Source organism: Sturnus vulgaris, unplaced genomic scaffold, assembly GCF_052056855.1.
Source record: "Sturnus vulgaris isolate bStuVul1 unplaced genomic scaffold, bStuVul1.hap1 Scaffold_84, whole genome shotgun sequence".
Lineage (NCBI taxonomy): Eukaryota > Metazoa > Chordata > Aves > Passeriformes > Sturnidae > Sturnus > Sturnus vulgaris.
In genome coordinates this window covers 98,212-169,779 of record NW_028276728.1, presented here as the reverse complement: position 1 = coordinate 169,779, position 71,568 = coordinate 98,212, and the positions used below count along the sequence as shown (strand labels likewise).

Here is a 71,568-nt window from a genome sequence, read left to right as displayed (position 1 = left end):
GATGGGGGAAATGGTGGGGAGGGGGTAGGGACAGAGTGTTATTGACTGTCAGCCATAAAGGGTCTTGATTTTCATCTCTATTCAGACTGCATTAGGAGGTGCTTGGTATCAATATCAACAGGAGATTGCTGATACCAATCTATAAACAGAAAAAAAAACACCAACTTTTTTTTCTATATTGTTTTCAATATAGTATATTCTCTTTGAATGCACTTCTGAAATCTTTCTAATTAACCACAGAAGAATTGTAGACTAAAATTATTCCCAGGAGCTTGTTTTATTTGGGTGTTTTGAACAAATGTTAATTAGTCATTGTCACTGAATTTCTCAACTGAAGAGCTCAAGAAAGAAGAGGCCTCTGGAGTAGTAAAATTCATCAGCAACCTCCAAGTGGCTGAGGATCCATCCTCATCAGAGCAGCAATGAACAGAAATGGGCACAGCTTTGTGGCTGCCCCAGCTTTGGGATGGGCCCTGGGCCTGGAGCAGGAGCAGCTCTGGAGGGCCCCAAGGCCGGGGCTGTTGTGCTGGCCTGGGCAGATGGGATGGCAGGAGGGGCTGCAGAGCTGTCAGGAGCTGAGGGAGAGGGGAGCAGGGCACCCAGGGAGCCTCCTTTTGCCTTGGCCAAGCAGCTTGGCCATGGCTGGGGCTGAGTCCTCTCTGAGCTGCAGCTGCTGCTGTGCCCTTGGCAGGGGCTGAGGCCGTGGGGCCACTGCCCAGAGCCCCCTGGCCTGAGCAGAGCTGTGGGGCCAGAGCCGGCTGGGCTGTGCTGGGGAGAGGCCCTTGGTGCTGCACAGAGCTCAGGGCAGCTGGCACAGCTTGCAGGGAGCTGGGCTGGCCTGAGAGAGCCTGCCAGAGAAAGCAGCAGTGTCCATGTCAGCCTGGCTGAGCGGGCAGGGGCACGACTGAGCTCAGGCCTTGTGGGGCAGGGCCAGCGCCTGGGCAAGGCATTGCAAACAGGCAAGTGGCCCAGAGAGGAGGCTGCTCTGAGCCCTTGGTGGCATGCAGAGAGCAGGGAGGGGGCCCAGGACATTTGTCAGCGCCAGCCTCTGTCCGCAGCCCTTGCCAGCCCTGGCTGCTGAGCCTAGCTTTGGCCTGGGCTGAGTTTGGCTGTGGCCCAGCTCCATCCTCCTGCGGGGCTCAGGGCCTGTTGCCGGCCATGGCCAGCCCTGCCCGGCCTCTGTGCTGGCCCAGAGCCCGGCAGAGCCCGGGGCAGGGCTGTCAGTGCAGGCCCACAGGTGCCACGGGCTGTGCAGGAGCTGGCAGAGGCTGCCCAGCAGGGAGGCCATGGGGCACAGAGCCCCAGGGCTGCTGTGGGCACCACGGCTGCACCTCCAGCTCCAGAGGAGATGGGACAGATGGGAGCAGAGACAAATCATTCCTGCTGCATTCTTCAGTGTGCTTGCTTATACAGGTGACCTGCATCCATATGTAGAGGAAGTGCTTTGTTTCAGATAACACTGGTAGAGTTATAAGAATATTATTTATCTGAAAAAATTATTTTATTCACACAGTGAGAAACAAAGACACATAAAATCAGAACAGCATCTGAATTTTGCAGATGATGAGTGACTCACTGATGTTCAAACCTGTTTAAATACTTCCCTCAGGGCTTCCTTGAGATGAGACCACCACAGTCTAAGACCAGCCAGTGTTGTCTGTCCTGGCAGCTTTTGAGTAGGAGAACACTTGCATTTAGGGAATTTTTCAGGGGAAGTATCAGTTTTGTCTGTGGTTACCTGGAAAGATGGATGGCTCTTCTCCATAGGAAGGAAAGCACAAGGTCCCAGTTTTCCAGGGTCTGAAGGTCAGCCTGACCTGTCAGGAGGCCCCCGGGAAGCAAAACCATCCATGGGGCCTTGGTTCCATGAGGCCCCACAGTGTCACAATGGACCCTTGCTTCCATGAGACCCTGCAGGGTCACAATGGCCCTTTGGGTCCATGGGGCCCCAGAGTGAGCTCTGTGCTCAGGAGCTCATCCCAGCCCTGCATCCAGGGGTTTCCAGGGGATGTTACTCTCTGGGAACTCCAGGAACAGCTGCAGGTGTCTGTGTCACTGGGTTTATGTCCCCTCACACACACACAGGATGTTCAGGGCTGTGCAATGTCCCTGCACTGCAAGCACAGACTCCTGACCTGGTCACTTGATGTCCCTCCAGGGAGGGAAGAACAACCTCTGTGCCCTGGGGTGAGAGGCCACTGCTGGGAGCGGCGCTGGCTTTGCCAGGGCACTGCTGGAACAGCCCCACCCTGAACACTGCCACACTTGTGCTGGTCACTGCTGCTCTCCTCTCCAGGGCGCTGTGCTGGGAACATCCATGAGAGCAAACTGGGAAGGCGATTGAAGCTTTCAGGCCCTGCACTGGGGAGATGCCCTTGCATGATGGAAATGTTGTTGGAGAGCCCAGCTCTGTCCCTGCAGTGCCCACGGCCTGTCCCTGCCTGCAGTCCCTGGACAGTCACACAGCAGGACTGGGGCTGAGGTGAGAGAGCCCTGAGGCCTTAAACCAGCCCAGGGGCTTTGAAGGGGAGTGTGGAAGAGAAGGATGGGGAGGTTCTGGAGCAGAAGCCCTGGGGCTGCCAGGCAGTGAGGAGCACTGGGGTTTTCTTTTCACCCCAGCTCTGCCCAGAGGCACCGACCCTGCAGCTCCAGAGAAGTCAGAGAGGAAAGATGTCAGGGGAGCATGGCAATACAGAGCTCTTTATTTGGTGTAAGCACATGGGTAGTATAGCTCCTGGCTTATACAGTCTCTGGGTTTGCTGGAAGGACAAACACTGAATTAAACATTGTAATGTCAAAGACTTCAGTACAAACAAACTGTCAGTAGTGTAACACCTGTTTGAGCACCAAAAAATACAGGACATAGAGTGAGAATACATGTAACAAAACCACAGCTATGCAGCAGGATGAGAGTTTATTGTTTCTGAGCAGCATTCAATAAAATTTTCCTCAGGCCATCCTTGAGCTCCTGGTTCCTCAGGCTGTAGATGAGAGGATTCAGGGCTGGAGACACCACCGAGTACAGAACTGACAGGGCCAGATCCAGGGATGGGGAGGAGATGGAGGGGGGCTTCAGGTAGGCAAACATGATAGTGCTGAGGAACAGGGAGAGCACAGCCAGGTGAGGGAGGCAGGTGGAAAAGGCTTTGTTCCGTCTCTGCTCAGAGGGGATCCTCAGCACAGCCCTGAAGATCTCCACATAGGAGAAAACAATGAACACAAAACAGCCAAATACAAAACAGGCAGTAACAGCAAGGAGCCCAAGTTGCCTGAGGTAGGATTTGGAGCAGGAGAGCTTGAGGATCTGGGGGATCTCACAGAAGAACTGGCCCAGGGCATTGCCATGGCACAGGGGCAGGGAAAATGTATTGGCTGTGTGCAGCAGAGCAGTGAGAAAGCCACTGGCCCAGGCAGCTGCTGCCATGTGGGCACAAGCTCTGCTGCCCAGGAGGGTCCCGTAGTGCAGGGGTTTGCAGATGGACACGTAGCGGTCGTAGCACATGATGGTCAGGAGGAAATACTCTGTGGAAAAGAAAAAGGTAAAGAAAAAGAGCTGTGTAGCACATCCTGCAAAGGTGATGATTCTGGTGTCCCAGAGGGAATTGTGCATGGCTTTAGGGACAGTGGTGCAGATGGAGCCCAGGTCAGTGAGGGCCAGGTTGAGCAGGAAGAAGAACATGGGGGTGTGCAGGTGGTGGCCGCAGGCTACGGCGCTGATGATGAGGCCGTTGGCCAGGAGGGCAGCCAGGGAGATGGCCAGGAAGAGGCAGAAATGCAGGAGCTGCAGCTGCCGCGTGTCTGCCAATGGCAGCAGGAGGAAGTGGCTGATGGAGCTGCTGTTGGACATTTCTTCACTCTGGGCATGGGGGACTGTTGAAAGAAAACATTGACAAGCTTGGACAGGTTTCCATTTGTGAATCCCATGGTATTTTCTTACATATTCACTGAAAATTCTCTTGGGGGCAATTTACCTTTCCTTTTTCTTTTTTGTTTTGACTTCAGCTTTTTGCTGCTGAGTTACTGCCTCATCTTCAGCATTGCTCTCAGACTGAACACTGTGAAGCCCAGAGAGAAAACAGGGCTCCCTGTGCCCCAGTACAGTCACACCTGCTGGTGACACACAGGTGCCGTTTGCTCATTACACCTGCCACTATTTCAGGGTGATCTCACTTAAAACATATTTGAAAATAAAGTGGACTTTTTGACAACTCATGCTTAAAAATTGTTTTCTTCAAACCCTGTCTCTTTCCTTGTGCAGATGGACAGGTAGGGATACAAAGGGTTGCTCTGGCTCTCTGCTGCCTGCAGTTGTGCCTACTGGGAGCTCTTTCTCTCTATCCAAGCCTTGTCCCTGCCAGTGCTCCCATATCCCAGCCCAGCCCTGGGGGCTCAGCTCTGCCCTGCACACCCCTCCCAGCACAGGGCACTGCCCAGGGCCATCTCCCTGCCAGCAGGGCCTTAAGGGCAGCTCACACAAACTGAGATGCTGCAAGCCAAGGTGCTGCTGCTGCTGTCTGTAGGCACAGGAGGGTGAGGAGGCACTTTGTGAGGGAGATGGGAGGCAGATGTGCTGATGCCCAGGGGGACAGTGCAGGAGTGTCAGTGACACAGACACACCTGACAGCCCCTTTGCCTTGCCTTGAGGAGAAAGCTGAGAGCAGCCCTGGCCATGCAGCACCATCTCCACAGCAGGAGGAATCTGCCCTGATGGGGGTGGCTCCTTGCACCTCCAACTTCTCCCCACATTGCATGGGGAGCTGCCAGGCAGGCTGAGAGCTGTCCCTGGCAGGTGGCACATGGCCTGGGCTGGCCAAGAGCCCTGAGGGCTGCAGGAGCTGCTGTGCAGGACAGCCCTGGGCAGCCCTGGATGCAGCCCCAGCTTCAGCCCCTGCAGCCGTCCCTGGCAGCAGGAGCCGTCCTGTCCTGTCCCTCTGACGGTGCCCAGGGCAGCCCCGCTCTGCAGCACATCCTCCTCCTCCTCTGTCTCAGAGAAACTGGGAGAGTCCTCCTGACACATCCCCCAGGCTGTGGGCTCTGCTGGCTCCAGGAGATCCCTCCAGGAGCACAGGGGACATTGCCCTGCACCCACACACTCACCATGTCCAGGGCTGTGAAGATGTTTCCCCAAGTGCAGTCTCAGCTCAATATCTTCCCAGTCCCGATTGCCTTGAGCCTGTCTGTGCCTGGCTCCTGTCCCCTCAGTGTCTGCAGGCAGTGCCCTCAGCCCTGCTGGGCTGGGAGAGGAGCTGCTCCTCAGCAGAAATGTCTTTTTAAAGCTCTTCTTGGTTGCCAGGAGCTGCCTCTGTGCCAAGAGCCCAGCCCAGCTCAGCACAAACACAGCACAAGGACTTTAATGACCCTCTCAGGGCTTTGGTGCTGAGTCCCTGGACATCAGTCCCTGAGAGAGAGATGAAGGAAAACTTCTCAAGAACTCCAAGTCAGATTCAAATTCCAAAGTTTCTTGAAGTTTTAATGGGTCTCAGTGAGGGACACAACTCAGAAAGTGTCCCCAGCTTCCAGTTAGAGCAGAACATGTGTGGCACTGATGACAGGTGAGGACAAAGAAGGGAAAGATGTCTCTGATGCTGAGCAAACCTGGATGTGTTTCAGGAATGCAAAGGGCCAAGGACCGAGCCCCAGCCCCTGGCAAGGCAGATCCTGTCCCTCCCTCATTGCTCAGGGCTCTTCCCGGCCCACTGGGCTCTGGCCATGTGCAATGCCAAGGGCAGCACCATGGGGCGGCCCCTGCCAGGCTGCTGAGCAGGGACAAGGAGGCAATGAGGCCCCAGCACAGCAAGGCTCACTTGTCCCCTGCTGGCCTCAGGCCCAGGGCCAGCCTGCATGGCCCAAGTGCTGCAGGAGTTGGCTGTGTCAGGGCCTTTCAGCTGCTGCCCATCCCTGTGCCCTCTGCAGCCCAGGCTGTCCTACGGTGTCCATGCCCTGCGCCTCTGTCCCTGCAGGCTGTCGTCATCCCCCGGCTGCCCCACCTCGCTGGCCCCTTCCTTTGCTGACAGCTCTGCCTCCTGCCTGCCTCTGCCTGCACACACAGAGCCTTGGCCTTGATGCCAAAAGGGGTAATTTAAGTTTTACTGTCCCTGTGAACTTTCACCAGAGGAACAAGGCATGCAGGGGCTGCTTTCCCTGCAGGGACTGCCAGAAGAGAAGAAGAAGACATCTGGCTCATGGGGGCAGTGACAGAAGAAACAAGGATTGAATTGGGTGCTTGGGGTGGGTTTTATAGGAATGGGTAAATTGTAATACATGTGTAATGACTGAATATATGAACACACTTATAGAATAATGTGTCCATGTAACGTTAGGAGTTATCCCACATTGGACCTCAGGCCTGAAAAAAATGATGTCCTTTTTAACATGAAATTAGTGTTAAGGAGTCTTATTCTGATATTTTGGGGATTTGGTGACAGCTGGGCCTCACAGAACCAAGGAGTGAAATATTCCACTATGGAACCTCAAGGAACAAAGGGGCCTTTTGACACTGTGGGAGCTCATGGAACCAAAATCCATTTTGACAGAATGGGACCACATGGAACTTATGGTCCACTGTGACACGGCAGATCCAGGGAGACCATTGTGACACTGAGAAACCTCCTGGAACCAAAAGTCCATTGTGACAGAGAAAGGCCTCATGGAACCAAGGGGCCACTGTGACACTTTGTGGCCTCATGGAACCAAGGAGACCCTTCTGACATTGTGAGTCCCCACGGAACCAAGGGTCCATTGGGATACTGTGGCACCAAGGAGACCCCTGTGACACTGCAAGGGATCATGGAAACAAGGGACCATTGTGACATTGTGGAGCCCATGGAAACAAGAGGCCAGTGTGACACAGCTGGGCCTCATGGAACCAAGGATCCAATATGACACAACCATGGTGGCACTGCAGGACCACATGGATCCAAGGGAACAGGTAGCAGGTCTGCTTGGCTTGGCCTGACTGGTCCAACTGCCCATGGCCTCTTGAGGATCTCTTCTAATGTGCCCCTGAAACCCTGGGCTTTCCTTCACATGGAAAAGAACTGTCCTTCTCATCCAGGCACCCCTTGCCAAAATGAGATTTCCCCCTCCAAAATTCTCAATATCTGTGATTGCTCCCAAACAAAAGTTGCCATTTCCAACATTCTGGCTGCCCTTGGCTTCCTTGGGACTGGGTCTCACCGGTCTTCAAACACTGGGGCTCCATGCTTTCCTTCCTATGGAAAAGAACCATCCCTCCTGTACAGGTACCCATGGCGAAAATTGGTGCTTTTCCTCCAGAATTCCTATCTGCAAGGGTTTCTCCCAGACAGAAACTGCCAGGACAGTCATATCTGTCTGGCCTTTGCCTCTGGTGGCTGCAGTTCTTGAGGCCATGAAACACGGGGGATTCATGGATTCCTTCCTGTGGAGACCATGGTGAAACTGTGGGGCCCCATGGAGAACCATGGAGACCATTGTGACACTGTGGGGCGTTCTGAAATGAAAGGGCCATTGTGACACTGTGGGGACAGCAGGGATCCAAGAGATTATTGTGACACTGTGGTGACCCAGTGGAACCACGGACATTATTGTGGCACTGCTGGGCTGTATGGAAGCAAGGCACCATTTTGACACTGTGGGATCTCATGGAACCAAGGACATCACTGTGGCCCTGCTGGGCCGCATGGTGCCAAGGGCCCAGTGTGAAGCAGCAGGGCTTTGTGGAACCAAGGGGCCATTGTTGCATTCCAGGGCCTGGTGCAGCCCAAGGGCCCTTGTGATCCTGCAGGGCACTGTGGATCCATGGAGACCATTGTGGCATTGCAAGGCCCCATGGAATCATGGAGACCATTGTGACACTGTGGGGAACCAAAGGGCCATTGTGACCATGCAGGGCCTCATGGCAGCAAGGGACCATTGTGACACTTCAGAAGCAAGGAGAGCATTGTGGAAGTCTGAAGCCCCATGGAATTAAGGCGAGAGCTCAGGAGATAAAACCCACTCGTGTCAGCTGAGCTGTGTGACTCTGCAGGGCCAGGACGTTCCAGCAGGTGTGTGCTGCTGTGCCAGTCCCCTGGCAGGGATCTCAGACAGGCAGGTGCAGCACTGAGGAGCTTGGTCTGTGGCCTTGGTGGCATGGCCAGTGTGAGAAGGTGCCCCAGGGCTTTGAGCATCCCTCCAGCCTCTTCCATCAGCCACTTCCAGACCTGGGCTCTCACCCCAGTGTCTTGGTCTATTTGTTCTGTGCTTATCTCCTTCCTCCTGCCCATTTCAGCACTGCTCTAGGGGCAGCATCAGCCCTGCCTGGTCTCCCTCCTCACCCAGCCCTTGGCAGAGCCCAGAGCAGGGCTCTCTGTGACCCCTGGCACAGGATGTGGGTGCTGGGACTGGACACTGAGGTGTGGAGTGGACACTCTGGTGGGGAACATTTGCCCACCCAAAACACTCCCTGTGCTGTGCCGTGTCTGATGAGGGGATGTGGGGCCTGTGCTGGCCAGGGGGGCTGTGCTGCCTCAGGGACAAATGACAGGCATGAGCCACAGCACAACGACCAGGAGGTGGAAGTGAGGACAAGCTACAGAGGAGGAATTCAGAAATCTGCCCTGAGCGTGTGTTCATGTGTTCAGGAAAGGCAAAGCCCAGCTGGAGCTGATGGAGGCTGCAGGCAACACCCAGAGCAAACTCAATTCATGGCTGTGTTAGAATTCAAAATGCAAGGGTCTGTAAGCCAAAGCTTAGAATTAAACACAGTTAAGTAGAGATAGCTTTAGCTTTGGAATTTAAGATCTAGAAGAAATAAAGGTACTTACAAAAGGAACAAGAAATTTTAGAGTGCAGCAATGTAAGTTTGTGTGTCAGGATATAATGGGCTAAGAAAGTTCACTCTGTATTATGGGTCAGTAAGGTGAAATATCTTAGCATTGAATTAGAAACCTAAATATCTCTGTTAACAGTGTTTTATTGGTTAATAAATCCTGAAAAGACCTTGCAGCCATAAGTCTTCTGACTTCTAAGCCATGCTGTGAACATCCCTAAGACAAACTTACCCTTTCTGCCTGGATAGAAAATTAAAAAAATAAATCACACATTCTAAAGCAACTCTGAAGTCCTGTCTCTCTGTTTCATTCAGAAAAGAAAAAATCCCCACCAAAATTGTAACATAAAAATAATAAGCCCACACTTTAAAAACATGTCTTAAAAAAAATAAACCCACATTTTAAAAATATAATGTAAATACAGTAAACCCACACCTGGGGACACTTTCTCAGTCATGTCCCTCAGGGGGACCCTTTAGAACTTCAGGAAACTTTGGACTCTGAATCTGACTTTGAATTCTTGAGAGGTTTCTTTTCCTCCTTTACCCTATTTTTGCCTACCTGACATCATTGTCATCAATTTTCTGCTCTAATTCAACCCTTGGGAGACTTTCTCCTTCATATTTATCAGCAGGACTCACTAAAAGTAAGAGAAACTTTGGAGTTTGAATCTGACTTGGAATTCTTGAGAGGTTTCTTCAGCTCCCTCTCAGGGACTGATGTTCAGGGCCTCAGCCCCAACCCCGAGAGGGTCATTAAAGTCCTTGTGCTGTGTCTGTGCTGCTGAGCTGGGCTGGGCTCCTGGCAAAGGCAGCACTGCAGAGAGAGCCAGTATTTCCAAAATATTATTTGGAGCTCCTTGGCAGCACCAAATGCACCACAGGGCTCACTGGGATCAAGCAAGTCCTGACAAACAATGGTTCTGCAATGATTTCCCTCTGGTCCAGTGCAGTTCATTGGGAAGGTTTTCAACACCAGATATGGAGAAATATTTGAAAGATCTTCTTAAAAATATCCATTCCTATTTTCAAGGGCGTATTTTATTACTGTTCTCTTTAGAGCAGAGGTGATTGCAGCATTCTGTGATTGATGTTGATCCAGGGTCTCTCCTCAGAAGGTCTGGCAAAGAGGAGTTTTGTATTTTTGGTTTTTTTAAAGCAATCTAAAACTCCTAATGTTCCCCACTGCAAACAGACACACTCCTCAGGTGTGTGCCAGCCCAAGGTTCCACCAAAACCACTGCAGAGCTGCCCTGGGCCAGCTGTGAGGGTGGATGTTGGGGGCACACAGAGACACACTGAGGACATTCCAGGATGTACTGGGAGTGATACTGGGCCATACTGGGGCAAACTGGGGATAATGTGAGTAATACTTGGACAAACTAGGGACACTGGGAACACTGTGGGGAAGTCTGGCAGACACTGGCACATACTGTGGATGACACTGGGGGGAACTGGAAGGGACTGGGCATGAACTAAGGTGTACTGGGAGAGACTGGAGAGTACTGGTAGGGCCTCGAGGGGCAGTGGGAATGGACTGGGCTGTGTTAGGGATGAACTGGGCTGTACAGAACGGGCCTGGTGGTGCACTGGGATTCTACTGGGCTGTACTGGGGATGAACTGGGCTGTACTGGGAGGGCTTGAATGGTCGGTTCCTGCCTACACCACCTCCCATTTGTCGAGGCTCCCGCCCATCATTGCCCACAGCCAATCAGCTCCAGAGATCGTGGCATCATGGGCGGTGCCTAGACTCGACGCCATCTTTTCTTTTTGCCTATAACTCCCATCATGCCCCACACACCAGTTGAGCCCCATTGGAGCCGGGAGTAAAACACCCATCATGCACCGCGCTCCCCAGCACCCCGGTATCTGCCCCCGACATGTCCCGTAAGTGTCCCCCAGAGCCTCCAGGATTCCTAAGGTCCCCCTCAGCGCCCATTCGGGACCACCCCAAAAGCATCCCCAGATCCTATGGAAGCTCCCAACCCCACAGATTCCTGTTACAGTCACTTCTGGGAGTTCAGCTTCTGTCATTGCCTGGGTCCCCCAGAGTCCCTCAGAACACAGGTCTGTGCCTAAAACTCCTGCCCTTCCCTGCGCCCTAAAGAGCCCGGTTAGAGCTTCCCAAGCTCCCCCCAAGGGCTCCCAAACCGTTCACGTTCCCTCCTAAGCACCTCAAGTTGTGACTGGGACGCAAAAGTGTCCCCCAGGTGCCTTCCCGGACCCCCAAACATCCACTTCCAGGACTACAGCTCCCATCATGCTCTGCGGTTCCCATAGAGTGCTATTGCAGCCGTGACTTCATCTCCCATCATGCACCGCGCCCCACCGAGAGACATTGTAGCTGCACCTACAACTCCCATGATGCTCCGCGGCCCTATTGAACCATGTTATACCTGTGCCTACAACTCCCATCATCCCCTGCGCCCCAGAGAGCCCCATTAGAGCCCCCCAAGTGCCAGCCCGGACCCTGAAAGGCCCCAGATTCCCCTCCCTGACCCCCAAGTGCCCCCCTGGACCCGCAAGGGCTCCCCTGGACTCCAAAGTTTCGGTCAGAATCCTTAAGTGACCACCTGGCTACCTGAAGTGTCCTCCAGACCCTCAAGTTCTCTCTAAATTCCCTCCCCAGACCCAAAACTTCCTGAAATATAACCCAGAACATATCTTCATGGGCCCCAAAGTGGCCCTGTTTTATCCTGTCTGTGAAAATGATTAAAAAGATGAGAAAGGGATTAACATAGGACTAATTGTCATAAACAGGGAGAAATCAATGGCCAATAGTGACCAATTAATTAATGAAGTGAATTGTGTTACTTAGAATGAATGACCATTAATTTTTCTGATTGCTAAAAATGCATAGATTTTTTCATATAAATAGAAAAATTAGGTATAAAAATTAATAATAGTATTATAAAAATAAAATCATAATTATACTTTTATGACTTAATTAAATTACAATATTACTAATAAATTTATAGAGGGGTTTTTATGTTTTAGGATGGCAGTCCCAGCTAGGCAATGTCAGACATGGTGAGGCTGGGGGTGAGGAGCAGCTTGTCCAAACAGGGTTGGCCTGCAAGGGGCTCATTCTTCTGCATGCCCAGACCTCCTAAGGAGACATTCAGCACCAAGATCGCTTAAGGAATGCTTCAGTCAGCCCTTCTCTGAACTGAAAAATAAAAATAATATGGCCTTGATTAAAACCAAAATTCCTTCTCTTCTCACTGGCAAGGCAAGCTCTGTCTCCTGCTGTTCACAAACAGAGAAGGGCTGGAGGGAGATGTGGTGCTCAGAAGCTGTTTGGGGTACAGTGACCATGAAATAATGCAGTTTTTTAATATTCTGTGAAAGAAGGAGGGTCATCAACAAAACTTCTACACTGGACCTTTAGAGAGCAGACTCCAGCCTATTCAGAATGCAGATTTGGGGATAATTGAAATGTTTTTTTTTTAAGGGGAACAGCTCTTAAAGGATTCCAGGAAGAATGGAGATACTTCAAGAAAGGAATCTTGAAGGAGCAGAAGCAGCCTGTCTCTCACTTTACTCACAGAGGAAAGTGAGCTAGAGAGGAAAATAACTGGCCTGGCTAGGCAGGGAGCTTTTACCAGGAAGTCATGGAGAAAATAAGGTGCATTACCTTTGGACAGAGGAGCAAGCAACTCAGGAAACATTTAGAGAAGTTGTTAGGTCATGCAGAAAGAAAATCAGAGGTGAAAGCTCAAATGAGGAGTTAACCTGGCTGCTTCTGTGAAGGATAATAAAAATGGTTTTATAAACTCATTAATGGCAAAAGTAGAGACAAGGAAAATCTCCATTCCTTATTGAGGGGGTGGGATGTGTTTACCAAAGATGAGGAAAAGTCTGAAGTATTCAACCCCTTCTTTGCCTCAGTTTTCAAAAATAAGACAGGTTGCCCTCAGGACAAGTGTTCTCCTGAGCTGGTAGATGGGGACAGGGAGCAGAACAGACCCCTGGAATCCAGGGGGAAGCAGCTGGGGACCTGCTGAGCCACTCAGATGCTCACAGGTGTCTCTGGAACCAGATGGAATCCATCCTAGGGGGATGAGGGAGCTGCAGGATGAGCTGCCCAAGGTGCTCTCCAGCATTTCTCATCAGTGCTGGCTCAGCAGGGAGGTGCCAGAGGACTGGAGGTGCCAATGTGAGCCCATCCCCAAGAAGGGCTGGAAGGAGGATGTGGGGAACTGCAGGCCTGTCAGCCTGACCTGGGTGCCTGGTGAGGTGATGGAACAGATCACCTTGAGTGCCATCACAGGGCACCTCCAGGATGGCTGAGGGATCAGAGCCAGCCAGCGTGGATTTCAATATCTGCATTGATGGTCTGGATGAGGGCATGGAGTGCAGCTTCATGAAATGTGCAGATGACACCAAGCTGGGTGTGAGTGAGGATGTGCTGGAGGGTAGGAGGGCTCTGCAGAGGGACCTGGACAGGCTGGATCCAGGGCTCAAATCCAACAAGGTGAGGTTTAACAAGACCAAGTGCAGGGTCCTGCACTTTGCCCACAACAACCCCTGCAGTGCTCCAGGCTGGGGACAGAGTGTCTGGACAGCAGCCAGGAAGAAAGGGACCTGGGGACACTGATGGACAGCAGGCTGGACATGAGCCAGCAGTGTGCCCAGGTGGCCAAGAAGGCCAATGGCAGCTGGCCTGGATCAGGAATGGTGTGGCCAGCAGGAGCAGGGCAGTGATTCTTCCCCTGTGCTCAGCACTGGTTTGGCAGCACCTCGAGTGCTGTGTCCAGTTCTGGGCCTCCAATTTAGGATGAACATGGGGGGTCTGGAGTGAGTCCAGAGAAAGAAAACTAGGATGGTGAGGGGTGTGGAACACAAGTCCTGTGAGGAGCAGCTGAGGGAGCTGGGGATGTTTATCCTGGTGAAAAGGAGACTCATAGGTGACCTTATCACAGTCTGTACAAGTCCCTGAAAGGTGGTCGTGGTCTCGTTTTCCACACAGCAACTGACAGAACAAGAGGACACAGTCTTAAGGTGCGCCAGGGGAAATACAGGTTGCATATTCGGAAAATGTTTTTAATACTAAGATGATAAAGTACTGGAATGGTCTGCTCAGGAGTTGGTGGAGTCGCCATCCCTGGATATATTTAAAAAAAGACTGGATATGGCACTCAGTGCTCTGGTTTAGTTGAGGTGTTAAGGCATGGGTTGGACTTGATGGTCTTGAAGGTCTCTCCCAACCTGGTGATTCTGTGAATTCTCTGAGTCTTTCAGCTGAATTCTCTGTCCCTGTCCTTTCCCTGGATCTCCGTTGCAGAGGGAAGCTGCTGGTGCCATCCTCACCTTGAACCCTTATTTGAATGCAGACAGCTGTTCCCATGAGTGTTAAGCAGGTGTTGCTCAATACTTATGTGGAGCTTTTGTGTTCCTCATGGAACCAAGGAGACCCTTGTGACATTGTGGAACCTCGTGGAAACAAAAGCCTTTGAGACATTGGGGCAGGATGGTACCAAGGAGACCACTGAGATCCTGTGGATCCAAGGACACCATGGGGGCACTATGGAAATTCATGGATCCATGGGCATTGTGACACAGCAGGGCCTCATGGAACCAAGGAGTGAATTGTGACTCTGCCAAACCTCATGGAACCAAGGGGCCTTTGTGACACCAAAAAACTTCACAGAACCAAGAGTCTGTCATGACACAGGGCACTCATGAAACCGTGGAGAGCATTTTGAAACTTCAAGGCCTTCTAGAACCAAAGGGCCATTGTGGCACTTCAGAGTTTTGTGGAACCAAGGAGATCACAGTGACACTGTGGGGCTCCATGGAACCAAGGAGCCATGGTGACACGGTGGAGCCTCAGTGACAAAAGTTCCATTGTGACACTGCAGGGCTGTATGGAATCATGGAGATCATTGTGACACCACATGGTGTCATGGAAGCAAGGGGCCATTGTGACACTGTGGGGCCTCGTGGGACCAAGGAACAGTTGTGGTACCATGGAAATTGTGGCAGTTGTGGTACCATGGAACCAAGGAGACCATTGTGACACTACAGGACCCCATGGAACTAAGGATTTATGTAACAGTGCAGGACACATGGAACAGAGGGGACCTTGTGACACTGTGGGGTCTCAAGGAATTACAGAGACCTTTGTGAACCTGCAGGGCTTCATGGAATGAAGGGGCTGTTTTGACACCATGGGGCCTGATGGAGCCAAGGAGAGCATTGGGACACTGTGGGGCCCCATGGAACAAACAGATAACTGTGACACTGCAGGGCTTTGTGGAAGCAGGGATTTATGTGACACTGCATGGCCTCTTGGAGCTAAAGAGACCATATAGAATTGTTGCAAATGATAAAACTTTCAATTTTTTTTAATGTAGATTCAGTCAGGGGTTTATTCACCTTTGCCCAGGGGGAGGGGAATTGAAGTTTCTCTTCAAAAGACTCTGTTCACCAAGGTTGGGTGAGGCCTGATGAGTTTAACATTTACAGATTGGGAGTAGTCACAAGATACACAGGAGGTAAATGAACATCAATGTACATCACCACCAGTGTGGTTGGAGACACCTGGTCTGGGAAAAGATTGGTAAGAGAATCAAAGAATGAGGACCTAACTGACATGAAAGGCAAAAGGATCAATAACCAATAGGAGATCAAATACTAAGAAGTGTATAATTTAAGACAAATGAATGTGAATTTCTTTGGATTTTGTCTGTATAAATATGTGAAAAGCCTAGTAAAGAACCATGTGTGATGGAATGATTTTCACCATACAACCCAGGCATGTGTGGATGGAATGATTCCTATTGGACATGCTGGACACAATAACATGGTGGCCAGAAGAAAGTAATGCCTAAATTCTCTAACACTGAGGAGATTTGTTGGGGAATTTCTGTTTTTCATGCAGTTTCAGTGTCAGTCCCACTGAGATCCATCACCAGCACAGGCTCCTTCTGGACTCCATGGAGGAGAAAATCAGAGGCCCTGATTGCACAAAGCTCCCAGAGACTGCAAGGCAAAAGCAAAACCCAAAGTCCTCTGAAAAACCTGCAGTCCCTGGGAGCATGAAGGAGCCCCCAGGGCCATTCCTGACCAAGGCTCCCCAGGGACTTGTCCCAGCAGGTCCCTGAGGCCACTGGGATGTGGGGGGGATGCTGAGGGCAGGACAAGGGGTGACAGTGGCCAGCCTTGCTGGGGCTGTGCCAGGAGGCCCCAGTGGCTCAGGACAAGGTGTCACCTCCCAGCCCTTGGTGGCACAGACCCTGCTGTGCCCCAGGGCAACAAGACTTGTCTTCTCTTTGTCCCCACCTGTCATCTCTGCCTTCAATTTCCTGCTCTAACTGGAACCTGGGGACACTTTCTCAATAGTGTCCCTCAGTGGGACCCATTAAAACTTGAAGAAACTTCAGCATTTTAATTCATGTTTGAGTTCTTGAGAAGTTTTTGGAACACTCTCTCAGGGAATGATTATGAAGTAAACAGAACCAAAGCCCCAAAATATTAATTAAAGTCCTTGTGCTGTGTCTGTGCTGATGAGCTGGGCTGGGCTCTTGGCACAGAGGCAGCTCCTGAGGTAAACCAAGAGAAGTTTCATAAAGACATTTGTGCTGAGGAGCAGCTCCTCTCCCAGCCCAGCAGGGCAGAGGGCACTGCCTGCAGGCACTGAGGGGACAGGAGCCAGGCACAGACAGGCTCAAGGCAATCAGGATTGGGAAGACATTGAGCTGAGACTGCACTTGGGGAAACATCTTCACAGCCCTGGACATGGTGAGTGTGTGGGTGCAGGGCAATGTCCCCTGTGCTCCTGGAGGGATCTCCTGGAGCCAGCAGAGCCCACAGCCTGGAGGATGTGTCAGGAGGACTCTCCCAGTTTCTCTGAGACAGAGGAGGAGGAGGAGGAGGAAGATGAGGATGTGCTGCAGAGCGGGGCTGCCCTGACCACTGTCAGAGGGACAGGGCAGGACGGCTCCTGCTGCCAGGGACGGCTGCAGGGGCTGAAGCTGGGGCTGCAGCCAGGGCTGCCCAGGGCTGTCCTGCACAGCAGCTCCTGCAGCCCTCAGGGCTCTTGGCCAGCCCAGGCCATGTGCCACCTGCCAGGGACAGCTCTCAGCCTGCCTGGCAGCTCCCCATGGACTGTGGGGAGAAGTTGGAGGTGCAAGGAGCCACCCCCATCAGGGCAGATTCCTCCTGCTGTGGAGATGGTGCTGCATGGCCAGGGCTGCTCTCAGCTTTCTCCTCAAGGCAAGGCAAAGGGGCTGTCAGCTGTGTCTGTGTCACTGACACTCCTGCACTGTCCCCCTGGCCATCAGCACATCTGCCTCCCATCTCCCTCACAAAGTGCCTCCTCACCCTCCTATGCCTACAGACAGCAGCAGCAGCACCTTGGCTTGCAGCATCTCAGTTTGTGTGAGCTGCCCTTAAGGCCCTGCTGGCAGGGAGATGGCCCTGGGCAGTGCCCTGTGCTGGGAGGGGTGTGCAGGGCAGAGCTGAGCCCCCAGGGCTGGGCTGGGATCTGGCAGCACTGGCAGGGACAAGGCTTGGATAGAGAGAAAGAGCTCCCAGTAGGCACAACTGCAGGCAGCAGAGAGCCAGAGCAAACATTTGTATCCCTTGATGTCCATGTGCACAATGAAAGAGAGAAGGGTTTGAAGAAAACCATTTTTAAACATGAGTCACCAAAAAGTCCACTTTATTTTCAAAAATGTTTTAACTGAGATCACCCTGAAATAGTGGCAGGTGTAATGAGCAACGGGCACCTGTGTGTGACCAGCAGGTCTGAATGCAGTGGGGCACAGGGAGCCCTGTTTTCTCTCTGGGCTTCCCAGTGTTCAGTCTGAGAGCAATGCTGAAGATGAGGCAGTAACTCAGCAGCAAAAAGCTGAACTCAAAACAAAAAAGAAAAAGGAAAGTGAAATTGCATCCAAGAGAATTTTCAGTCAATATTTAAGAAAATAGCATAGGATTCACCAATGGAAACCTGCCCCAGCTTGTCAATGTTTTCTTTCAACTGTCCACCATGCCCAGAGTGAAGAAATGTCCAACAGCAGCTCCATCAGCCACTTCCTCCTGCTGCCATTGGCAGACACGCGGCAGCTGCAGCTCCTGCACTTCTGCCTCTTCCTGGCCATCTCCCTGGCTGCCCTCCTGGCCAACGGCCTCATCATCAGCGCCGTAGCCTGCGGCCACCACCTGCACACCCCCATGTTCTTCTTCCTGCTCAACCTGGCCCTCACTGACCTGGGCTCCATCTGCACCACTGTCCCCAAAGCCATGCACAATTCCCTCTGGGACACCAGAATCATCACCTTTGCAGGATGTGCTGCTCAGGTATTTCTGTTTTTCTTCTTTTTTGGAACTGAGTTTTCTCTCCTGACCATCATGTGCTACGACCGCTACGTGTCCATCTGCAAACCCCTGCACTACGGGACCCTCCTGGGCAGCAGAGCTTGTGCCCACATGGCAGCAGCTGCCTGGGCCAGTGCCTTTCTCAATGCTCTGCTGCACACGGCCAATACATTTTCCCTGCCCCTGTGCCATGGCAATGCCCTGGGCCAGTTCTTCTGTGAAATCCCACACATCCTCAAGCTTTCCTGTTCCAAATCCTACCTCAGGGAACTCGGGCTCCTTGCTGTTAGTGTCTGCTTAGCACTTGGCTGTTTTGTGTTCATGGTTTTCTCCTATGTGCAGATCTTCAGGGCTGTGCTGAGGATCCCCTCTGAGCAGGGACAGCACAAAGCCTTTTCCACCTGCCTCCCTCACCTGGCCGTGGTCTCCCTGTTCCTCAGCACTACTACGTTTGCCTACCTGAAGCCCCCTTCCATTTCCTCCCAATCCCTGGAGCTGACTCTGTCAGTTCTGTACTCAGTGGTGTCTCCAACCCTGAACCCTCTCATCTACAGCCTGAGGAACCAGGAGCTCAAGGCTGCAGTGTGGACACTGATCACTGGACGATTTCAGAAAAAGTAAACTGCTGGCCAATTGCTGCAAATCATTTGTAATAAAAGTCGTCTTTGATTGTAGTTGGTTTGGATGTTGGTTTGTTCTTTTATTTCCTTAGTTTTAGTTTTTTAATATTGCTCATTAAGAAATTTCATTTTGTATGGTTTTCTATTTTTGTTTCTGTTCACCTTTTCTGTGACACACAGACTGTGTCAATGAGGAGCTGTGCCCTCAATAGCTTTAAACAAAATAAAGGATCTCACCACAGAGTTTTTACCAGAAATTCCCCTTTTGTTCTGTTCTCTGGAGCTGCAGCAGCAATGTCAGTGTGCAGAGCTGGGGCAGATCAGTGCTGACACAGCAGCTGTGCCAGCAGCAGCAGCACTTGGTGTTGCCAGTGCTGCTCCCGTGCCACTGCCCCGCTGCCCTCCTGGCCCTCGTGTTGCTGCAGGGCCTGACTGCTCTGGGGGCCGGGCACAGCCCTGGGGGTGGCAGTGCTGAGGCTGCAGCAGGGACAGGCCATGGGCACTGCTGGGGCAGCGCTGACGCCTCAGGGCAGGGCCTGGGGGCTCCAGACTCCTTGGCCAGGCTCTCTCCACAACATTTGGCCGGGCTGGTGCTGCCCTTGGCATTGCACATGGCCAGAGCCCAGTGGGCCGGGAAGAGCCCTGAGCAATGAGGGAGGGACAGGATCTGCCTTGCCAGGGGCTGGGGCTCAGCCCTTGGCCCTTTGCATTCCTGAAACACATCCAGGTTTGCTCAGCATCACAGACACCTTTCTCTTGTATGTCCCCACCTGTCATCGCTGCCACCAGTGCTCTGCTCTAACTGGAACCTGGGGACACTTTCTGAGTTGTGTCCCTCAGTGAGACCCGTTAAAAGTTGAAGAAACTTTGGAGTTTCAATCTGACTTTGATTTCTTGAGAACTTTTCCTTCAGCTCCCTCTCAGGAATTGATATCCTGGGACTCAGAACTGTTGGAAAATCCCAGCTCTACAGAGACAGGGAGACTGAGAGGTTTTTTTTTTTTTAAAGATCTTCTTCCATTATCAGTCTCATTGAAGCGTGAAGTATAAGAGATGTAAAACTCAATGCCATTCTATTAGAAGCCAGGTTATTTCCTGGTTGCAATACCTTATATATATTTTTCAGCCTATTAAGCTTTTGCCACACAATGGTGCTAATACTTCTAACACCAATCACCTATTATTTTACCTTACATGGTGTTGCCACAGTGCATCTTTCACAGTTCTAATTCTCCAAAATTTCTGGTCTTTTTTCAAGACCATAGTTTGAAACTTGTTTCTATTTCAATCTCTCTCTCAGCAATGTCTTTTTTGTTCCAAGGCCTTTCTGAGTCAGCACACCTTATCTCAGAGTTTGCATCCAGATGTACAAGACTGCGTCAGCTTTCAGTCAGGCTTTGAGAATCCTTTACAAATCCATTTCTTGCAAATATCAGTCACAAAACACTGGAATTGCCTCTGCTCTAAGGAGAACTTTAATAAAACACACCCTTCAAAATAGGAATGGATATTTCTAAGAAGCTCTTTGACATATTTCTCCATAATTGGAGTTGAAAACCTTCCAAATGAACTGCACCAGACCAGAGGGAAGTCAAGGCAGAGCCATGGCTTGCTAGGAAACCTCTCAAGAATTCAGTCAGAATCGAACTCCAAAGTTTCTGATCCCGTTCATGGGTCCCACTGAGGGACACAACAGAGAAATTGTCCCCAGGTTCCAGTGTGAGCAGGAAATTGGAGGCAGAGGTGACGGGTGGTGTGAGAAATGCAGGCACAGAGAGCTCTCAGGCCATTGTGTGTACAGGCTCAGAGATAGAGATGGATCCCGTGTTTGACCTAGTACATTGGATAAAGCTTGGAGAATTAGAGCATTAAAAGTAAAATAGATAGGAAACAAGAATATAAGTTTGTAGTTTAAGGAGAAATATGTTTTAAGCAAACAGAAATATGTATTATGCAAGCAAAGCAGTATGTTAAGTAAGATAGTAAATGATTTTAAAGTTTAGCAATAGATTCCATTATAAAGTTAGAAGCTTAAGATGTATTAATGTGGGTTTGTGAAGTGTTATATGATTGGTTGAAAAATGATGCATTGTGGAAGAGCCATGGGGAGCAAAGCAATTAATGATTGATGTAAAAAGACATTAACAAACCTCATAGAAGTATGTGATTGGCTAAACAACTAACAAATGGCATTGTAACTAATAATTAGGTGATTTCTGATATTATGACATTGGAGCTAACACCTTTAATGTCTCACTTTTCTATGGGACTGGTGCAACCAAGTAACAAACCATCTTTTACAACATCTCTCAGTTTCCCCATCGCTTGTAGGATCAATCTCCCAATAGGGATTATTTGGACATCAGGTCTACCCATTGACATCAATGTAGGGACCCCAGGTCTACCCTACTAAAATTCAATAAGAATTGAGGGAAACCAGGTCTACTCATTAAAGTCAATGATGATTTTGAGGAAATTTGGTCCTAAAATAGGGAAAATTGGGTAAATTTGGGGGGAATCTTGGGCTGGATTCCGGGAATTTCCGCTCCAGTTTCGTGGTGGTGATGCTCTGGAAGTCCTGGATGAATTCCTGGAAGCCAATCCCAAATCCCTGATCCCACACCTGTAGCCTGTGCTGGAGCTGTGCCTCTGAGTAAGTCTAAAAATCTCTGTTTTCAGCCCCAAATCTGGGAATTCTGAGCCAAAAATTGGGATTTTTAGCACCAACTGCCACTGAAGGCAATAGAGATTGAAGGACACCAGGTCTACTGGACTGAAATAATTTAGGGGTTGAGGGACGCCAGGTCTACCCCTCAATAAAGTTGGATAAGGAATGGTTGCTGGTTAAACTGGGAGCATTGGGAGCCACTAAGGGGGCCATTGGGGTTACTGGGAGCACTGGAAAAAAAAGTAGGAGCACTGGGAGGGATTAGCAGAGATAAATGGGCAATGGAGCCACATCCAGGGCTGTGCCCAGGGCTCAGGGTTGGGGCCAGGGCAGTGAAATCTCTTTGTTGCTGATGTGGACGAGGCCATGGAGGGCACCCTCAGTCAGGGTCCAGGTGAGGCCAAGCTGGGTGGGAGTGTGGCTGTGCTGCAGGGCAGGAAGCTCTGCAGAGGGATCTGGACAGGCTGGAGCCATGGGCCCAGGACAATTGGATGAGGTTCAGCAAGGCCAAGGGCTGGGACCTGCCCTGGGCTCACAACCACCCCAAAATCCCTGGCTGTGCCCTGCCCCTGATCCCCACAGCCTCATCAGGTTTGTGTCCTTTGGGGTCAGCAACTGGTAAGACTTAAGAGGAAAGCAAAAGATTCTCTTCTTTGTTAAAAAAAAAAAATGTAAAATCACAGAATTGATGTTCAAAAATGGATATTGAAACTCCTCCCTCAACAATGTGAGACATCCCAGCAGCATCTGACACATCCACCATCCAGAAGAGATTTCTGTACAAAATCAATTTTAGGCAAAGATGATGCTATAATAGATATAAACACAATCAAGGTGTTGTACCAGCCTGCTCTGCCTGGAGTGCAGTTAAAACAGCTTGAAGAATGTTCTATTTGCAAAGCATTCAGTGATGGCTGGGGAAAGGGAGTTCATGCTGCTTTTGGTGTTGAGGAAATGCTGAAAGCAGCCTGACTCATTTTAACTCCTCCTGTCCTTGCTGGCATGAGGAGCCCCTCAGCCTTCCCTGCTCCGGGCTGGACAAGCCCAGCTCCCTCAGCCTCTCCTCACAGCCAAAGGGCTCCAGCCCCACCTTGGAGGCCCTTCCCTCACCCTGCTCCAGCTGCCAGACATCTTTCCTGCCCTGGGCAACCCAAACCAGGCCCCAGTGACCTGGATAATCCACGGCCTTGATGTCCTGGTCACACGGCCCTGGCCCCTTGTCCCCGTGTCAGGCTCTGGGGTTGATTTGTGGAACATCCTTGGGGGAGGCTGCAGAGCTGGGGCAGGGGGGATCCAGGGGAACAGGGGACCCTGCTGGGCACGAGCAGCAGGGGAGACTTCTCTGGGGGGGAAACTGTGAGGGGGGGCTGGGGCAGAGTGACCAGCCCAGTGACCTCAGGCATCCCCCTGGGATGTCACACAGCCCTGCTGATGTCACAGCCTGCTCTGTGATGTCACTGCACTCTGATGTAACACAGCTGCACTCTGTCACAGCCCACTCCGTGATGTCATGGCCCACTCTGTGATGTCATTCTGCCTCCCTCTATGATGTGAGAGTCTTCCATGTGAAGTCACAGCCTGCTCTGTAATGCCACAACTTACCCTGTGATGTCACAGCTGGCTCTCTGATGTCACACCACCACCGTGTGACGTCACACAGTCCCCTCTATCATGCCATAGGTGATCAATGACCTCACATAACCCACTCTGTGATGACACAGCCCCTCTGTGACATCACAGCCATTCTCTGAGGTCACTGCACCCTCTCTGGGACATCCCCAGTGTCACCTTTGTGGCGTGGGGGAAGGGCGATCTCCAAGTGCATTTGGGCCCCTGTGCCTGCAGCCCCCAGTGCCTGGAGGTGCCCAGCAGCTCCCGCAGCCTGCAGAACCTCTGAGCCACCCCCGACAGCCACAGGTGTCTGTCCTCATCCCAATGGACCTGGCACCGCTTGGAATCCTGGCTGGAGCGCGGCTGTGGAGCGACCACTGGGCTCAGAGAGGTGGAGACCCCCGGGAGCCCCCAAACCCCTCCTGCCCCACAGGTGCCCCTGGCAGCCCCAGGGCTGTGCCCGTCCCCGTGTCACTGTCCCCGTGGGTGGCAGGGCTGTGTTTCCCTCTTGGGGATGGGGCCCTGCACAGTCCCGGTCCCCCAGACCCCCGGGGGTGCCATGGGGGTCTCACCTGGGAACTGTCCAAGGCCTGGGGGCTGTGGCACAGCAGGGACACCCCCGGGGCACCCCCGGCCGCCTCCAGCTCAGTCACATCCCACTTGGCCCTGCCAAGGGCAGAGACATCCGTGGTCCCTCTCGAGGACACCCCAGGACCCCCTGTGCCCACCCCTTTGCCCACCCCTCACCACGGTGTCCCCAATCCCCACAGGTCCCAGGGTGCCCAGGGGGCTGGATGGGGACCTGTCCGTCCCAGGGGGATTCTGTCACCTCCCTTCCCCTATTTAGTGGTTTTGGTTTGCCAGTTGAAGAATTCCCAGACAATATACCAATTTATGAGTCTAGCGCTGGCTAAATTGCCAGTGCACCCATTAGAATTATTTACTCATTTCCTGCCCTGAGATGTGATTAGGAGGAAGGCAAAACAGGCTCAAACTTTAAAGAGTACTAAGAAAAACTTTATTATTGGAAACTATAGGAAAAAATAATAAATCTCAGAATAAAACTTTTAGAACACTCCACCTACCCCCATAACATCTTTTGTTTCTCTCTGACAATGTACAGAAACAATTCAGTCAGTTTGCCATCTTTTTCAAAAAAAGAAATATTTCACTAATTTACTCGGGAATGGAGACTTCTCTCTTCAGTCTATGGAGATTTCTCCACAAGCATTATTGAAGACCATATTAACTTATGTGGCACACTTTAAGGATTATAACAGTTTGAACAAAAGCTCTTTTCATCTTTGAAAACAGAAGTCTTCCTCCTTGTTCTTGTTCTTGTTCTTGTTCTTGTTCTTGTTCTTGTTCTTGTTCTTGTTCTTGTTCTTGTTCTTCTTCTTCTTCTTCTTCTTCTTCTTCTTCTTCTTCTTCTTCTTGTGCTTGTTGTTGTTGTTGTTGTTGTTGTTGTTGTTGTTCTTCTTCTTCTTCTTCTTCTTCTGCTCCTCCTCCTCCTCCGGGGGGCAGCAGAGTCTTCTCTTCTCTATTCAAACTGATGGGATCACAGCCATTTCAACATCTGCTCACTTTAGCACAAATGCCTCTGCTCATATCTACAGTTAAAACATTCACATCCACGCCATAATATCTATGTGTTATAGGGAATCAAGAGTCTCTTCTCCGTACTTAAAAAGAGAAAATTTCACTCCATGATTCTCTTTCTTCCTTCATCTGGGATCTGACTCTTCCTTTTGTCTGACCTTGGTGTTTTCATGCTGTTTCTGTGTGTATCATCATCTTGGTCCTTTTCACACCAGCCTAGAAGTAAACAGGTCCCCGGGTGAGCAATGATCAGATGGATTTGAACACGTACAAAGGATCCCAGCCAATTCATTGAACCCTAAGTGCAGATGCATCCTTGGCCAGGGAAATGGCTGTGTTGAGACCTCAACCAATCACATGGGTATATCCAGGACATTCAAACCCTCAATTTCAGAAGGGTCCTGAACAATAAAGAAAGCTTTTGTCATATGGGTAACTGAGAGTTCATGTCGTCTCTGCCTCCAACCATGACCCAATTAACGTAAAGGTGTGGTCAGTCAGTGTGGGCATTATGGGTGGTCATTGGGGGTGGCAGTGGGTGAGATCAGTGGGTTGTAGTCAGTGGATGTGGTCAGTTGGCGGGTCATTGGGGTGTGGTCAGTTGGTGTGGTCTGTGAGTGTGGTCAGTGGGTGTGGCCACAGGCTACATTCCGTGGATGTGGTCAGTTGGGTGGTCAGGTGGGAGTTGTCGGTCGGGTGGTCAGGGGATGTGGTCATTGGTGTGGTCATTGATGTGGTCAGTGGGGGTATGGTCTGTTGGTTTGTCAGTGGAGTGTGATCAGTGGGGGTGGTCAGTCAGGTGGTCAGAGGGTGTGGCCATGGATGTGGTCAGTGGGGATGGTATTTGGGCATGGTCAGGTGAGTGTGGTCAGAGGGTGTGGTCATTGAGGTGGTCATTTGGTGTGGTATGTGGGTGTATGGTCAGTTGGGTGGTGATTGGGGTGTGGTCAAGGGGTGTAGCCAGTACGTGTGGTCAGTGGGAATAATCAGTAGCTGTGGTCAGAGTGTGTCATCAGTGGATGTGGTCAGTGGGCTGTGGTTGGTGGGTGTGGTCAGTGGATGTGGTCAGTGGGTATGAGCAGTGCAGAATGTTCATTGGGTATGGTCAGTGGGTGTGGTCATTCGAGTGGTCATTAGGTGTGGTCTGTGGGTGTATGGTCAGTTGGGTGACCATTGGGGTGTGGTCAAGGGGTGCAGCCAGTACGTGTGGTCAGTGAGAGTGGTCCATGGTTGTGGTCAGTGGGAGTGGTCAGTGAGGTGTGGTCAGTGGGTGTGGTCAGTGAAGGATGGTCACTTGGTGTCGTCATTGGGTGGGGGCAGGTGGTGTGGTAAGTGGTGGTATGGTCAGTTGAGTGGTCATTGGTTGTTGTCGATCAACGTGGTCAGTGTTTGTGGTCAGTGGGTGTGGCTATTTGGTCTGGCCAGTGGGGGTGGTCAGTGGGAGTGGACAGTGGGAGTGGACAGTGGGAGTGGACAGTGGGAAGTGGTCAGTGGGTTTGGTCAGTGGGTTTGGTCAGTGGGGATGGACAGTGGGAGGTGTTCAGTGGGTTTGGTCAGTGGGAGTGGACAGTGGGAGTGGACAGTGGGAGGTGGTTAGTGGTTGTGGTCAGTGGGTTTGTTCAGTGGGGATGGGCAGTGGGAGGTGGTCAGTGGGTTTGGTCAGTGGGTTTGGTCAGTGGGTTTGGGCAGTGGGAGGTGGTCAGTGGTTGTGGTCAGTGGCACAGTGGTCAGTTCTGTGGTCAGTGCGTGTAGTCAGTGGGGTGAGGGCATTGGTTTCTGTGCAGTGAGTGTGGTCAGTGGTTGTGATCAGTGGGTGCATTCAGTTGTGGACACACTGTTAGAGACCTAGAAAAATTACAGCCAGGAAAATCATTCCCATTCTGGAGTTTCTCCTGGTTCTCTCACAGATCCGTTCCCAGGCTGATAGCTTGTTCAGCTCCGGTAGGGAGACGTTCCCCATGGATGATAATTTGGTCAAAATAGAATGGAATTAATAACATTGGATAAACACCTGGTAGCAACCGTGGGACTCATTCTGAAGTACTGTCCCAGAGGCGTTTTCTCAATTATCCAATGAGCTACTGTCTTGTCTTAGCTCTGCAGAACATCCTATAAGTGTGAATCGTGCTCTCAATCGTGTCTCCTTCCTATCCTGAGGGATGACCATGTAGCTGTGTGTCTTATTTCTGCTGCTCCAAAGTGTAAAATCCCTAACGGACAGCTACAGTCAGTGGGTGCAGTCAGTGGTTGTGGTCAGTGGGGTGTGGTCACTGTTTGTGGTGAGTGGGGGTCATCAGTGGGTGCAGTCAGTGGTTGTGGTCAGTGGGGTGTGGTCACTGGTTGTGGGCAATGGGTGTGGGCAGTGGTGTATGGTCAGTGGGTGTGGACAGTTGGGTGGTGTTCTGGTTTAGGACAAATTTGGGAGAAAACCTCCAAAGGGACCTCCCAGAAGCAAACCCAAGCAGCCCCTCCCCCATCCAGTTAGGGGAGAAATTTCCTCAGAGAAGTGGAAAAAACCTCTTTATTCAACAAATCAAAAGCACTGTCCAGCACAAAAAAAATGAACAATAGCGAACAACAAAACCTCTCGCTGCTCTGAGGAGCTGACAAATTCAGAAAGTCTCCTGTGGTGGTAGCTCAGCTCAGTCTGGCATCAGTCCCTCTGGCACTGGAAAATGCCGCTGCCCAGTGGGCCGCAGGTGCAAGATCCTGGTGCTTCTCCCCGGGTCCCCAGTCCTGAGCAGGTTCAAATAATTCCAGGAAAAAGAAGGAAAAAACTGTCCAGGGAACTTCTCTGCTTCAATTAGTCAAAAACTTACTAAAAGCAAAGGACAGCTCTCTCCTGCTCTCCACCACAGTGACACCATCCAGGAGACAAAGTGATGAAACTCCTATCTCTATGTCTCTGTCACTGTCTTTCTCTCCTCCCACCTCTATTCCATGTCTATTTCTCTCTTTGCCATTCTGTCTCTCTCTCATTTACTCTTCAATAAAATCCATCCTATTGACTTTGGCACATGGTCTCATTTGCACCCTAACTGAGGCAGAGCCATTTCTGATCATTTCAATCAGTGGATCAGAACAAGGGGCTAGAAGCCCTCCAGTCTGGCTGCTGCTCCATGCCACTTCCAGGGCCTTGGGCTGCTGAAGGGCTGCTGGGCTGGGCCCTTTGTGACACAGGGGTGTTCTATCGGGTTCCTGGGTGATGAGGGACATTCTGTTGTCCTGGTGACATGGCACAGCCCCAACCTGCAGGGCTATAGAAGGGGCCCAGGGCCCTGCACTGCCCAGTGCCAGGAGTGCCACTCACTCAGGAGGAAGCAGCTCCCGGGATCTCTGTGTGCCACACAGTTGCAGATGGAGAAGGAAAAGGAGAACCCCAGCTCCAAAGCAGCCAGCCCCATGGCCAGCAGGCTGGAAGAGCAGGCCCTCAGCGGGCAGGGGCTGGCAGCAGGTGACAGCTCAGGCCTGGTAACATGCAGCAACGATACCAGCAGCTGCCAAGAGGGATCCCAAGGGGAAACCTGCATTGAGCAGGAGCTGTGCCCAGAAGAAAAGAGCAGTCACCAGGAAGCACACCAGGGGCAAGCCTGCATTGAGCAGGGGCTGTCCCCCTCCGAAACCAACATCTACCCTGAAGAGTGCCATGAGGAAAGGTGCTCTGGGCAGGATCTCTCAGCACCAGAAGAAGATGGAGATGGAGTCAGCGTCCTGGAGCTGTCCTGAAAATCAGCTTGGGCCAGGCTGGGGCTGGGGGAGGCCGTAGCCCACAGGCTCATCTGCTGAGGCCACTGTTGAGGAATGGCTTTCTGATCAGGGCCATGGGTCTTTGGATGCATTGTTCAAACAATCCCCCTGTTGATCAGAATAAGACAGGCTGTTCATCATTTTGCAAGTGTTGCAGTGTGTGCTGATGTGACAAGGGCACTGTAATCTTGTCATCCTGCTCTGTGCAACTTGAGAGAAGTTTCTCATGAGAACAAGAAAGAACCCTGGCGAGAAGAAGCAGCAAGGCAGAAATGTGTGTGCGACCAATCAAAATGTGACTGCTGTACTTGTTGCTGGCTAAGTGAATAAAAAGCCATTGTAACAGAGAATAAACAGAGTTTGCTTTATCAATCATATTGATTGTCTGCATGCCTCCCCTCGCCGTCACTCGCCCCACCCTGCAGTTTGGCGCCCGGAACAGGGACCCCCACTCCTTGTTCTGGTTAGCGAAGGGAGATCAGAGCAGCACCGGTAGCAGCGACCAGGGAGAGGAAGATCGGGTGACGCTGGTGTAAGAATCCTGATCTGTGCTTGAACTGCCTTACAGGAGGAGTTCACCGTCTGAGGAAGGGCTAAACCTGCAAAGGCTGCACATTTCTATACATGTAAGGGACAGTTGCCGGCTATGGATGAAATGGATAATGAGGTAGCCTTTCATTTATTTATATGCTTTTTAGAAAAATGGGGAGTAAAGGATATTGACCTCAAAAAAGAACTGGCAGGTCTGATTGCCTTTGAAAAGGCATCAGGATTTTTTAAGGACAGTGGAGATTTGTTTGTAGCAGATGAGTCGAATAAATTATTGGTCAGGTATTGTGGGATATGGTTATAGATGACTCTAAACCAGCTAAAAAGTTTATGAAACCTTGGCGGGCAGTAAAAAGTGTTTGCAGAGGCATTTAACTGAGAAGCAGGTTGCTGCAGTGGCATCCTCTCACTTAAATGCAGGAACAGCTGCTGCAGAGTCGGATGCAGGCAGACTGAAGTTAGGAGTTCAGTCCGTGCCTATTCCTCCGACGGGAGGTCCGGTGCGAGTTAGCCGCCAACCGGAGTCAGAGACCGATCGTGCACGACCCTCTGCCCCGCGGATGGATAGTGATGAGGATAATGATTCATTGTCCCCAGGGGAGGAGGCTGAGATAGACGAGGAGGCAGCCAGAGATCATGGGGATGGTAATGACTGTTTGATTAGCATGAGAAGTGAGAGAAATAAGAAAGGGACTGAGAAAAGAAAAAAGGGCAGTGCTCAGATTTCCCCAGTAAACTGGAAAGTGATTCAAAGAACAGCAATTGAGAATCAGGATTAGAAGTTTGTAGTGGGTACAGGAGAGGATATTTTAGCCTTCCCGGTTATATATACACCGGGTGAGGGAGGACTTGCTGGAGAATTCCATGCTGTTGATTGGAAATTGCTAACTCAGTTGAGACAGACTGTGAATGAGGCAGGAGTGCACGGAGAACCGACTAAACAAATGCTAGGTTACATATGGGGCACTGCACTGCTCATTCCTGAGGATATTAAGACTGTCATGAAAATGATTCTGACCCAGTCACAGGTTATTCTATGGCAGGCCCATTGGAATAATTTATCTTTCCCAGCGGCAAACCTACTGCAGCCACAGCAGGATCCCTTACATGGGGTTACTGTGGAACAATTGATGGGCTTTGGTCAATTTGCATCACCTGATATGCAAATAATGATGGGGCCAGAGAGAGTAAGAGAGTGAATGGGAATGGCAACGGAGGAATTAAAGAGAGTGAGAGTGGCACCATCAGCACCTTCTTACATGTGAGTAAAACAGGGAAAAGACGAGCCCTTTTCCTCTTTTGTTGATCGGTAGCGGGAGCTATAAATAGTGCAGATGTTCAGGAATGGATGAAAGGGACATTGCTGAGACAGTGTGTGTTAGAGAATTCTAACCCTTTTACAAGGAACATACTAGTGACATTGCCGGCTGATGCTTCAGTTGAGGAAATGTTAGATAGAATGAGCAGAGTGCCCGTAGATCATCAAGTCTTGTTAGTGGAAGCAGTGAAGGAATTAGGGAAAGATTTGGTGCAGACACGGCAACAAGCTTTTGCAGCAGCCCTTGCTCCTCTTCGCCTGAACTCACCTCGAAAGGAAGGAGTCCCACGGTCCAAGGACAAGTGTCATCGCTGTGGATGCAGAGGACACCTGCGGCATCAATGCAAAGTACAAAAGGTGTGGTGCCCACAGTGCCAAATGAATAACCACAGCTGGGAAGCTTGTCGCCGAAAGTCAAAAAACGATGGACTGAGAGCGAGAAGTGGCGGCTCGCAGACCCCAACAGCGGCTCAGGTGACAACAGCGCCACCTTGCGCCTGCCAGTGCAATCAGCAGCCAGGCTCCAACCCGCCACCTCAGGGAGCCTCGCACTGGCCCTGGCAACCGCAATAGACGGCACCCTGATCGACAACAGACCACAGAAAGGTCCCACTGGACTAAAAGGACCATTGATTATAGGAGGCCAAGCCCATGGAGCATTGTTATTGGGTCGGTCCTCCAGCAGAATGAAGGGACTTTTTGTATTACCTGGACTTATTGATGTGGATTATAATGGAGAAATCTGCATTATGGTTCAAACACATTTCCCACCAATGTATATCCCTGAAGGAAGCAGGATCTCACAGCTTGTACCTATGCAGCAGTTAACAGCTGCAATGACTCCAGCTAATAAGGAAAAGAGGTGGGAAAGGATTTGGATCCACAGGTGGACTTGCATTATTGACACTTTCAATGGAAAATCGTCCTGTTGTAAATGCAGTTATTAAGTGTGACCGACAAACTTTACGCCTTCCTGTCCTTTTGGACCCCAGCTTGGACTTGACTATCATTTGCCAATTGGTTTGGCCACCACAATGTCCACTACAAAGAATGATGGGAGGAGTAGAAGGAGTAGGTGGAGCTGCTATTGCACAGCGAAGCTGAGATATAGTCCAAGTTACTATAGATGGCAAAACTGTTTCTATCTATGTCACCATAATGCCACTGCCAGAAAAGGTTAATGCCCTGATTGGAAGAGATGTGCTGACCTCTTTAGGCTTTGTCCTAACAACAGAGAGACCTTTTCCCTCGGGGCCATTGGATGGACTTTCCTGATTCAGCTGAAATGGCTGACTGATCAGCTGGTATGGATCGACCAGTGGCCACTGGAAAAGGAAAGTCTACAACAGGTTCACATGTTAGTTCACGAGCAATTAAATCAAGGACATTTAAAATTATCCACAAGCCCATGGAACACTCCTATTTTTGTGATAAAGAAAAAATCTGGGACATATCATTTGCTGCATGACTTAAGAGCAGTGAATGTACAGATGCAGACCATGGGAGCCTTGCACCCTGGACTGCCTAATCCTGCAATGATCCCAGAGCATTGGCATCTACTGATTGTGGATCTCAAAGACTGTTTTGTCACAATTCCCTTACATCCAGAGTATACACAGTGCTTTGCTTTTACAGTTCCATCCATTAATCGAGAAGCACCTGAGCAGAGCTTTGAATGGGTGGTTCTACTGCAAGGAATGAAGAACAGTCTCACTCTATGTCAGCTGTTTGTGGCTCGTGCATTACAACCCATTCGAATTGCATGGCCACATGCCATGATCTACCACTACATGGATGACATATCAGTGGCTCAGAAACAACCCTTGAATCCACAACAAGAGAAATTCTTGACACAACAATTGCTGCAACAGGGTTTATCAATTGCCCCAGAAAAAGTTCAGCGTTTTCCTACGTGGAAATATTTGGGATGGAAAATTGATAATGCCACAATGAGGCCACAAAAGTTAACTATCAAAATGGACGTAAAAAATGTAAATGATGGACAAAAACTCATGGGAGACTTACAGTGGCTACGACCAGTGGTTGGGATTACTAATGAACAGTTGGAAGTTTTGTGACCACTGTTGAAAGGAACTGATCCCACTGCTCCAGTAAGGCTCTCGCCCTTGCAGAATAACATGATTAAGCAGTTGAGCACTATAATTGCACAGCGAGTGGTCGATCATCTTGACCCTGACCTTCCAATTGATCTTACTATTCTAATTGGGCCATCACAGTTGCTTGGTGCACTTAAGCAGCACAAAAAGAAAAAGGGGGAGCAAGAGGAGGTCAGAGTTCTTGAATGGCTATTTCCACACTTACAACCATGAAAAACGATCCAGCAAAAGGTTGAGGACTTGGCTGAACTTATTTGTAAAAGAAGAACTCGAATAGTGCAGGTGTCAGGCAAGGAGCCCGGAACCATCTACTTGCCTCTTAAAAGAGAAGAGCTGGAGTGGTACCTGCGGAATTCTCAACTGTTACAAACTAGTCTCCTGAGTGAGGCACAGGACATCAATGTCAGCTCACTTAAAGTTTCAGTGCTTAAGTGGATGAGCCAGCAGAACTGGTTACAGATTCCAAAATATAGTGCACAGCCTCTCCACGGAGCAGTTACAGTTTTTACTGATGCAGGAAGAAAATCACGGCGTGCTGCTGCCACGTGGCATGATGGCTCTAAATGGCATCATATCATTTTACAAGCAGAGACTGAAGACTCCTTACAAACTTTGGAACTGAGAGCAGTTGTTTGGTCTTTTAAAAAATGGCCAAGAGACAGGTTAAATGTTATAACTGACTCTCTGTATGTGGCTGGAATAGCTGCAAGAATTGAAGATGCCATAATCAAGGACATACAGAACCCTCAGCTTTTTGAGCTGTTGAGACAACTGCAAGCATGCATCAATCAAAGGAAGAAATCATATGCTGTCTTGCATATTAGAAGCCACAAATGAACCCAAGGTTTGGGAGAAGGCAATATGAGTGCAGACCAATTGGTCTCTGTGTCAGAGCCAATTAGTGAATTCACCAAGGCCTGTGAAGCTCATGCTACATTTCATCAAAATGCCCGTGGCTTACACAAGTATTTCAACATCACGATGGAGGAGGCCAGAGGAATAGTCCGAGCATGCCCTACCTGTAGCCATCATGGTCCAGGTCTCGGTGTTGGGGTTAATCCTCGAGGCTTAGGCCCGAATGAAGTATGGCAAATGGATGTTACACATGTATCGGAATTTGGCCAACTCAAATATGTGCATGTTACAGTGGACACATATAGTCACTTTATTTGGGCCATGGCACAAACTGGAGAAAGGGCCTTACACGTGACTCGACACTTAACTTACTGCTTTGCAGTCATGGGGGTTCCTAAACAATTAATGACGGAAAATGGTCCAGCCTATGTCAGTGAAAGGCTGAGAAAATTTTGTCAGCTGTGGGGTATACAGCATCCCACTGTGGTTGCACAGTCCCCTACCAGACAGGCAATTGTGGAATGAGCAAATCAGACTTTAAAGTTATAACCTGGGAAATTTCAAAACATAACAGATGTGCAAGAAAGACTAGCCAAAGCATTGTTTGTGATGAATTACCTTTGTATATTTGCTAAACAGAATGTTCCCGTGGCATATGTTCATAGTGGACTTGAGGGGACAAAAAGTAAAGAGGAAAAACCCTTTTTTGTGTTATACAGGGACCCTGTGTCAGGGATGTGGAAAGGCCCAGCAGAGGTTCGCTATGTTGGCCGTGGTTCTATGTGTGTGCTTACCCCTACAGGTCCTCTGTGGGTGCCGAGCAAGTGGACACGGCCAGCAGTGAAGGGGCCCGATAGTCTGGGGCCAGGCAGCATCGGCTGAGATATGGCCCTGTCCTCCTGGCATTCCAACATGTAATTCTTCTAATTTGAATGCTACCCTTGATAGCTGGGATCAATGGGCACTGCATCTCCCTACAGCCTCCACAAAACCTCAAGAATTGGAGCTTTTAGGGTCTGTAAAGGCGGATGGCTGTGTAAACTTGAACTGGATAAATGCAAAGACCCAGGTTGTAATTTATCTGCTGTTAGTGTGAATTCTTCCTTACTGGTATATGGCAATGAGTCACTTTGGTGTGGTTATACAGCTCCCAATCGATCTGTGTCAAGCAATACTCCCATTCAATTACCACCTGGATACTTTCTTATTTGTGGTGATAGAGCTTGGTCCGGAATTCCTTCTCGGCTGAGAGGTGGACCTTGTACACTGGGGAGATTGTCATTGTTGACACCAAATACATCTATGATTTTAAATGTATCCAGACATCACAGAGCAAAACGTATGACTCACCAATTTAGCAGTGAATGTAGTGACAATGTTAAATTTTGGTCTCCTGGTGCGATAATAGCAGCTTCAGCTTTAGCACCCGCAGTTGCTTCCTCAGGTGCCTTAGCAACCCTCAGCAGGTTAGGCTGTTGGCTTGCAAAGCAAACCAATGCAACATCACGAGCCTTGTCAGATCTTTTGTTAGATGTGGACTCTGTTAGACATGCTACACTACAGAATCGGGCAGCAATTGATTTCTTACTGTTAGCTCAAGGACATGGTTGTGATGAATTTGAAGGGATGTGCTGCATGAACCTGACTGACCACTCTCAGTCAATTCATAAGCAATTAGCAGAGCTTAAGCGGCTTACTAAACAGCTTCAAATTCAGGATGGGTTAGGCCTGGAAGGATGGTTGAAATCCCTGGGTTTGGGACCATGGCTTACCAGCCTGGTACAGCACCTGATCACCATCGGGATAATTGTATTGATTGTGATTATTTGTGTGCCTTGTTTGATTCAATGCTTGTGATGAATGTTAAATGATGCTACAGCAGCAGCTACTCAATGAGAATTGCTTGACAAAAAGAAAGGGGGAATTGTTGAGGAATGGCTTGCTGATCAGGGCCATGGGTCTTTGGAGGCATCGTTTGAACAATCCCCTTGTTTATCAGATCAAGACAGGCTGTTCATCATTTCACAAGTGTTGCAATGTGTGCTGATGTGACAAGGACACTGTAATCTTGTCATCCTGCTCTATGTAACTTTAGAGAAGTTTCTCATGAGAACAAGGAAGAACCCTGGCAAAAAGAAACATTAATGTAGAGATCTGTTTACACCAATCAAAATGTGACAGCTGTATAAGTTGCTTGCTAAGAGTATAAAAAGCCATTGTAACAGAGAATAAACAGAGCTTGCTTTATCAATTCCCTGGATCCGCAGTATCACTATGGACCATAGGTTTCATGCAGCTTTGCTGTGTCACACTGGCTCCTTGGTTCCATGAAGCCCCACTGTGTAACAAGGGAATCTTGGTCCCATGAGGTTCTGAACTGTCACAATGGTGTCCTGGGTTCTGGATTGTAACAATAGACCCTTGGTTCCACGAGGTTCCATGATGTCACAATGCTCTCCTTGGTTCCACAAGGCCTTGCTTTGTCACAATGGACCCTTGGTTCCATGAGCTTCCATAGTGTAACCATGGTCTCCTGGGATCTGCATTGTCACAATGGACAATTGGTTGCATGGGAGCCTGCTGTGTCACAAGAGAGCCTTAGTTCCATGAGGTTCTGGACTGTCACAGTGGTCTCCCTGCTTCAACGAGGCCCTGGAGTGTCACAAGGGCTGCTTGGTTCTGGGAGCTTCCACAACGTCCCAATGGTCTCCTTGTTTCTGCAGTGTCATAGTGGACTCTTGGTTCCATGAGGTTCCTAAATGTCACAGGTCTCCTTGGTTCCATGTGGCCCTGCTGTGTCACAATGATCTTGATTCCATAATTCCCTTCAGTGTTGTGGAGAGTTTTGTGGAAGACTGGCTACGTGAGAAAGGACATGATGAGATTCCACTAGTCAGGAAATAAGGCCTTGGGCAAGAACATTGTGCCTTTGAGCAAGGAGCAAGGCAATCACGAGATGTCAAAATAAGAATTAGCTTTTTTTAAAACAAGAATTAGCTGTTGCAGTAAAGCAACCGTAGCCATCCGGAGTTTGTAACAATATGTGCGAGGATGACGCTTAGCAAGGCCAGAGCACAGAACCAATGATGAGCTTAGCTTTTGCAATATGTATGAGCTTTATTATCGTGTCTATATAACTGTAGCCTTCTGATCAATAAACTTGAGGCTTGTTGATCATCATTGGATGTGCTTGTCTCCCGTCGTCTCCGACACAGTGTCACAATGGAGCCTTGTTTGTGTGAGGCTCTCAACTGTCACAATTGTCTCCTTGGTTCCATCAGCCCCCGCTGTGTCACAAGGGTCCCCTTGGTTCCATGAGCACACCAAAGCTTTGCACAAACATTGAGCAGCACCTGCTTAACACACCTGGGAACATCTGTCTGCATTCAAAAGAGAGGTCACAGCTGAGAAAGGCACCAGCAGCTTCCATCTGCAACTGAGATGCAGGGAAAGGACAGTGACAGAGAATTCAGCTGGAAGATTCTGAGAATTCTGCATCCAGACATAATTTCTGCTCACACTGTCCCTAGTAGAAAGGTGACATCATTCCAGGCAGCCTGTACTCAGCATGTGCTTCTACAGTGGGGGTTTGTCGTTTAGGAAACCTGCTCAGGCTTCTCCCTTCTTTCCTCACAAACAGGAATACTTGTCCTGGGCCTGGATGCAGGCAGAGCCCTGAGGAGAGCAGGTGGGACATGGTGCAGTGGGCAGGGACAGCCAGCTGCAGAGTTCAGGGGGAAGGGCCAGGGCCAGGGATGTCAGTCCCAGCTGGGCCATGTCAGACATGGTGAGGCTGGGCTTGGGGAGCAGCTTGTCCAAACAGGGTCAGCCTGCAAGGGGTTCATTCTTCTGTGTATGCAGACCCGCTTAGGAGAAATTCAGGATCAAGATCACTTGGGGAATGCTTCTATCAGCATTTCTCTGAACTGAAAAATAAAAACATGCTCTATAAAAAAAAAGAAAAAGTAATGAGCTGCACACTGAAATCTTCCTCCTCAAGTAAACTCCAAACTGAACTCCAAGCAGCTGCACAAGGCCTAGAGACTGGAAGACATTGGAAAGAAGACAAAGAGCTCCTGAGGGTTTTCTGTATTTTAATGATCCCCAGGGTGGATTTGGGGCTGAGTCCAGGAGCCCCAGGCACTGAGAGAAGGTTGAAGAAGCTGCTCAAGGAGTCAGAAGCAAAACTGCAAGTCCCTTGGAGCATCACTGGCCCCACTGAGGGCAGGGAGTGCCAAAGGCTCCCCAGGGAGTGGTGAGAGCAGATCCTTGAGGCCAGGATTGCAGGAGCCCGAGGCTGTGAGCAGGGAACTGCAATGCTGAGCAAGGCCTGGGCTGGTTGGAGGAAGCAGAAAGGCCAAGGCCTGAGCCCAGGCCTGGGCCAGCAGGGCCTGTCCCTCACAGGTGGCTCGGGGCTGTTCCTGGGGCACTGGGATGGCAGGGGCAGCAAGGACAAATGTCATCAGGCTGTGTGACACTCCAGATGCTCATGGAACCAAGGGCCAGTGTGACACAGCAGGGCCTGATGGAAACAAGAGGCCATGCTGAGCCTGTGGGGCTGTAACATCCCAGAACACTGAAATGCTGGGGGTGACCAAAGGTTCTTTTACTTGAGTTTCATGCACTGGAGAAACCTCAGACAGATATTCTCAAGAGGTCAAAATGACACAAAAGTTTACTGGCAAAATACAGAAAATCAAGGAACTTTGGAAAAGGATTTAATACAACATCCTACTCAACATAAAACACTTCTCATAGCAGGACCTTCATTAACTTAGCCCATTTAACCTAAAAACCTTTAAACACTTAAGTTGTTGAGGTACCCAAAACTGTTCCATATAAAGAGCATTAGAAGGAGAGGAAAAAGAGAGAGACAGAGAGTCAGAAGCTCTATAGAAAGACACACACATGTCTACCAACTCCTAGGGTTCCAGTGTGGGTGAGACACAGACCCCAGGAGAAGGCAGGGGATGGACCATGGGCTGAGCACCTGCTCTGGGTTTTAAGCCTCTGGGCCTTCCTGGGCCTCCCCCTAGGTGGGATTTTGGATTGCTCGGGCAATCAGAGCCTGGGTCAGCACCACCCCATTGTGTGACTGATTGACAGCTCATCCCGAGGCCTCTGGGGACATTGATGTCATCCAGCCTCTGACAGCGACCGTGGTGACACTGTGGAATCTCATGGAACCAAGGGGCCCTTGTGAAACTGTGAGGCCTCACGGAACTGAGGAGTCCATTATGACTGATAAGGAATATTTCTTTACACAAAATTTGATGGGCGAAGGTATGGGTGTTAATAGCTTTGAAATGGGTCCTAATGTCACTATTAACTTCAAGCAACAGGTTTACTACAGAGCCCAGACTGCTTGGCTCCTGAAACAGACAACTGGGTCTGCATGAACTTGAGTTGATGAACTTTGGGGTAAAATGCCAGGTTCAAGAGGGGAAGATGTGCAGGTGATTTGGGAAGGTTATGCCTTCCTAGTAGCTTGGCCAATGGGGAAAGGAAGAGGGCAACGTGCATCAGGGAGTTTAGGATAAAAGGAGACTGCAGCCTCCAAAACCTTGACAGAAAAACCCCCATGGGCATGTGCCATAGTAGACTTTTTCCCTTTATTCAAATAAAGTTGCAGACACCTCCATCTCCTTTATGGACACTGGCTTTTCATAGTGTGATTTTCTGTACATGACACGATGGAATGTCACAGAACCAAGGAGCCCTTGTGACACATCAAGGCCTCGTTGGAACAAAGGAACCATTATTGACTGTACAGAGCCTCATGGAGCCATGGGTCCATTGGGACAATGGAGATCCAAGGACACCATGGAGACACTCTGGGACCTCATGGAGCCAAAGAGACCATTTTGACACTCTGGTGCCTCATGCAATCAGGGGCACCTTTGTGAGACTCAGGACCCCAATGGAAGCAAGGGTCAGTGATGAAGCTGTGCGGCCCAGAGAACCAAGGAGCCTTTGTTACACAGCAGGGCCACATGGAGCCCAGGGGCCATGGTGACTCTGCAGGACCTTAGGGAAGCAAGGGGCCATTGTTTACACTACTGAAGCAGGGAGAATATTGTGACAAGGAGAATATCGGGACACTACAGGGACTCCTGGAATCAAGGAGAACATTGTGACACTGTGAGGCCCCATGGAACCAAGGGAACATGGAACAGGTCTGGCTGGCTGGGCCTCCCGGGGGCCACCAGGCATGTCTGGATGACCTTGGCATGTTGAGGGCTGCTGCTCATCAGCCCCTAAAGCACTGGGGCTCTGGGCTTTCCTTCCTGTGGGAAAGAACTGTCCTTGTTCTCCAGGTGTCCATGGCCAAAACTGGGATTCCTTCTCCAAATTTCCATCTATGCAAAGATTGTTCCCAGATGAAATCTGCCAGGAGAGACAGATCTGGTGCCTTGGCCACCTTGGAGCCACCTCTCATCTGCCTTTGAAACACTGGCACCATGTGCTTTCCTTTCTCATGGGACAAAAATCACCTTTCATATCCTGGCAGCCTTGGCCAAATTTGGAGTCCACCTCTAGAATTCCCTAGATTCAAGGAAAGCTTCCAGACCAAAGCTGCCATGACTGACAAGTGTGGCTGGCCTTGGCTTTTTGGGAGCTGGCTCTCATCTGTGTTTGAAACACTTGTGCTCCTTTCTTTCCTCTCTTCTATACCAGGCACCCACAACCAAAATTGGGATTCCTTCTCCAAAAATCCCTGTGTCCAAGTGTTTCCCCCAGATGAAATCTGCCAGGACAGAAAGGTCTGGCTGCCCATGGCAACTTGGGGGCTGCCTCTCTCCTGCTTTTGGAACACTGGGGCTCAGTGCTTTCCTTCCAATGGTAAAGAACCCTCCTTATTCTCAAGGTGTCCGTGGTCAAAATGGAGACACAGACACCAAAAATCTGTATATCCAAGAACTTCTCTGTGACAAAAGCTGCCAGGACAAACACATCTGGCTAGCTTGGCCTCCCAGGAGCCACCTCTCACCTGTTCTGCCTTTCAAACACTTGGGCTCTGTGCTTTCCTTCCTATGGAAAAAAGTCCCTCTTCTCAATGCAGAAGTGGCCAAAATTAGGATTCTAGCTCTGAAATTGCCTATATCCAAGGGTTGCTTTCAGACAAAAGCTAGAAGATGAGAGGTCTGGCCTGGCCTTGACCTCTGAGAGACACCTTTCATCTGCTCATGTAACGACACTGTTCCATGCTTTTCTTCCTATGGAAAAGAACTGTCCTTCTCTTCTAGATGTCCATGTCAGGAATTGCTATTCTGCCTCTAAAATTACATCTATCCGAGGATTACTCCCAGAGTAAATCTGCCAGCACTGTCTAATCTGACTGTCGTTGGCCTCTGGTGACTGCCCCTCATCTGCCCCTGCAACACTGGGGCTCGGTTGTTTCCTTCCTATGGAGACCATTGTGACACTGTGGGGACTCTGTGGCACCAAGGACATCACTGTGGCCCTGCTGGGCCGCATGGTCCCAAGGGCCCAGTGTGAAGCAGCAGGGCTTTGTGGAACCAAGAGGCCACTGTTGCATTCCAGGGCCTGGTGCAGCCCAAGGTCCATTGTGATCCTGCAGGGCACCGTGGATCCATGGAGACCATTGTGGCATTGCAAGGCCCCATGGAATCATGGAGACCATTGTGACACTGTGGGGCTCCTGAGAACCAAAGGGCCATTGTGACCCTGCAGGGTGTCATGGAAGCAAGGGAAGATGGAACAGATCTGGGTGGTTTCACTTCCCCAGGGCAACCAAACAGGTCTGGCTGACCTTGGAAAGTCGAAGTCTGCCACTCATCTGCTGCTACAGAACTGAGACCCTGTGCTTTCCTTCCTATGGAAAAGAACCATCCATCTTTCCAGGTGCCCATGGCCAAAATTTATATTTCTCCTGAAAAATTCCCTATATGCAAGGGTTCTCCCAGACAAAAGCTGCCAGGACAGAAAGCTCTGGCTGGCCTCGGCCTCTGGTGGTCACCTCTCACTTCAAGGAAGCTCTGAGGAAAGTGTGTGAACAGGTTTGACCACTGGAACATCAATGAGTCTCTCAACATCTGCAAAACTCAGATGCTCTTCTGGTCATATGTGTCTTTTTTTTCCCTCGTTGTGTATTATGCATAAAAATATTTTTTTCAGCTAAATAATATTATTATTACCACTCTACTGGGGTTATCTGAGACAAATAATCTTCTCACTGTGTGAATGAAATAATTTTTTCAGATAAATAATATTCTTATAACTCTACCAGTGTTATCTGAAACAAAACTTCTCCCCTACATACGGATGCAGGTCATCTGTATAAGCAAACACACTGAAGAATGCAGCAGGAATGATTTGTCTCTGCTCCCATCTGTCCCATCTCCTCTGCAGCTGGAGGTGCAGCCGTGGTGCCCACAGCAGCCCTGGGGCTCTGTGCCCCATGGCCTCCCTGCTGGGCAGCCTCTGCCAGCTCCTGCACAGCCCGTGGCACCTGTGGGCCTGCACTGACAGCCCTGCCCCGGGCTCTGCCGGGCTCTGGGCCAGCACAGAGGCCGGGCAGGGCTGGCCATGGCCGGCAACAGGCCCTGAGCCCCGCAGGAGGATGGAGCTGGGCCACAGCCAAACTCAGCCCAGGCCAAAGCTGGGCTCAGCAGCCAGGGCTGGCAAGGGCTGGGGACAGAGGCTGGCGCTGACAAATGTCCTGGGCCCCCTCCCTGCTCTGTGCATGCCACCAAGGGCACAGAGCAGCCTCCTCTCTGGGCCACTTGCCTGTTTGCAATGCCTTGCCCAGGCGCTGGCCCTGCCCCACAAGGCCTGGGCTGAGTCGTGCCCCTGCCCGCTCAGCCAGGCTGACATGGACACTGCTGCTTTCTCTGGCAGGCTCTCTCAGGCCAGCCCAGCTCCCTGCAAGCTGTGCCAGCTGCCCTGAGCTCTGTGCAGCACCAAGGGCCTCTCCCCAGCACAGCCCAGCTGGCTCTGGCCCCACAGCTCTGCTCAGGCCAGGGGGCTCTGGGCAGTGGCCCCACGGCCTCAGCCCCTGCCAAGGGCACAGCAGCAGCTGCAGCTCAGAGAGGACTCAGCCCCAGCCATGGCCAAGCTGCTTGGCCAAGGCAAAAGGAGGCTCCCTGGGTGCCCTGTTCCCCTCTCCCTCAGCTCCTGACAGCTCTGCAGCCCCTCCTGCCATCCCATCTGCCCAGGCCAGCACAACAGCCCCGGCCTTGGGGCCTTCCAGAGCTGCTCCTGCTCCAGGCCCAGGGCCCATCCCAAAGCTGGGGCAGCCACAAAGCTGTGCCCATTTCTGTTCATTGCTGCTCTGATGAGGATGGATCCTCAGCCACTTGGAGGCTGCTGATCAATTCCCGTACTCCAGAGGACTTCTCTTTCTTGATCTCTTCAGCCTCTGGGAATACAATGAAAAAGACTCATAAACATTTGTTAAAAACACCTAAACAAGAAGAGTCCCCGGGAATAATTCAAATCTTCAATTCTTCTGTGGTTAATTAAAAATACTTCAGAAGTAAATTTAAGTAAATTTACTTTATTAAAAACATTGCAGAGAGAACTGTTTTGTCCTGTTGAATATATTTACCTGCTGAAAATTTAGCATTAGCAATGTCCAATTGACACTGACACCCAGTATCTTCTAATGAAGTCTGAGTAGATATGAAAACCAAGACCCTTCATGGCTGACAATCAAAAACACTTTGTCCCCACTTCCTCCCCACCATTTCCCTCATCCAACCCCTGGTACTCCAAAGGATGAGGAATGGTGTGGCCAGCAGGAGCACGGCAGTGATTCTTCCCCAGCGCTCAGCACTGGTGAGGCCACACCCCCAGTGCTGTGTTTAGTTCTGGGCCCCCAATTTAGAAATGACATGGAGGGGCTGGAGCATGTCCAGAGAAGGGCAACAAGGCTGGTGAGGGGTCTGGAACACAGGTTCTGTGAGGAGCAGCTGATGGAGCTGGGGATGTTTATCCTGAAGAAGAGGAAGCTCAGGGGAGACCTCATCACTCTACAACTCCCTGACAGGAGGGTGCAGCCAGGGAACGTTCATGCTGTTTTCCCAGGGAACAGTGACAGGATAAGAGGACCGAGCCCTAAGCTGCACCAGGGGATTATTTGGCTGGACATGAGGAAATATTCTTCACAAACAGGGTAATTTGGCATTGGAATGGGCTGCCCAGGGAGATGAGTTAGTCACCATCCCTGGAAGTGTTTCAGGAAAGACTGGATGTTGCACTGAGTGCCATGGTCTGGGTGACAAGGTGGTGTTGGGTCACAGGTTGCACTTGATGCTCTCAAAGGTCTTTTCCAGCCTGGCAGATTCTGTGATGATTGTGACACTGCAGGGCCCTGGGGCAGCAAGGGGCCATTGTGACACTGCAGGGCCTCGTGGAACTGAGAGGACCATAGTGACCCTGTGTATGACATGGCACCACAGAGCCAAGGGGCCACTGTGACACTGTGGGGCTGCATGGAAGCAAGGAGTCCATTGTGACAGTCTGGGTCCTGGTGGAACCACAGAGGCCACTGTGACGCTGCAGGGCCTTGTGGAACCAAGGGGCCATTGTGCCACTGTGGAACCAAGGAGAGCCTTGTGAGAGCCTGGGGCCCAATGGAATCAAGGGGCCATTGTTCCATTGCAAGGACTCTTGGAACTAAGGAAACAATTGTGACACTGTGGGGCCCCATGGAACCAAGGGTCCCTTGTGCCACCGCAGGATATTGTGTAACCAGGGCTCCATTGTGACACTGCAGCACCAAGGAATTCAAGGTGGCATTGGGGGCTCATGGAACCAAGAGCCCACTGTGACACTGCAGGGCCTTGTGGAACCATGCAGAGCATGGTGACAGAACAGTCCCTTGTGCAATGATGGGGCCACTGTGACACTGCTGGGCCCCTGGAACCAAGGGGCCAGTGCTGCTCCTCAGGGAGTCATGGAATGAAGCAAAGATGTTGGACACCAGGGTGACCCTTGGCATCAAGAGGCCACTGTGACACTGTGGAACCAAGGAGAGCATTGCTGAACTGTGAGATCTCATGGAACCAAGGATCCACTGTGACACTGAGGGGCTCAAGAATCCAAGGGACTTTGTGACACCAAGGGCCCCCGTGGAACCAAAGGGACATTGTGACACTGGGATGCCTCATGGAATCATGGAGAACATTGTGACACTCCAGGCCCTCAGTGAACCGTGATGACACCAAGGTGTCTGGGAGTGTTGATCTGCTAGAGGGCTGGAGGGCTCTGCAGAGGGACCTGGATAGGCTGGATCCAGGGCTCAAATCCAACAAGGTGAGGTTTAACAAGACCAAGTGCTGGGTCCTGCACTTTGGCCACAACAACCCCTGCAGTGCTCCAGGCTGGGCACAGAGTGGATGGACAGCCGCCAGGTGGAATTGGAAACCTTGGGGCACTGATGGACAGCAGGCTGGACATGAGCCAGCAGTGTGCCCAGGTGGCCAAGAAGGCCAATGGCTTCTGGCCTGGATCAGGAATGGTGTGGCCAGCAGGAGCAGGGCAGTGATTCTTCCCCTGTGCTCAGCACTGGTTTGGCAGCACCTCGAGTGCTGTGTCCAGTTCTGGGCCTCCAGTATAGGAAGGACATGGAGGGTCTGGAGAGTGTCCAGAGAAGGGCAACAAGGCTGGTGAGGAGTCTGGAACACAAGTCCTGTGAGGAGCAGCTGAGGGAGCTGGGGATGTTTATCCTGGAGAAGAGGAGGCTCAGGGAGACAAGGTGCTGTCAGGGCACAATTTGGACTACATGCTCTCCAAGGCCTTTTCCAACCTTGCCGATTTTGTGATTCCTTGAAACCAACATTGGAGCAGGTGCAGGATGAGCCCAGGGGCTCCTCTTCAGCAGGTCCAGCAGCCCAGGTCCCTCAGCTTCTCCACACAGCCCCAAAGCCCATCCTGTCAGTCCTGCAGAGCCTCTCCAGCCCCTCCTCATTGCCCACAACAGAGAGCCTGGGGGACACATATTGACAAAGTAAGAAAATTACAGCCTGAAAAATATTCCTGGCTGGAGCTTTTCAGCTCTGTTCCCAGCTGATAAGCTGGTCCAACTCAAGGCTAGGAAGAATTTCTCCCAGGGTGATAATTTGGTCAAAATAAAAAGGAATTAATAACAAGAGAGAACAGCTGTTGTGGTGTGTGACCAGGCCCTGGGAATGGGGTGTCTTCTCTCTGAACCAATCACCTTTTCTCTACTCTTGGTATAGCGAGTCATGCTATGAAACCAAGTGTGTTTCTGAATAAACTTTTCTCTTTCTTCTGTCATGAAGGACGAACATGTAGCTGTGAATCTTATTTCTGCCGCACTTAAATGGTTAAAACCCCTTTCCACGGCTACAGGAGCCCCACACCCAGACACAGCAGCCCAGATGTGCCCCCCTGGCCTGTGGTGCCTCTGGCAAGGGAGTAGCACTGCAGGACCCTGCAGACAATTCCTGCAGCACTTGGAGGATGATCCTGCTCCCCAAGGGACGTTCCCATGGTGCCAGCTCAGGAACTGAAATGGGGAGTGGGGCCAGAGAGGAAAGGGCAAACAAGGATGGACTTCTTGCAGGGGAGAGGACAGGGGTGGAGAGTAGGAAGAATTCGAGAGCAGGAAAGAGGAAAGAAAGAAAATATGAAGCAAAGGAAATGCTCAGAGTAGTTTGGGGGTGGCTGCCAGGCAGCCCTGGCTCTGACCAACAACATCTGCAGTGGGACAGGAAACTCACAGCTCATGGGAACAAACTTTCTGGCTGCCTTCAGAAGCCACAACAAACCTGAGTGGTTTCGCTGCCGTCCCCCAGCCCTTGCTGGCCCCAGGGGCTGATGGCATTTGTGCTCACTCAGCTCCATGTCCCCACAGCAGCACCATGGGGGTGCTGACCCTGCTGTGTGCAATGCAAACAGGGGCTCCTGAGCCAGTGCTGCCGTGTGTGTGCCTGCAAGGATGGGGCTCCTGTGTGAGCTGGGGGAGAGGCCAGGGCTGCAGAGGGGGGATGTTGTTGGCAGGTGCATGAGGACGCTCTGGGACGCTGCCCTGGGGTGTCCAGCACAGTGGGGATGGATCAGCCCCTGCTCTGCTGCTCCTTGCCAGGGTGTCCCCCTTGCAGGGAGCTTGCAGAGCACCAGCCATGCTGTTTGCCCCCAGCCTGCCCACGGCCAGCCTGGGGCTGCTCCTGGGGCTTTTCTGTGCTCAGCATTGGGCTGGCCAAGTGTTGTGGAGAGAGCCTGGCCAAGGAGCCTGGAGCCCCCAGCCCTGGCCTGAGGCGTTAGTGCTGCCCCAGCAGTGCCCATGGCCTGTCCCTGCTGCAGCCCTGGCACTGCCACCCCCAGGGCTGTGCCTGGCCCCCAGAGCACTCAGGCCCTGCAGCAACACGAGGGCCAGGAGGGCAGCGGGGCAGTGGCACAGGAACAGCACTGGCAACACCAAGTGCTGCTGCTGCTGGGCACAGCTGCTGTGTCAGCACTGATCTGCCCCAGCTCTGCACACAGACATTGCTGCTGCAGCTCCAGAGAAGGGAACAAAAGGGGAATTCCCGGTAAAAACTCTGTGGTGAGATCCTTTATTTCCTTGGAAGCTATTGAGAGCACAGCTCCTCATTGACACAGCCTGTGTGTCATAGAAAAGGTGAACAGAAACAAAAACAGAAAAACAAGAAAAATGACATTTCTTAATGGGCAGTATTAAAAAACTAAACCAAAGGAAATAAAAGAACAAACCAACATCCAAACCAAAACAATCCAAACCAACAAGTACAATCAAAGATTACTTATAGTACAAATGATTTGCAGCAATTGGCCAGCAGTTTACTTTTTCTGAAATCGTCCAGTGATCAGTGTCCACACTGCAGCCTTGAGCTCCTGGTTCCTCAGGCTGTAGATGAGAGGGTTCAGGGCTGGAGGCACCACTGAGTACAGAACTGACAGGGCCAGATCCAGGGATGTGGAGGAGATGGAGGGGGGCTTCAGGTAGGTAAATGTGCCAGTGCTGAGGAACAGGGAGACCACGGCCAGGTGAGGGAGGCAGGTGGAAAAGGCTTTGTGCTGTCCCTGCTCAGAGGGGATCCTCAGCACAGCCGTGAAGATCTGCACATAGGAGAAAACCATGAACACAAAACAGCCAAATACAAAACAGACACTAACAGCAAGGAGCCCAAGTTCCCTGAGACAGGATTTAGAGCAGGAGAGCTTGAGGATGTGTGGGATTTCACAGAAGAACTGGCCCAGGGCATTGCCATGGCACAGGGGCAGGGAAAATGTATTGGCCGTGTGCAGCAGAGCATTGAAAAAGCCACTGGCCCAGGCAGCTGCTGCCATGTGGGCACAAGCTCTGCTGCCCAGGAGGGTCCCGTAGTGCAGGGGTTTGCAGATGGACACGTAGCGGTCGTAGCTCATGATGGTCAGGAGGGAAACCTCTGTTCCAATGAAGAAGACAAGCATAAACACCTGAGCAGCACATCCTGAGTAGGAGATGCTGGTGGTGTCCCAGAGGGAATTGTGCATGGCTTTGGGGACAGTGGTGCAGATGGAGCCCAGGTCAGTGAGGGCCAGGTTGAGCAGGAAGAAGAACATGGGGGTGTGCAGGTGGTGGCCACAGGCTACGGCGCTGATGATGAGGCCGTTGGCCAGGAGGGCAGCCAGGGAGATGGCCAGGAAGAGGCAGAAGTGCAGGAGCTGCAGCTGCCGCGTGTCTGCCAATGGCAGCAGGAGGAAGTGGCTGATGGAGCTGCTGTTGGACATTTCTGCACTCTGGGCGTGGGGGACTGTTGAAAGAAAACATTGACAAGCTGGGACAGGTTTCCGTGGGTCACTCCTATGCTATTTTCTTACATATTCACTGAAAATTCTCTTTGGGGAAATTTCACATTCCTTTTTCTTTTTTTTTTTCTCAGTTCACCTTTTTGCTGCTGAGTTACTGCCTCATCTTCAGCATTGCTCTCAGACTGAACACTGGGAAGCCCAGAGAGAAAACAGGGCTCCCTGTGCCCCAGTAGAGTCACACCTGCTGGTGACACACAGGTGCCGTTTGCTCATTACACCTGCCACTATTTCAGGGTGATCTCAGTTAAAACTTTTTTGAAAATAAAGAGGGCCGTTTGACAACTCATGTTTAAAAATTGTTTTCTTCAAACCCTTCTCTCTTTACTTGTGCACATAGACATCAAGGGATTCAAAGGTTTGCTCTGGCTCTGCTGCTTGCAGTTGTGCCTACTGGGAGCTGTTTCTATCTAAGCTCTGTCCCTGCCAGTGCTCCCAGATCCCAGCCCAGCCCTGGGGGCTCAGCTCTGCCCTGCACACCCCTCCCAGCACAGGGCACTGCCCAGGGCCATCTCCCTGCCAGCAGGGCCTTAAGGGCAGCTCACACAAACTGAGATGCTGCAAGCCAAGGTGCTGCTGCTGCTGTCTGTAGGCACAGGAGGGTGAGGAGGCACTTTGTGAGGGAGATGGGAGGCAGATGTGCTGATGGCCAGTGGGACAGTGCAGGAGTGTCAGTGACACAGACACACCTGACAGCCCCTTTGCCTTGCCTTGAGGAGAAAGCTGAGAGCAGCCCTGGCCATGCAGCACCATCCCCACAGCAGGAGGAATCTGCTCTGATGGGGGTGGCTCCTTGCACCTCCAACTTCTCCCCACAGTCCATGGGGAGCTGCCAGGCAGGCTGAGAGCTGTCCCTGGCAGGTGGCACATGGCCTGGGCTGGCCAAGAGCCCTGAGGGCTGCAGGAGCTGCTCTGCAGGACAGCCCTGGGCAGCCCTGGCTGCAGCCCCAGCTTCAGCCCCTGCAGCCGTCCCTGGCAGCAGGAGCCGTCCTGCCCTGTCCCTCTGACGGTGCCCAGGGTGGCCCCGCTCTGCAGCACATCCTCATCTTCCTCCTCCTCCTCTTCCTCTGTCTCAGAGAAACTGGGAGAGTCCTCCTGACACATCCCCCAGGCTGTGGGCTGTGCTGGCTCCACGAGATCCCTCCAGGAGCACAGGGGACATTGCCCTGCACCCACACACTCACCATGTCCAGGGCTGTGAAGATGTTTCCCCAAGTGCAGCCGCAACTCAATGTCTTCCCAGTCCTGATTGCCTTTAGCCTGTCTGTGCCTGGCTCCTGTCCCCTCAGTGCCTGCAGGCAGTGCCCTCAGTCCTGCTGGGCTGGGAGAGGAGCTGCTCCTCAGCAGAAATGTCTTTTTGAAGCTTTTCTTGGTTGCCAAGAGGAGCTGCCTTTGTGCCAGGAGCCCATCCCAGCTCATCAGCACAGACACAGCACAAGGACTTTAATGACCCTCTCAGGGCTTTGGTGCTGAGTCCCTGAACATCAATCCCTGAGAGGGAGCTTTAGAAACCTCTCAAGAACTCAAATTCAACTTCAAACTCCAAAGTTTCTTGAAGTTTTAATGAGTCTCAGTGAGGGACATGACTCAGGAAGTGTGCCCAGGTTCCAGTTGCAGCTGGAGGCAGTGATCACAGGTGGGGACAAAGAAGGGAAAGGTGTCTGTGATGCTGAGCAAACCTGGATGTGTTTCAGGAATGCAAAGGGCCAAGGGCTGAGCCCCAGCCCCTGGTAACGCAGATCCTGTCCCTCCCTCATTGCTCAGGGCTCTTCCCGGCCCACTGGGCTCTGGCCATGTGCAATGCCAAGGGCAGCACCATGGGGCGGCCCCTGCCAGGCTGCTGAGCAGGGACAAGGAGGCAATGAGGCCCCAGCACAGCAAGGCTCACTTGTCCCCTGCTGGCCTCAGGCCCAGGGCCAGCCTGCATGGCCCAAGTGCTGCAGGAGTTGGCTGTGTCAGGGCCTTTCAGCTGCTGCCCATCCCTGTGCCCTCTGCAGTCCAGGCTGTCCTACGGTGTCCATGCCCTGCGCCTCTGTCCCTGCAGGCTGTCGTCATCCCCCGGCTGCCCCACCTCGCTGGCCCCTTCCTTTGCTGACAGCTCTGCCTCCTGCCTGCCTCTGCCTGCACACACAAAGCCTTGGCCTAGATGCCAAAAGGGGTAATTCAAGTTTTACTGTCCCTGTGAACTTTCACCAGAGGAACAAGGCATGCAGGGGCTGCTTTCCATGCAGGGACTGCCAGAAGAGAAGAAGAAGACATCTGGCTCATGGGGGCAGTGACAGAAGAAACAAGGATTGAATTGGGAGCTTGGGGTGGGTTTTATAGGAATGGGTAAATTGTAATACATGTGTAATGACTGAATATATGAACACACTTAGAGAATAATGTGTCCATGTAATGTTAGGAGTTATCCCACATTGGACCTCAGACCTGAAAAAAATGATGTCCTTTTTAACACCAAATTAGTGTTAGGGTGTCCTATTCTGATATTTTGGAGATTTGGTGACAGTTGGGCCTCACAGAATTAAGGAGTCAAATATTCCACTATGGAACCTCAAGGAACAAAGGGGCCTTTTGACACTGTGGGAGCTCATGGAACCAAAATCCATTTTGACAGAATGGGACCACATGGAACTTATGGTCCACTGTGACACGGCAGATCCAGGGAGACCATTGTGACACTGAGAAACCTCCTGGAACCAAAAGTCCATTGTGACAGAGAAAGGCCTCATGGAACCAAGGGGCCATTGTGACACTGCAGATCCAAGGAGGCCATGGTGACACTGTGGAACCTCCTGCAACCATGGGTGCATTGTGACACTGTGGGGCCTCACAGAGACAAGGAGTCCAATGTGACACTGCAGAACCTCACAGAACCAAGGTGACCATGTTATAGCACAGAACCTCATGGAACAAATGGTCCATGGTGACACTGCAGAATTATTGCTGAGAGTATGAAAGCTCATGGAACCAGAAGTTCATTGTGACCAAGGGGCCATTGTGACACTGTGGATCCAAGGAGACCATTGTGACACTGAGGAACCTCATGGAACCAAAGATCCATTGTTACACTGTGGGGATGCATGGATCCAATGGTCCATTGTGACATTGCAGGGCCTCATGGAACAATGGAGACTATTATGCAAACGAATCACAGAGGCAATGAAGTTTGGAAAGACATTTGAAATCATCATGTCCAACCTAACATCACCTCATCAACTAAACCATGGCTCTGTGTGCCACGTACAGTCTGTTTTTACATGCCACCAGAGACAGTGACTCCAGCACCTCCCTGGGCAGAAGATTCCAGTGCCAAATCGATCTGTGTGAAGAATTTTTCTCCTGATGTCAAACCTAAACTACCCCTGGCTCATCCTCAGACTATATCCTCTCACTATGTCAGTGGTTGTCTGGGAGAAGAGATCAACCCCCACCTGACTACAACCTCTGTTCAGGGAGTTGTAGAGAGTCCCACTGGAGACCATTGTAGCCATTGGGGCCATTGTAGCACAGCAAAGCCTCATGGAATCAAGGGGACCACAGTGACAGTGTGGGGCTCCATGGAAAGAAGGGACCATTCTGACACCGTGGAACCAAGGAGATTTTTGTTGCAGTCCAGGGCATCATGGTACAAAGGAGACCATTTTTACAAAGGTTTGAGGCTTTCTGAAAGTCAAGAGCTATTGGGGCATTTTGGAAACAAGGGGACCCTAGTGACACTGTGGGGTCTCACGGAATCAATGGTCTGTTGTGACACTGCAGGGCCCTATGGAATCATGGAGACTATTGTGACACTACAGGGGATGCCTTGGAGTGGCTACCTAGAACAGAGGCTAGACAAGGTTAAGAGAATAAAGTGAATATTTATTAAAGGCCTTCAATAGATTCACCTTGGGCAGTCAAAAGCCTCCCAGAGGCTACACCCAAGATGGACAGTGGTGATGAGTTTTTCACACAGATTTAAGTTTGGTTCATTTGGTATCAGAGGTTAATCCTCCAATTACAGCTTCAGGTCATGAAGCCATATTCCCTCAGTTTTCTCAGCCCTGAACTCACTTTTGTTGATATTTTTCAGAGCCTGAGGCTGTAGGGTGTCCTTAAGTTTCAGGCCTAGAGGAATTGTTTTGTCTGACCAAAATGTGAAGACAGTTAACTAACATTTTGTATGGAGTTTAGAGTTATGCACTCTTGAGTATAAGATTTGAAAAATAGAAAGGCTAAAATCTTAAGGCATCACAGGCCTCATTGAACCAAGGGGCCACTGTGACACTTTGTGGCCTCATGGAACCAAGGAGACCCTTCTGACATTGTGAGTCCCCACGGAACCAAGGGTCCATTGGGATACTGTGACACCAAGGAGACCCCTGTGACACTGCAAGGGCTCATGGAGACAAGGGAGCATTGTGACATTGTGGAGCCCATGGAAACAAGAGGCCAGTGTGACACAGCTGGGCCTCATGGAACCAAGGATCCAATATGACACAACCATGGTGGCACTGCAGGACCACATGGATCCAAGGGAACAGGTAGCAGGGTCTGCTTGGCTTGGCCTGACTGGTCCAACTGCCCTTGGCATCTTGAGGGTCTCTTCTAATGTGCCCCTGAAACCCTGGGCTTTCCTTCACATGGAAAAGAACTGTCCTTCTCATCCAGGCACCCCTTGCCAAAATGAGATTTCCCCCTCCAAAAGTCTCAATATCTGTGATTGCTCCCAAACAAAAGTTGCCATTTCCAACATTCTGGCTGCCCTTGGCTTCCTTAGGGCTGGGTCTCACTGGTCTTCAAACATTGGGGCTCCATGCTTTCCTTCCTATGGAAAAGAACCATCCCTCCTGTACAGGTACCCATGGCAAAAATTGGTGCTTTTCCTCCAGAATTCCTATCTGCAAGGGTCTCTCCCAGACAGAAACTGCCAGGACAGTCATATCTGTCTGGCCTTTGCCTCTGGTGGCTGCAGTTCATGAGGCCATGAAACACGGGGGATTCATGGATTCCTTCCTGTGGAGACCATGGTGAAAGTGTGGGGCCCCATGGAGAACCATGGAGACCATTGTGACACTGTGGGGCGTTCTGAAATGAAAGGGCCATTGTGACACTGTGGGGACAGCAGGGATCCAAGAGATTATTGTGACACTGTGGTGACCCAGTGGAACCACGGACATTATTGTGGCACTGCTGGGCTGTATGGAAGCAAGGCACCATTTTGACACTGTGGGATCTCATGGAACCAAGGACATCACTGTGGCCCTGCTGGGCTGCATGGTGCCAAGGGCCCAGTGTGAAGCAGCAGGGCTGTGTGGAACCAAGAGGCCATTGTTGCATTCCAGGGCCTGGTGCAGCCCAAGGGCCCTTGTGATCCTGCAGGGCACCGTGGATCCATGGAGACCATTGTGGCATTGCAAGGCCCCACGGAATCATGGAGACCATTGTGACACTGTGGGGAACCAAAGGGCCATTGTGACCATGCAGGGCCTCATGGCAGCAAGGGACCATTGTGACACTTCAGAAGCAAGGAGAGCATTGTGGAAGTCTGAAGCCCCACGGAATTAAGGCGAGAGCTCAGGAGATAAAACCCACTCGTGTCAGCTGAGCTCTGTGACTCTGCAGGGCCAGGACGTTCCAGCAGGTGTGTGCTGCTGTGCCAGTCCCCTGGCAGGGATCTCAGACAGGCAGGTGCAGCACTGAGGAGCTTGGGCTGTGGCCTTGGTGGCATGGCCAGTGTGAGAAGGTGCCCCAGGGCTTTGAGCATCCCTCCAGCCTCTTCCATCAGCCACTTCCAGACCTGGGCTCTCACCCCAGTGTCTTGGTCTATTTGTTCTCTGCTTATCTCCTTCCTCCTGCCCATTTCAGCACTGCTCTAGGGGCAGCATCAGCCCTGCTCGGGCTCCCTCCTCACCCAGCCCTTGGCAGAGCCCAGACACGGGATGTGGGTGCTGGGACTGGACACTGAGGTGTGGAGTGGACACTCTGGTGGGGAACATTTGCCCACCCAAAACACTCCCTGTGCTGTGCCGTGTCTGATGAGGGGATGTGGGGCCTGTGCTGGCCAGGGGGGCTGTGCTGCCTCAGGGACAAATGACAGGCATGAGCCACAGCACAACGACCAGGAGGTGGAAGTGAGGACAAGCTACAGAGGAGGAATTCAGAAATCTGCCCTGAGCGTGTGTTCATGTGTTCAGGAAAGGCAAAGCCCAGCTGGAGCTGATGGAGGCTGCAGGCAACACCCAGAGCAAACTCAATTCATGGCTGTGTTAGAATTCAAAATGCAAGGGTCTGTAAGCCAAAGCTTAGAATTAAACACAGTTAAGTAGAGATAGCTTTAGCTTTGGAATTTAAGATCTAGAAGAAATAAAGGTACTTACAAAGGGAACAAGAAGTTTTAGAGTGCAGCAATGTAAGTTTGTGTGTCAGGATATAATGGGCTAAGAAAGTTCACTCTGTATTATGGGTCAGTAAGGCGAAATATCTTAGTATTGAATTAGAAACCTAAATATCTCTGTTAACAGTGTTTTATTGGTTAATAAATCCTGAACAGACCTTGTAGCCATAAGTCTTCTGACTTCTAAGCTATGCTGTGAACATCCCTAAGACAAACTTACCCTTTCTGCCTGGAGAGAAAATTAAAAAAATAAATCACACATTCTAAAGCAACTCAGAAGTCCTGTCTCTCTGTTTCATTCAGAAAAGAAAAAATCCCCACCAAAAAATTGTAACATAAAAATAATAAGCCCACACTTTAAAAACATGTCATAAAAAAAACAAACCAACATTTAAAAAATATATTGTAAATACAATAAACCCACACCTGGGGACACTTTCTCAGTCATGCCCCTCAGGGAGACCCTTTAGAACTTCAGGAAACTTTGGACTCTGAATCTGACTTTGAATTCTTGAGAGGTTTCTTTTCCTCCTTTTCCCTATTTTTGCCTACCTGACATCATTGTCATCAATTTTCTGCTCTAATTCAACCCTTGGGAGACTTCCTCCTTCATGTTTATCAGTGGGACTCACTAAAAGTAAGAGAAACTTTGGAGTTTGAATCTGACTTGGAATTCTTGAGAGGTTTCTTCAGCTCCCTCTCAGGGACTGATGTTCAGGGACTCAGCCCCAACCCCGAGAGGGTCATTAAAGTCCTTGTGCTGTGTCTGTGCTGCTGAGCTGGGCTGGGCTCCTGGCAAAGGCAGCACTGCAGAGAGAGCCAATCTTTCCAAAATATTATTTGGAGCTCCTTGGCAGCACCAAATGCACCACGGGGCTCACTGGGATCAAGCAAGTCCTGACAAACAATGGCTCTGCAATGATTTCCCTCTGGTCCAGTGCAGTTCATTAGGAAGGTTTTCAACACCAGATATGGAGAAATATTTGAAAGATCTTCTTAAAAATATCCATTCCTATTTTCAAGGGCGTATTTTATTACTGTTCTCTTTAGAGCAGAGGTGATTGCAGCATTCTGTGATTGATGTTGATCCAGGGTCTCTCCTCAGAAGGTCTGGCAAAGAGGAGTTTTGTATTTTTGTTTTTTTTAAAGCAATCTCAAACTCCTAATGTTCCCCACTGCAAACAGACACACTCCTCAGGTGTGTGCCAGCCCAAGGTTCCACCAAAACCACTGCAGAGCTGCCCTGGGCCAGCTGTGAGGGTGGATGTTGGGGGTACACAGAGACACACTGAGGACATTCCAGGATGTACTGGGAGTGATACTGGGCCATACTGGGGCAAACTGGGGATAATGTGAGTAATACTTGGACAAACTAGGGACACTGGGAACACTGTGGGGAAGTCTGGCAGACACTGGCACATACTGTGGATGACACTGGGGGGAACTGGAAGGGACTGGGCATGAACTAAGGTGTACTGGGAGAGACTGGAGAGTACTGGTAGGGCCTCGAGGGGCAGTGGGAATGGACTGGGCTGTGTTAGGGATGAACTGGGCTGTACAGGAAGGGCCTGGTGGTGCACTGGGATTCTACTGGGCTGTACTGGGGATGAACTGGGCTGTACTGGGAAGGCTTGAATGGTTTGTTCCTGCCTACGCCACCTCCCATTTGTCGAGGCTCCCGCCCATCATCGCCCGCAGCCAATCAGCTCCAGAGATCGTGGCATCATGGGCGGTGCCTAGACTCGACTCCATCTTTTCTTTTTGCCTATAACTCCCATCATGCCCCACACACCAGTTGAGCCCCATTGGAGCCGGGAGTAAAACACCCATCATGCACCGCGCTCCCCAGCACCCCGGTATCTGCCCCCGACATGTCCCGTAAGTGTCCCCCAGAGCCTCCAGGATTCCTAAGGTCCCCCTCAGCGCCCATTCGGGACCACCCCAAAAGCATCCCCAGATCCTATGGAAGCTCCCAACCCCACAGATTCCTGTTACAGTCACTTCTGGGAGTTCAACTTCTGTCATTCCCTGGGTCCCCCAGAGTCCCTCAGAACACAGGTCTGTGCCTAAAACTCCTGCCCTTCCCTGCGCCATAAAGAGCCCGGTTAGAGCTTCCCAAGCTCCCCCCAAGGGCTCCCAAACCGTTCACGTTCCCTCCTAAGCACCTCAAGTTGCGACTGGGACGCAAAAGTGTCCCCCAGGTGCCTTCCCGGACCCCCAAACATCCACTTCCAGGACTACAGCTCCCACCATGCTCTGCGGTTCCCATAGAGTGCTATTGCAGCTGTGACTTCATCTCCCATCATGCACCGCGTCCCACCAAGAGACATTGTAGCTGCACCGACAACTCCCATGATGCTCTGTGTCCCCATTGAACCAAGTTATACCTGTGCCTACAACTCCCATGATCCCCCACGCCCCGGAGAGCCCCATTAGAGCCCCCCAAGTGCCCGCCCAGACCCCAAATGGCCCCAGATTCCCTTCCCTGACCCCCAAGTGCCCCCCTGGACCCCCAAGAGCACCCCCGGACCCTGGAGTTTCTGTCAGAATCCTTAAGTGACCACCCAGCTTACTGAAGTGTCCTCCAGACCCTCAAGTTCTCTCTAAATTCCCTCCCCGGACCCAAAACTTCCTGAAATATAACCCAGAACATATCTTCATGGGTCCCAAAGTGGCCCTGTTTTATCCTGTCTGTGAAAATGATTAAAAAGATGAGAAAGGGATTAACATAGGACTAATTATCATAAACAGGGAGAAATCAATGGCCAATAGTGGTCAATTAATTAATGAAGTGAATTTTGTTTCTTATAACCAATGACCATTAATTTTTCTGGTTGCTAACAATGTGTAAATTTCTTCATATAAATATAAAAATTAGGTATAAAAAATAAGACTATAATAAAAATAAAAGCATAATAATATTTTTATTATGTAATTAAATTACAATACTAATAATAAATTTATAGAGGGGTTTTTATGTTTTAGGATGGCAGTCCCAGCTAGGCATTGTCAGACATGGTGAGGCTGGGGGTGAGGAGCAGCTTGTCCAAACAGGGTTGGCCTGCAAGGGGCTCATTCTTCTGCAAGCCCAGACCTCCTAAGGAGACATTCAGCACCAAGATCACTTAAGGAATGCTTCAGTCAGCCCTTCTCTGAACTGAAAAATAAAAATAATATGGCCTTGATCAAAACCAAAATTCCTTCTCTTCTCACTGGCAAGGCAAGCTCTGTCTCCTGCTGTTCACAAACAGAGAAGGGCTGGAGGGAGATGTGGTGCTCAGAAGCTGTTTGGGGTACAGTGACCATGAAATAGTGCAGTTTTTTAATATTCTGTGAAAGAAGGAGGGTCATCAACAAAACATCTACACTGGACCTTTAGAGAGAAGACTTTGGCCTATTCAGAATGCAGATTGGGGAATAATTGAATTGGGTTTTTTTAAGGGGAACAACTCTTAAAGGATTCCAGGAAGAATGGAGACACGTCAAGAAAGGAATCTTGAAGGAGCAGAAGCAGCCTGTCTCTCACTTTACTCACAGAGGAAAGTGAGCTAGAGAGGAAAATAACTGGCCTGGCTAGGCAGGGAGCTTTTACCAGGAAGTCATGGAGAAAATAAGGTGCATTATCTTTGGACAGAGGAGCAGTCAACTCAGGAAACATTTAGAGAAGTTGTTAGGTCATGCAGAAAGAAAATCAGAGGTGAAAGCTCAAATGAGGACTTAACCTGGCTGCTTCTGTGAAGGATAATAAAAATGGTTTTATAAACTCATTAATGGCAAAAGTACAGACAAGGAAAATCTCCATTCCTTATTGAGGGGGTGGGATGTGGTTACCAAAGATGAGGAAAAGGCTGAAGTATTCAACCCCTTCTTTGCCTCAGTTTTCAACAATAAGCCAGGTTGTCCTCAGGACAAGTGTTCTCCTGAGCTGGTAGATGGGGACAGGGAGCAGAACAGACCCCTGGAATCCAGGGGGAAGCAGCTGGGGACCTGCTGAGCCACTCAGATGCTCACAGGTGTCTCTGGGACCAGATGGGATCCATCCCAGGGGGATGAGGGAGCTGCTGGATGAGCTGCCCAAGGTGCTCTCCATCATTTCTCATCAGTGCTGGCTCAGCAGGGAGGTGCCAGAGGACTGGAGGTGCCAATGTGAGCCCATCCCCAAGAAGGGCTGGAAGGAGGATGTGGGGAACTGCAGGCCTGTCAGCCTGACCTGGGTGCCTGGTGAGGTGATGGAACAGATCACCTTGAGTGCCATCACAGGGCACCTCCAGGATGGCTGAGGGATCAGAGCCAGCCAGCGTGGATTTCAATATCTGCATTGATGATCTGGATGAGGGCATGGAGTGCAGCTTCAGGAAATGTGCAGATGGCACCAAGCTGGGTGTGAGTGAGGATGTGCTGGAGGGTAGGAGGGCTCTGCAGAGGGACCTGGACAGGCTGGATCCAGGGCTCAAATCCAACAAGGTGAGGTTTAACAAGACCAAGTGCTGGGTCCTGCACTTTGCCCACAACCACCCCTGCAGTGCTCCAGGCTGGGGACAGAGTGGCTGGACAGCGGCCAGGCAGAAAGGGACCTGGGGACACTGATGGACAGCAGGCTGGACATGAGCCAGCAGTGTGCCCAGGTGGTCAAGAAGGCCAATGGCAGCTGGCCTGGATCAGGAATGGTGTGGCCAGCAGGAGCAGGGCAGTGATTCTTCCCCTGTGCTCAGCACTGGTTTGGCTGCACCTCGAGTGCTGTGTCCAGTTCTGGGTCCTCAATGTAGGAAGGACATGGGGGGGTCTGGAGTGAGTCCAGAGAAAGAAAAGTAGGATGGTGAGGGGTGTGGAACACAAGTCCTGTGAGGAGCAGCTGAGGGAGCTGGGGATGTTTATCCTGGTGAAAAGGAGACTCATAGGTGACCTTATCACAGTCTGTACAAGTCCCTGAAAGGTGGTCGTGGTCTCGTTTTCCACGCAGCAACTGACAGGACAAGAGGACACACTCTTAAGGTGTGCCAGGGGAAATACAGGTTGCATATTAGGAAAATGTTTTTTATACTAAGATGATAAAGTACTGGAATGGTCTGCTCAGGAGTTGGTGGAGTCGCCTTCCCTGGATATATTTAAAAAAAGACTGGGTATGGCACTCAGTGCTCTGGTTTAGTTGAGGTGTTAAGGCATGGGTTGGACTTGATGGTCTTGAAGGTCTCTCCCAACCTGGTGATTCTGTGAATTCTCTGAGTCTTTCAGCTGAATTCTCTGTCCCTGTCCTTTCCCTGGATCTCCGTTGCAGAGGGAAGCTGCTGGTGCCATCCTCACCTTGAACCCTTATTTGAATGCAGACAGCTGTTCCCATGAGTGTTAAGCAGGTGTTGCTCAATACTTATGTGGAGTTTTTGTGTTCCTCATGGAACCAAGGAGACCCTTGTGACATTGTGGAACCTCGTGGAAACAAAAGCCTTTGAGACATTGGGGCAGGATGGTAATAAGGAGACCACTGAGATCCTGTGGATCCAAGGACACCATGGGGGCACTATGGAAATTCATGGATCCATGGGCATTGTGACACAGCAGGGCCTCATGGAACCAAGGAGTGAATTGTGACTCTGCCAAACCTCATGGAACCAAGGGGCCTTTGTGACACCAAAAAACTTCACAGAACCAAGAGTCTGTCGTGACACAGGGCACTCATGAAACCGTGGAGAGCATTTTGAAACTTCAAGGCCTTCTAGAACCAAAGGGCCATTGTGGCACTTCAGAGCTTTGTGGAACCAAGGAGATCACAGTGACACTGTGGGGCTCCATGGAACCAAGGAGCCATGGTGACACGGTGGAGCCTCAGTGACAAAAGTTCCATTGTGACACTGCAGGGCTGTATGGAATCATGGAGATCATTGTGACACCACATGGTGTCATGGAAGCAAGGGGCCATTGTGACACTGTGGGGCCTCGTGGGACCAAGGAACAGTTGTGGTACCATGGAAATTGTGGCAGTTGTGGTACCATGGAACCAAGGAGACCATTGTGACACTACAGGACCCCATGGAACTAAGGATTTATGTAACAGTGCAGGACACATGGAACAGAGGGGACCTTGTGACACTGTGGGGTCTCCTGGAATTACAGAGACTTTTGTGACCCTGCAGGACTTCATGGAATGAAGGGGCTGTTTTGACACCATGGGGCCTGATGGAGCCAAGGAGAGCATTGGGACACTGTGGGGCCCCATGGAACAAACAGATAACTGTGACACTGCAGGGCTTTGTGGAAGCAGGGATTTATGTGACACTGCATGGCCTCTTGGAGCTAAAGAGACCATATAGAATTGTTGCAAATGATAAAATTTTCAATTTTTTTAGTGTAGATTCAGTCAGGGGTTTATTCACCTTTGCCCAGGGGGAGAGGAATTGAAGTTTCTCTTCAAAAGACTCTGTTCACCAAGGTTGGGTGAAGCCTGATGGGTTTAAAATCTTCAGACTGGGAGTAGCCACCAGATACACAGGAGGTAAATGAACATCAATGTACATCACCCCCAGTGTGGTTGGAGACACCTGGTCTGGGAAAAGATTGGTAAGAGAATCAAAGAATGAGGACCTAAATGACATCAAAGGCAAAAGGATCAATAACCAATAGGAGATCAAATACTAAGAAGTGTATAATTTAAGACAAATGAATGTGAATTTCTTTGGATTTTGTCTGTATAAATATGTGAAAAGCCTAGTAAAGAACCATGTGTGATGGAATGATTTTCACCATACAACCCAGGCATGTGTGGATGGAATGATTTCTATTGGACATGCTGGACACAATAACATGGTGGCCAGAAGAAAGTAATGCCTAAATTCTCTAACACTGAGGAGATTTGTTGGGGAATTTCTGTTTTTCATGCAGTTTCAGTGTCAGTCCCACTGAGATCCATCACTAGCACAGGCTCCTCCTGGACTCCATGGAGGAGAAAATCAGAGGCCCTGATTGCACAAAGTTCGCAGAGACTCCAAGGCAAAAGCAAAACCCAAAGTCCTCTGAAAAACCTGCAGTCCCTGGGAGCATGAAGGAGCCCCCCAGGGCCATTCCTGACCAAGGCTCCCCTGGGACTCATCCCAGCAGATCCCTGAGTCCACTGGGATGTGGGGGGATGCTGAGGGCAGGACAAGGGGTGACAGTGCCCAGCTTTGCTGGGGCTGTGCTAGGAGGCCCCAGTGGCTCAGGACAAGGTGTCTCCTCGGAGCCCCTGGTGGCACAGACCCTGCTGTGCCCCAGGACACCAAGACTTTGCTTCTCCTGGGCACTGCCAGCCCTGCCAGGGCCCTTGGCCATGTCCAACACAGCTTGTCCTGCACTGTCCCACAGCTGCTGCTGTGTCCCTGCAGGCTGCACACTCCCATCTCGCTGCCCCTGCCTCTGCCCTGCCATTGGCAGCCCTGCCCTGACCTCTGCCCACCCTCACCCTCTGTGCCTTGGGACACACACACACATGCACTGAGCTCATCCTCCTCCTCCTCCTGGCTGCTTCTCCTGCCACAGCACTGCCCTGGGAGGGTTCATTCCTCACAGGAGCTGCTGTGTTTGTACTGGTGCATTTTATAGCTCTGCTTCTGCCTGTCTGTCAATTCTGTCTTCAAAGAGCTCTCCAAGGAAAAGATTAACTGAATGGTGGAATAAGAGAGGTGGGAAGAGCCCCCTGACCCACCTTGCCCTGGATGTGGCTGGGATGGAGTTCCCTTTGCCCAGAACAGACCCTGTCCTGCTATGCTTGGCTCTTGTGGCTGGAGTAGGTTTGGTCCCAGCCCAAGGCTTTGGCTGCTCCTGAGCAGAGCTGGTCCCATCATGAGACAGCTCATCAATCCCCCAGACAATGGGCTGGGGGTGGGCAAGTGTTCCTGGGCACACAAGGATGGGACAGCTGAGCAGGACTGTCCCTGGACAGTCACACAGCAGGACTGGGACTGAGCTGAGAGAGCCCTGAGGCCTTAAACCAGCCCAGGGGCTCAGAAGGGGAGGGTGGAAGAGAAGGATGGGGAGGTTATGGAGCAGAAGCCCTGGGGCTGCCAGGCAGTGAGGAGCACTGAGTTTCCCTTTTCACCCCAGCTCTGCCCAGAGGCACCGACTCTGCAGCTCTCGAGAAGTCAGAGAGGAAAGATGTCAGGGGAGCATGGCAATACAGAGTTCTTTATTTGGTGTAAGCACATGGGTAGTATAGCTCCTGGCTTATACAGTCTCTGGGTTTGCTGGAAGGGCAAACAATGAATTAAAAATTGTATAGCCAAGGACTTCTGGGCGAACAAATTCTCAATAGTATAACAACTATTAGTATAACAACTAATATACAACTAATAGTATAACAATAGTATAACAAGTGTCAGCAGCAAAAAATACAGGACACAAAGTAAGCATGAATCTAACACAAAAACAGCTATACAGAAGATGAACAGTTTATTGTTTCTGAGCAGCATTCATGATAATTTTCCTCAGGCCATCCTTGAGCTCCTGGTTCCTCAGGCTGTAGATGAGAGGATTCGGGGCTGGAGGCACCACTGAGTACAGAACTGACAGGGCCAGATCCAGGGATGGGGAGGAGATGGAGGGGGGCTTCAGGTAGGTAAATGTGCCAGTGGTGATAAACAGGGAGACCACAGCCAGGTGAGGGAGGCAGGTGGAAAAGGCTTTGTGCCGTCCCTGCTCAGAGGGGATCCTCAGCACAGCCCTGAAGATCTGCACATAGGAGAAAACCATGAACACAAAACAGCCAAAATATAGAAAAGCATTTAGCACAAGAAGCCCAAGTTCCCTGAGATAGGATTTGGAACAGGAAAGCTTGAGGATGTGTGGGATTTCACAGAAGAATTGGCCCAGGGCATTGCCATAGCACAGGGGCAGGGAAAATGTATTGGCCGTGTGCAGCAGAGCATTGAGAAAGCCACTGGCCCAGGCAGCTGCTGCCATGTGGGCACAAGCTCTGCTGCCCAGGAGGGTCCCGTAGTGCAGGGGTTTGCAGATGGACACGTAGCGGTCGTAGCACATGATGGTCAGGAGAGAAAACTCTGTGGAAATGAAGAACATAAACAGAAATACCTGAGCAGCACATCCTGGATAGGAGATGTGTCTGGTGTCCCAGAGGGAATTGTTCATGGCTTTGGGGACAGTGGTGCAGATGGAGCCCAGGTCAGTGAGGGCCAGGTTGAGCAGGAAGAAGAACATGGGGGTGTGCAGGTGGTGGCCGCAGGCTACGGCGCTGATGATGAGGCCGTTGGCCAGGAGGGCAGCCAGGGAGATGGCCAGGAAGAGGCAGAAGTGCAGGAGCTGCAGCTGCCGCGTGTCTGCCAATGGCAGCAGGAGGAAGTGGCTGATGGAGCTGCTGTTGGACATTTCTTCACTCTGGGCATGGTGGACAGTTGAAAGAAAACATTGACAAGCTGGGGCAGGTTTCCATTGGTGAATCCTATGCTATTTTCTTAAATATTGACTGAAAATTCTCTTGGATGCAATTTCACTTTCCTTTTTCTTTTTTGTTTTGAGTTCAGCTTTTTGCTGCTGAGTTAATGCCTCATCTTCAGCATTTTCTCAGACTGAACACTGGGAAGCCCAGAGAGAAAACAGGGCTCCCTGTGCCTCACTGCATTCAGACCTGCTGGTCACACACAGGTGCCCGTTGCTCATTACACCTGCCACTATTTCAGGGTGATCTCAGTTAAAACATTTTTGAAAATAAAGTGGACTTTTTGGTGACTCATGTTTAAAAATGGTTTTCTTCAAACCCTTCTCTCTTTCATTGTGCAGATGGACAGGAAGGGATACAAATGTTTGCTCTGGCTCTCTGCTGCCTGCAGTTGTGCCTACTGGGAGCTCTTTCTATCCAAGCCTTGTCCCTGCCAGTGCTCCCAGATCCCAGCCCAGCCCTGGGGGCTCAGCTCTGCCCTGCACACCCCTCCCAGCACAGGGCACTGCCCAGGGCCATCTCCCTGTCAGCAGGGCCTTAAGGGCAGCTCACACAAACTGAGATGCTGCAAGCCAAGGTGCTGCTGCTGCTGTCTGTAGGCACAGGAGGGAGAGGAGGCACTTTGTGAGGGAGATGGGAGGCAGATGTGCTGATGGCCAGTGGGACAGTGCAGGAGTGTCAGTGACACAGACACACCTGACAGCCCCTTTGCCTTGCCTTGAGGAGAAAGCTGAGAGCAGCCCTGGCCATGCAGCACCATCTCCACAGCAGGAGGAATCTGCCCTGATGGCGGTGGCTCCTTGCACCTCCAACTTCTCCCCACAGTCCATGGGGAGCTGCCAGGCAGGCTGAGAGCTGTCCCTGGCAGGTGGCACATGGCCTGGGCTGGCCAAGAGCCCTGAGAGCTGCAGGAGCTGCTCTGCAGAACAGCCCTGGGCAGCCCTGGCTGCAGCCCCAGCTTCAGCCCCTGCAGCCGTCCCTGGCAGCAGGAGCCGTCCTGCCCTGTCCCTCTAACAGTGCCCAGGGCAGCCCCGCTCTGCAGCAAATCCTCATCTTCCTCTTCCTCCTCCTCCTCCTCCTCTGTCTCAGAGAAACTGGGAGAGTCTTCCTGACACAGCCCCCAGGCTGTGGGCTGTGCTGGCTCCAGGAGATCCCTCCAGGAGCACAGGGGACATTGCCCTGCACCCACACACTCACCATGTCCAGGGCTGTGAAGATGTTTCCCCAAGTGCAGTCTCAGCTCAATGTCTTCCCAGTCCCGATTGCCTTTGACCTGTCTGTGCCTGGCTCCTGTCCCCTCAGTGCCTGCAGGCATTGCCCTCAGCCCTGCTGGGCTGGGAGAGGAGCTGCTCCTCAGCAGAAATGTCTTTATGAAGCTTTTCTTGGTTGCCAGGAGCTGCCTCTGTGCCAAGAGCCCAGCCCAGCTCATCAGCACAGACACAGCACAAGGACTTTAATGACCCTCTCAGGGCTTTGGTGCTGAGTCGCTGGACATCAGTCCCTGAGAGGGAGCTTTAGAAACCTCTCAAGAACTCAAATTCAGCTTCAATCTCCAAAGTTTCTTGAAGTTTTAATGAGTCTCAGTGAGGGACACAACTGAGAAAGTGTCCCCAGGTTCCAGTTAGAGCAGAGCAGTGAAGGCAGTGATGACAGGTGGGGACTAACAAGGGAAAGGTGTCTGTGATGCTGAGCAAACCTGGATGTGTTTCAGGAATGCAAAGGGCCAAGGGCTGAGCCCCAGCCCCTGGCAAAGCAGATCCTGTCCCTCCCTCATTGCTCTTCCTTGCCCACTGGGCTCTGGCCATGTGCAATGCCAAGGGCAGCACCATGGGGCGGCCCCTGCCAGGCTGCTTAGCAGGGACAAGGAGGCAATGAGGCCCCAGCACAGCAAGGCTCACTTGTCCCCTGCTGGCCTCAGGCCCAGGGCCAGCCTGCATGGCCCAAGTGCTGCAGGAGTTGGCTGTGTCAGGGCCTTTCAGCTGCTGCCCATCCCTGTGCCCTCTGCAGCCCAGGCTGTCCTACGGTGTCCATGCCCTGCGCCTCTGTCCCTGCAGGCTGTCGTCATCCCCCGGCTGCCCCACCTCGCTGGCCCCTTCCTTTGCTGACAGCTCTGCCTCCTGCCTGCCTCTGCCTGGACACACAAAGCCTTGGCCTTCTTACCAAAATATTTAAATCCATTTTTACTTTGACTGTGAACTTTTAGCTTAATAAAAAGGCTTGCAGGGACTGCTTTCTCTGCAAGGATGGCTGGAAGACAATGAGAACACATCTGGCTCAAGGGTGCAGTGATAGATAAAACAAGTACTGAACCTGGAAAATTGTTGGGGGTTTTATAGAAATGGGTAAATTGTAATGCACCAGCAGTGACTGAATATAAGTGACACATTGGTAGAATTACATGTCCACGTATGGTTAGGAGTAATCTCTCTCCAGACCTCAGGCCTGAATAAATGATATCCTCTTAAATAGCAAATTAGTGTTAAGGAGTCTTATTCAGCAAATTTGTAGATTAGGTCATGCCAGGGCCTCCCAGATCCAAGGAGTCAACTGTGACACTCTGCAAACTGATGGAACAAAAGGGCCATTGTGGCACAGCAGAACCCCATGGAACCAAAATCCATTTTGATACATTGGGGCCTCATGGAACCAATTGTCCATTGTGACACTGTGGATGCAAGGAGATCATTGTGACACTGAGAAACCTCTTGGAACCAAGGAGCCATTGTGGCACAGCAGAACCCCATGGAACAAAAATCCATTTTGATACATAGAGCCCACATGGAATCAATTGTCCATTGTGACACTGTGGATCAAAGGAGATCATTGTGACACTGAGAAACCTCTTGGAACCAAGGAGCCATTGTGACACAGCAAGGCCTCATGGAACCAAGGGTCCATTGTTAAACTGTGTGGCCTCATGGAGCCATGAGCCATTGTGACACAGCGTGGCCACCTGGAGCCAAGGGGCCATTGTGACACTGTGGATCCAAGGAGGCCATTGTAACAAGGAACCTCATGGAACCAAGAGTGCATTATTACACTGTAGGGCCCCGTGGAGCCAAGGGGACCACAGTGACATTGCAGGGCCTCATGGAACAATGGAGACCATTCTGACACTTTGGGACCCACTGGAACCAAGGGGCCATTTCAGCATGGCAGGGCCTCATGCAATCAAGGGCACTACAGTGAACACTGTGGGTCTGCATGGGATGAAGGGTCCATTCTGACATCATGGAACCAAGGATACCATTGTGACACTGTGGGGCACCATGGAACCAAAGGCCCATTGTGACACAGCAGGGCCTCATGAAACCATGGAGGCCATTTTTACACTTTGAGGCCTTGTGAAACCAAAGGGCCATTGTGGCACTTCAGAGCCTTGTGGAGCCAAGGGGACCATAGTGACACTGGGGGGCTCAATGGAACCAATGGTCTGTTGTGACACTGCAAGGCCTTATGGAATCATGGAAACACTAAAGGCCTCATTGAACTAAGGGGCCATTGTGACATTATGGGGCCCCATGGAACCAAGGAACCACTGTGACACTAAGGGGTCTCATCAGGCCAAGGGGTGATTGTGTCACTCTGTGGCACCTTTGAACCAAGGAGTCCATTGTGACACTACAGGGCCCATGGAACTACGGATTCATGGAACAGTGCTGGACCCCATGGAACCAAAGGTCCATTGTGACATTGTGGGGCTTCATGGAATCCTGGAGACCACAATGACACTTTGAGGCCTCATTGAATCAAGGGGCTCTGCAGGGTCTCATGGAACCAAGGAGACCCTTCTGACATTGTGAATCCCCATGGAACCAAGGGTCCATTGTGATACTGTGACACCAAGGAGACCCCTGTGACACTGCAAGGGCTCATGGGACCAAGGGACCACTGTGACACTGTGGAGCCCATGGAAACAAGAGGCCAGTGTGACACAGCTGGGCCTTATGGAACCAAGGATCCAATATGACACTGCCATTGTGACACTACAGGGCCCCAAGGATCCAAGGGAACAGGCAACAGGTCTGCTTGGCTTGGCCTGACTACTCCAACTGCCCTTGGCATCTTGAGGGTCTCTTCTCATGTACCCCTGAAACACTGGGGCTCTGGACTTTCCTTTATATGGAAATGAACTGTCCTTTTCATCCAGGCACACATGGCTGAAAAAGGATTCCACCTGCAAAATTCCCAATATCCAGGGATTACTCCCAGACAAAAGCTGCCATTACCAACAACCCTGGCTGGTCTTGTCTTCCTGAGAACTGCTTCTCATTCTCCTTCAAACTCTGGACCTCAGTGCTTTCCTTCCTATGGAAAAGAGTCATCCTCCCTGCACAGACACTCAATGTCGCAATTGGTATTTCTCTTCCAAAGTACCCCATATGCAAGGGCTGCTCCCAGACAAAAGCTGCGAGGACAGACAGGTCTGGCTGGCTTTGACCTCTTGTGGCAGGGGCTCTTGGATGTCTCTGTATCCATGGACAGAAGGGTCTGACTGTGCCAGGGGCTCTTGGATGTCTCTGAATCCATGGACAGAAGGGTCTGTCTGTGCCAGGGGCTCTTGGGTGTCTCTGTATCCATGGACAGAAGGGTCTGTCTGTGCCAGGGGCTCTTGGATGTGTCTGTACCCATGGACAGAAGGGTCTGTCTGTGCCAGGGGCTCTTGGGTGTCTCTGTATCCATGGACAGAAGGGTCTGTCTGTGCCAGGGGCTCTTGGGTGTCTCTATATCCATGGGTATGGAATGAACACAGAGAGTAGAAGTGTCAGTCACGTTGCTTGCACACTCCTTCCTTTGTACACAAGACACATCCATGCACACCCCCACATATAGATACATTAAAAGAATAGGGCTGGATAGAGATTTCTCACAGAGCTCTAACTTTGGCACAAGTCACCTTGTAAGCTGGCAGCCAGGAGATTTTTTCCCAGCTCTGTGTGAGTAGGTGTCCAAGAGCTGAAGGGAGCAGCATTTAGAAGCATTTTCAGGATTTGTAGGCAGGAAGTGGAGCTGACAACCATGCATGAAACTCACTGTATTCATCGGGATGGGCTCCTGGTTCTTTAGGAATATGGCACAATGGAGACACAAGACTTGGAAAAATCCCAGCTCACTGTGGATTTGTGCCAAGCGGGGAGCAGCAGAAACACTTTGTGTCTGCTTTGTGGACACAAGGTCCAAGGAGCTGCAGTGGCAGAGGGTGACCTGGGCTGGTGGCAGGTGAAGTCCCATTTCATGACATCTCAGAGTGGCACAGGACAAAGCTCTGAGCACCCACAACCCCACTGATGAAGACCTTGGAGTGCTGCACATTCTATAAGAAAAGATGCTGTCACACTCCCCTCCCCGTTGGTACTTACAACTTTCATTTTCAATATTTTATGTCCAAGTTTCAAACTGCAAAATTCTTACACTCAAGAAACAGCCATGTGTTCTGGTGAGGGTGGCTGAAAAACATTTGGGCTTGAAGTATTGAGGGATTAAGTGGCAAAAATAAAGGAGTGGGAACAACAGAGTTGGCCAAAAAGTTAAAGAACTTTAATGGAAAATAAAGCAGGGACAATGCCCAGAAACTGAACACTGCATGGGGACAAACTCCGAGGACCCGAAACAAGGGGGCCGTGACAATAGATACCCTCGGGGGAAGAACTTTCTGGAACGATGACATATAAGGGGAATGAATAACCAATAGGGGAGCAGAACTTGAACCAATTTACAGAACAACACTAAGGACTGTGGGAAGAGCAGTTAGGTTTGCACCAAGTTACCAAATGTTTCCCAGGGCATGAACTCAATGCCTGCTTCTTTCTTGGTGAAATCTGGCTGACTCTGTGTCCCAGCCAGGCTGACATCCACGCTTATCTGCAAGAAACACTGGAGAAATGCATGGGGAAAGAGTTCTGCAAGAGCCTGGTTCTTGTGCAGCACAAAAGTTGTAAAATATGAAAGATGATAGCAACGACAATAAATCAATGGCTTATTTATGGCTTGTAAATATTCCAGTGAATCTCAGATACTTCTGGGCAAAAATAAACTCAGGGCAAACTTTCCAAAGTACGGTTTCATGACAAAATTCCAGTTTGTCTGTTCCTGTCTGTGGGAGAAGATGAGGTTCCAAGCTGCCCAGCTCAAGAAGAAAAGGAGGCTCTACACTTCCCTGTCACATTTTCCTACTGACACAGGAATTAAGACCAAGAATTTGGGTAAATGGAGGGGTAAAACCTGACTATGGATGAGGGTTTACATCCTAAGACTTCATTTGCAAGAGGACAGTTTTGCTGTGCATGGATCTCCTTGCTAAACCTCTTTGTCCTTTCCTCCGTGGCAGAACTGAACAAGCTCCGTATGTCAGAGTTTCAGTGAAAAGCTTTGTGATGAGTTCATTTTAATGGATCCATTACCAGTCTGTGGGGTTGCTATCATGAGGAGCTGTGGTGGCTTCTTGTTGAGATCAAAATCAATGTGCTGTTTGTCCCAGCTCCATCTGTCCTGTGCCAGCACTGGCTCCACGGGAGCACACTGAGTGTTCTTGTGCCATTTCTAAGTGAAAATAGAACCTCCTAAAGAAGCCAGGCCAAAATAACCAGAGAGCAGTTACAAGAAAAGGTTTGGGCAGTTTGCTGTGTATTGATCTAACAGCTACCACCTTCCCAAAGTCCAGGCTACACTCAACAAGGCTCTCTCCTCTGTAAGCAGCCTTTCCATTTGTCGTGTTTGATACACGTGCAGAAGAACAAAAAGCCACTTCCACTGCAGAAACATGAGCTGCAGCTAGGCAGGAAGTTGTGCTCAGTAGCTGACCTGCTGATTTGGTTTTGAGGGGGTTTTAGAGAGGAGATACTACAATAAAATTTCACAGGAAAACTATAAAGTATCTAAAATACGCAGTATTATGTTATTTTCTACCTCCAATATTGCCAGCACATAGCTTAAGGAAGAAGGTATTTACCAACCATCAAAGAGGAAAAAAATTAAAAATTAAAAAAAGGACTTTTAAGGATATCACAACCATGTCCACCAGTCATTTTCCAGCTATGCAGGATTTCAGGTCAAAGTCAATCTAAACAAGGCAGCATATGTCTAGCAAGAAAGAAATCCCAGTTCATGTCTGCTCCTAAACTCAAGCTTTGCTATATCAAAGATGGATGGTATTATTTTCCAGCTCTCAACAGATGTATCATAATTTACAAATAAACAAAATACCATGCATAGACATATTTCATAGATTAGTAAGATTGATAGAAAACTAGATTAACAAGACAGATAGAGACATGTGAATGCACTTGGTGTATAACTTTGTATAGAAAGGGATGGGGAAGTGAGAGGTGATTCTTTCCCACACATGGAAAACAGTCTTTTTGCCAGAAGAATCAGCCTCCTTATTCAATGACCAGGGTGCCTGAAGACCCCCCAGGAAGACCCTGTGATCCCAATGGCCTGTGCATCCAGCACTTCAAGAAAGTCATGCCTGCCTCTTAACACCATAGTGCTGTTCAAGAGGTTTATTCCCAAATGTTGGTGACAAGATGAACAAACTGAAGCCAGTTACTGTAAAATGCCTGCACAAGCACCACTTGAAATCACAGCCAAAAGAAGGATGAAGCCAGGGAGTCCCACAACCATGGCCCAAGCAGCCAGAGATCCTCCTTCAACCCTGGCTGCATTGCAGCCCCACTGAGCACCAAGAAGAAAAGGGCCCTACTGAAAGCAAGCACACTTAACCCTCTGCCAGGACACAAATTGTGAGGGCAAAAAAGTAAAGAAACTCACAT

At 50.6% G+C, this 71,568-nt stretch overlaps 1 protein-coding gene across 1 annotated transcript; it reads left to right on the top strand.

Annotated features, from left to right (window-relative positions):
- The first annotated feature begins 29,007 nt into the window (after positions 1-29,007).
- Positions 29,008-35,057, top strand: LOC148217398 (uncharacterized). The gene is given in 4 exon segments (XM_088158603.1): positions 29,008-29,104; positions 29,331-29,555; positions 34,073-34,278; positions 34,281-35,057. Coding segments are annotated over 4 exon segments (1,305 nt in total).
- The last annotated feature ends 36,511 nt before the right edge of the window (positions 35,058-71,568 follow it).